This window comes from Pelobates fuscus, chromosome 5 (assembly GCF_036172605.1).
Source record: "Pelobates fuscus isolate aPelFus1 chromosome 5, aPelFus1.pri, whole genome shotgun sequence".
Lineage (NCBI taxonomy): Eukaryota > Metazoa > Chordata > Amphibia > Anura > Pelobatidae > Pelobates > Pelobates fuscus.
The window spans coordinates 154,006,556-154,078,644 of record NC_086321.1 but is presented as its reverse complement, the minus strand read 5'-3'; the positions used below and the strand labels follow the sequence as shown (position 1 = coordinate 154,078,644).

General features: G+C 41.6%; 1 protein-coding gene across 1 annotated transcript; it reads left to right on the top strand.

Moving 5' to 3' along the window:
- Positions 1-20,565: 20,565 nt before the first annotated feature.
- Positions 20,566-71,668, top strand: SLC5A1 (solute carrier family 5 member 1). The gene is made up of 15 exons (XM_063454533.1): positions 20,566-20,742; positions 21,386-21,457; positions 33,167-33,271; positions 36,183-36,242; positions 50,409-50,513; positions 50,761-50,866; positions 56,146-56,226; positions 57,067-57,287; positions 57,376-57,511; positions 57,595-57,702; positions 58,669-58,819; positions 59,088-59,256; positions 60,637-60,852; positions 65,270-65,372; positions 70,917-71,668. Exons 1-15 carry the CDS (start codon positions 20,617-20,619, stop codon positions 71,126-71,128), a joined length of 1,971 nt encoding a protein of 656 aa, XP_063310603.1. The 5' UTR covers positions 20,566-20,616; the 3' UTR covers positions 71,129-71,668.
- Positions 71,669-72,089: the final 421 nt, after the last annotated feature.

Here is a 72,089-nt window from a genome sequence, read left to right as displayed (position 1 = left end):
CACCATAACTACTACAGTGTTAGATATGTAATCAAAAAGTGAACAGGTGCTCTGTGTGAAAGAAAGGCGCTTACTTATACAATTTACATTTTTAAATTCTACTACATTCATGTGGGTACCTCTCTCCCCCACCTCTAAGTAGTTATATAACAAGAAAAAAGTTAGGGGGGAAAAAATACCTCCAACCTCCAGAGTGGAGCAAAAAAGAAAAGCAATAGTAAATAAATGGTGTATATACACTGCTCAAAAAAAATAAAGGGATCACTTAAACAACACAATGTAACTCCAAGTCAATCACACTTCTGTGAAATCAAACTGTCCACTTAGGAAGCAACACTGAGTGACAATCAATTTCACATTTTCAACAGGGGGAAATTATAGGCAATTAGCAAGACATCCCCAATAAAGGAGTGGTTCTGCAGGTGGTGACCACAGACCACTTTTCAGTTCCTATGCTTCCTGGCTGATGTTTTGGTCACTTCTGAATGCTGGCGGTCAGTGGCGTACATACCAGGGTCGCAGGGGTCGCGGCTGCGACCGGGCCCGGCCCACCAAGGGGCCCGGCCGCCCCTGCGACCCGGTATGTACCCACAGGGCCAGCCTCTTCTGCTGGGGGGCCCAGGAGCTGGCCACCTCCGGGCCCCCCGAGGCTGGCCCTGCTGTCACCCGGCTGGCGGGCGCGCGAGGGAGCACTGTCCCCTGAGTGCTCCCTCTTCAGCTCCCTCGCGCACCGCACTGAAACCGGAGCCGGAAGATGACGTCATCTTCCGGCTCCGGTATCAGTACGCGGCACGCGAGGGAGCTGAAGAGGGAGCACTCAGGGGACAGTGCTCCCTCGCGCGCCCGCCAGCCGGGTGACAGCAGGGCCAGCAACACCACTGGACCCCAGGGAATCCCCCCAGCTCTCACACAGGTAAGGAGGCTGGGGGGATTAAATTTAAAAAAAAACAGAAAAAACGTGTGTGTGTGTTTAGTGAGTGTGTTAGTGAGTGTGTGTGAGTGTGTGTTAGTGAGTGTGTTAGTGTTAGTGAGTGTGTTAGTGAGTGTTAGTGAGAGTGTTAGTGAGAGTGTTAGTGAGAGTGTTAGTGAGTGTGTTAGTGAGTGTGTTAGTGAGTGTGTTAATGTTAGTGAGAGTGTGAGTGTGTTAATGTGAGTGTGTTAGTGTTAGTGAGTGTGTTAGTGTTAGTTTGTGTTAGTGTGTGTGTGTGTTAGTGAGAGAGTGTGTTAGTGAGTGTGTTAGTGTGAGTGTGTTAGTGTTAGTGTGAGTGTGTTAGTGTGAGTGTGTTAGTGTGAGTGATTGTGTTAGTGATTGTGTTAGTGAGTGTGTTAGTGTTAGTGAGTGTGTTAGTGAGTGTGTTAGTGAGTGTGTTAGTGTGTGTTAGTGTTAGTTTGTGTGTGTTAGTGAGTGAGTGTGAGTGTGTGTTAGTGAGTGTGTTAGTGAGTGTGTTAGTGTGAGTGATTGTGTTAGTGAGTGTGTTAGTTTTAGAGTGTGTTAGTGTTAGTGTGTGTGTCTGTTACTGAGTATGTTTGTGTGCGTCTGTCACTGAGTGTGTGTCTGTCAGTAAATGTGTGCGTCTGTTCATGAGAGTGTGTGTGTGTCTAAAGCACTTACCTTTCTCCAGCGCCGGGCTCCCTTGGCGCTGGCGATCTCTCCGTCCCGATCCGCCTCTCAGCTCCGAATGCACATGCGTGGCAAGAGCCACGCGCGCATTCAAACCGCCCATATAGGAAAGCATTACTCAATGCTTTCCTATGGACTTTCAGCGTCTTCTCACTGTGATTTTCACAGTGAGAATCGCAGAAAATCCTCTAGCGGCTGTCAATGAGACAGCCACTAGAGATGGATTAACCCTCAGTGAAACATAGCAGTTTCTCTGAAACTGCTATGTTTTCAGCTGCAGGATTAAAACTAGAGACCTGGCACCCAGAGCACTTCATTGAGCTGATTTGTTGTGGGTGTCTGTAGTGGTCCTTTAAGTGTATGTGTTTATGCATGCACTGGCGTACATACCGCGGTCGCACGGGTCGCAGCCCTGCGACCAGGTGCCCGCCCGCCATGTGTTGCGGCCCCAGCCCGCGCAGAGTAAGCGCGGGGGGGGGGGGGGCACAGATCACTTTTCGCACCGGGGCCCCATGCGTTGTGTGTACGCCACTGCTGGCGGTGCTTTCACTCTAGTGGTAGCATGAGACGGAGTCTACAACCCACACAAGTGGCTCAGGTAGTGCAGCTCATCCAGGATGGCACATCAATGCGAGCTGTGGCAAGAAGGTTTGCTGTGTCTGTCAGCGTAGTGTCCAGAGCGTGGAGGCGCTACCAGGAGACAGGCCAGTACATCAGGAGACGTGGAGGAGGCCGTAGGAGGGCAACAACCCAGCAGCAGGACTGCTATCTCCGCCTTTGTGCAAGGAGGAACAGGAGGAGCACTGCCAGAGACCTGCAAAATGACCTCCAGCAGGCCACAAATGTGCATGTGTCTGCTCAAACGGTCAGAAACAGACTCCATGAGGGTGGTATGAGGGCCCGACGTCCACAGGTGGGGGTTGTGCTTACAGCCCAACACCGTGCAGGACGTTTGGCATTTGCCAGAAAACACCAAGATTGGCAAATTTGCCACTGGCGCCCTGTGCTCTTCACAGATGAAAGCAGGTTCACACTGAGCACATGTGACAGAGTCTGGAGACGCCGTGGAGAACGTTCTGCTGCCTGCAACATCCTCCAGCATAACCGGTTTGGCAGTGGGTCAGTAATGGTGTGGGGTGGCATTTCTTTGGGGGGGCCGCATAGCCCTCCATGTGCTCACCAGAGGTAGCCTGACTGCCATTAGGTACTGAGATGAGATCCTCAGACCCCTTGTGAGACCATATGCTGGTGCGGTTGGCCCTGGGTTCCTCCTAATGCAAGACAATGCTAGACCTCATGTGGCTGGAGTGTGTCAGCAGTTCCTGCAAGACAAAGGCATTGATGCTATGGACTGGCCCACCCATTCAGGTCTGGGAGGAGATCCCTCAGGAGACCATCCACCACCTCATCAGGAGCATGCACAGGCGTTGTAGGGAGGTCATACAGGCACGTGGAGGCCACACACACTACTGAGCCTCATTTTGACTTGTTTTAAGGACATTACATCAAAGTTGCATCAGCCAGTAGTGTGTTTTTCCACTTTAATTTTGAGTGTGACTCCAAATCCAGACCTCCATGGGTTGAAAAATTTGATTTCCATTTTTTTATTTTTGTGTGATTTTGTTGTCAGCACATTCAACTATGTAAAGAACAAAGTATTTCAGAAGAATATTTAATTCATTCAGATCTAGGATGTTATTTTAGTGTTCCCTTTATTTGGCAAATAGCTAAATTTCAGATGCTATAAAAGAGAGAATATTCTGTAAAATCTATTATCAAAGAATATATGTATAACACGGTACTGGTTCAACTAGGATAAAGTGTAGGTGACTACCTAAAAATGTAACATAGGTAACCCACTGCTGCCATACTGCCCCTGCACTGTTCGCTTAAAGCAGTAAACAATACAGTATCAAGCTAAAAAAGTGAACTCAGGCACAAAGTGATAATGCTAGGTGCACGAGTGCTACCCACATGTTTAATGTAAGAGAAGTACAAATGTTTCAGGTTCACTGTCCTTTGCCAATGTACAATTGACAAAGGAGCTTCTTTTAGGTCTCTCTTGAGCAAAACCCATCAGTGCAGTACAATGAACTAAGCTCTGTGACCCCAGGCTTCTAGCTTTCTGTCTGAAGTAGTGGTGGTGCCTGGTTGAGGAACAATGTTTGTGAAAAAGATAACCCAGGTGCACAGAAAGTTCTTATGAGTAGTTTACCCACGGAAGAAAGAAAATACACAAACTCTATCTTTGTTTGCTCCTGTCCCCAATTTATCCTGTTTACTCTCAGTCTGCCGACTGTACTAACCCACTGGTTAGTTGTATTGTTTATTCTGTTTTCTGTCCCTTTTGTTTGTTCCTGTTTAGGACATGTAGTTACCTGACTAGGTATCTTGTTACCATTCTTTTAGGATGTGTCTGGTTATTGTCAAGTCAGGACACCCTAAGGTTCGGCAATACATTTTTCTTTTTTATTTTTGCATTTGGATATGACCCATTCTGCGCTGAGAGACTTGAATTTTGTTTACAATTCTAACTGTAGAAAATTTCAGGTTGCTTTTGTTGAAGCACACACATGTAACCGAAAGAGGTAAAAGGTAGAGTAGAATGGACTGATTATGTAATGTCTCAGGAAAGGTGTAATCTTGGAAAAGTTGATCTTTTTAAAATCAGCCTTACTAAATGTTGTGTTTGTTATCACTTTAGAGAACTTACAATACATTATGTGTTGTGGAAAGTCATCTGTGTCTTATGTTAAAAATCTCAGATTTCCTTCTGGCCCTTGTTACAATTCAAAGAATATTACATCAAAATGTATTGCATCCTTATGTCTGGAGATTATTGGGCCACCTGCATTGGTGTATTTAGTATTTGTGCATGCCCTAGGCAGGACGGTGCTCGGGCACCCCCACTCCGTAATTTAAATTATTCCCACCCCTTCCTGTCAAGGCCGCACTTTGACTGACAGACGCACAATCACTGACAGACACATGCACTGACAGACGCACGCACTGACAGACCGACACACACACACTCACTTAGACACACACACACTTACAGACACATTCACTTAGACACACACACACATTCACTCACAGACACACACACACATTTCCCCCAACATTTACAAATTATTATTTTAATTATTATTTATTATTATTTTATTTTAAATCCACCCAGCCTCCCTTGTGGGGTACACCAGTGGGGCTGCTGGGGGGGCAGGCAGGGGTGGACAGGCAGAGTAGGCGGTGGGGGAGCTTTAATTTTCCTGCTCAGCTCCCTCGCGTGTAACTTAGTGATGCCGGAAGCCGGTCTGACGTCATATTCCGGCTCCCGGCTTCATTAAGTGGCGCGCGAGGGAGTTGAGCAGGTAGAGTTCAGGTGAGTATGCTCCCTCGCTGCCAGCTGCCTACCGCCAGCCTCGGGGGGGCTCAAAAGTGGCCAGCTGGTCAGCTCTTGAGCCCCCCCAGGACACGAGGCAAGCAGGGGATCTGCCTGGGCGTTTGGGGGCGTCTTTTTTTGCCGCCCCCTGCAAAGTGCCGCCCAAGACAGATGCCTTGTTTGCCTCGCAGAAGATACGTCCCTGGCCACGTGCCAAAAACAAACCCACACAGGAATAATCTAGCAAACACTCTTTACAATCTCTACCTGCTACCTCACTACCTGTCTCGGCATTATGTCAACATCCCAAAACTGCTCTTAATCAGCAGAAGAATGATGCTATGAGACTGCGGCCCATGCATGTGTCCTAGGCGGCAGCCACCCTCTTATCTCCATTGCCAGCCCCTCCCTTGCGTGTACAGATACTATGCTACACTTTTATGAATGTTGCTCCACCAGTAGTTTGAAGGCACCATTTTGACTACAATGTTTTTAAGGTATACCTTGAAAAATGTCCTCTTGAATTATTTAGTAATTCATTTCCTTGCATGAGCACAGCTAAACCTCCTCCTAGGAGACAAATTTCCACAAAATGCAGAATCCGTATAGAGACTCATATACAGGGCTGCCATCAAAATTCTTGGGGCCCCTCACAAGTCCACTGGATGGGCCCCACAATATACACTTACAAACAAAAACAGGCTACCAGACAGAGATACTCCAACACATGCTTCCAGAGACATGCAAATTCATAGACATAAACAAACATACACAAATGTGAACAGATATACACATATATTATCAGTATATACAGGAAGCATTGGTTCTGTGTTCTAAATAGTGCAGTCAGCTCCTTGTGAGTGCTCCAGGCTTGGCAAGTGATAGGTATATGTTTTTGAATGGAATCTCTGTATCTTATGTAAAGTTCATATTCAGGCTATGGTCTAAGGTTATAGTGCAGCTCTAGATTCCTTAAGGTCTTATCTTAAATTTCTCAGTTTCTCAGGTACTGCATAATTACAGTTAATAAGTAACTTCAACAAATGAAGACATGCAGATAACTTATATTTGGCCGTAAACATGGAGGCTTCACTCGTCATCTTCTTATTGCACTATGTGATAAAAGAAGAAAATGAGAAGATAGCAAATGTAGTCACACACTCCCACACAAACTCTTGGAAGTTTGAAAATAAAGAAACATTACACATACTCATCTTTGTGTGGTTAGAGATAAGAACCACACATGACGGAAATGTTCTGTTTGAGGTCCCTATGTGGACTTGTTTATTGACGTCATTGGGCAAGGCTCTGTCCTTGGTCCCCTTCTATTTTCTCTTTATACTGCCTCTCTTGGAAAACTTATTGCCTCTTTTGGATTCAACTACCACCTGTACGCTGATGACACTCAGATATACCTCTCCTCACCGGACCTCTCCCCGGCCGTCCTGCAACGTGTCACTGCTTGCCTCTCTTCCATCTCTGACTGGATGTCGTCACGCTTTCTCAAACTTAACCTCTCTAAAACTGAACTCCTTGTCTTTCCTCCTCCTAATACTGATCCTCCTCTCTCACTCTCCCTTCAAGTCAGTGATATCCACATAAGTCCATCCCTACAAGCGCGCTGTCTTGGCGTCATACTTGACTCTGGTCTCACCTTTGATTCTCACATCCAGTTTGTTGCCAAGTCCTGTAGGTTCCAACTCAAAAACATAGCCCGCATCCGCCCCTTTCTTACGCAAGATGCTACCAAGGAGCTTGTCCATGCTCTAGTAATTTCCTGCATGGATTACTGTAACCCTCTCCTGATTGGTCTCCCCAAAAGCCGTACTGCCCCGCTACAGTCTGTAATGAATGCTGCAGCTAGACTGATTTTCCTATCCAGTCGGTCCTCTCACACCTCGCCCCTCTGCCAGTCCTTACATTGGCTCCCTGTATCCTATAGGAGTCAATTCAAAGTGCTAACCCATACATTTAAAGCACTGAACAATTCCAGCCCCTCTTATATCTCTTCACTGATCCAGAGGTATGCCCCTCCTCGTACCCTCCGCTCTGCCCGCGACCACCTCCTGACCGCTGCTCGCACCCGTACGGCCAACTCACGCTTGCAGGACCTCTCATGGGCGGCTCCTCTCCTATGGAATAACTTGCCTACTGCCATCAGACTCTCCCCTAGTCTTCAATCATTTAAGAAGGGCCTTAAAACCCATCTCTTCAGGAAAGCGTATGGCCTCCCAGAGTAATCTCTCCCTTACATACCTGTCTCTTGCTCTCCTATGGGATAGTGCTTTGCTCTCTCCTCCAGCTCTGCTTCACTCCTACTTGATATTTCCTATCCTAATGTTTCTAATACCCCACCTCCTATAGACTGTAAGCTCATTTGAGCAGGGTCCTCTTCAACCTATTATTCCTGTAAGTTTTCTTGTAATTGTCTTATTTATTGTTACATCACCCCCTCTCAAAATATTGTAAAGCGCTACGGAATCTGTTGGCGCTATATAAATGGCAATAATAATAATAATAATATAATTCAGTTTGCCTCATTTGGCTTATCTGTTGTTATTATTTTGCGGACTGGGATGGATACAGTTCCTAGTACATTGCATTAAATGCATACCTTATATAACAAATTATACACAGGATCAGTGGAGTACACACGACCTATGGGGCCCCAGTGCAAAAACTGAGCCATAGTCCTCCCCCACTCCCTCTCCTACTATTCACCTCCAGCCAGGAAATCCCACTTACATGCCTCCCAACAGGTGGCTTTTGTTAAAGCGCAGTACTGACCGGGCCCCTGGAAATTAATTTCCATCGGGTGGCCCTAACAGCATGGGCCACCCGGTGGGCCCCTTCAATGCAGGGGTCTGCAGGATGGCTGGGACCTCCTGGAGTGATGGGAACGGTCGAAGTTGCGACCCCTGTATGTATGCCACTGTACACACACACATAGATACAAATACACATACATACATACAGACACATACCTACAAACACACACACACAAAGAGACACGTATATACAGACACACACATACAAACACACATACATACAGGCACGTACATACAAACACACACACACACAAACAGAGACACATATATACAGACACACACACACACATACACACATACAAACACACACAAATACACAGACAGACACACACACACACATACAGAGAAACATTCATATAGACACACACACACATACATACAAACACACACATATACAAATATTTTAGTTACCCTCCTGTCTCCTACCTTTTAGATGCAGGAGGGTGACTTCCCTGGGGACCAGTGGTGGCTCAGCCTGTTGCGAGGGTCCACAGGGTGGGTGGGCCCCCTGACGTGACGGGCACGTTCGCAGCTGTGAACCCTGTGACCGTGGTATGTACACCACTACACAGCATTATTCAGTAAAGTGAGAATTGTCTGGAATTTAGAGTGATTTTATCGTGAATTTCATACTTAAGGCAAAAATAGTTGAATTGTGAATATTCTCCAAGTCAGCTATGCCTATAGTTCTGTTACTTTAAGCTTAAAGTTGAAATTCACTTTGAATTCACAGTGAGCTCCCAACGGTTCTCCATTTAGTGAATCACCCTGATAAAGTAGGGTATCTATGTAAGTTGTGTGAGTCAGCAACAGAGAATACAAGGGACTCTTGGCAAGAGAGCGGAGTCACATTGAAATGACTGATTCTGCTAAAGTGGATCTAAAAGGGGAAAAACTGTAAATTCATCCAGGCACTCCCTGCCAATCGCCACTATCCTGGATGGACAAAAATTATGTTAATGATGCAGGAGATGCAGCATTGTTGATTACGTGAGGGTAAAAGGCATTGGGTAGGAGGTTGACCCATGATTGTGAAATTATTCCCATTGCCAGAACTGGGAATATATGATTTTTGGCAAATTTGCTTTCTTGCTATTTAGAACTTCATCTTCCTGCAATGTGCTGTGGACACTCTTATGTGTTTGCCATTTTTTTTCAAGATTTGAGTTGCTGAAACCTTTCTGTTGCTTGAGGAGACATTACCATGACCTTATTTTTTATTTGAAATTTCATCTTTCCTCTATCCCAAATGCTTGCAGATTAATGAGAGAGTTCTGTGGATGGCAGACTGCAATGTCTGATCATAAAGAACAAACATACCATGTCAACAGTTCAACAGACATACAGTAACAACATTAATTAATCTAGGTCTCTCATACATTTTTCACCCAACTTACACAATCATTTACTTCCTTTGTATGGGCGGTCGAACACCCGCAATTGTTATACCTTACCATGACCAAGGATAGGGGTAAGACTCATATACATATTATTATTCAGCATAAGAATCAGGGAATGGAAATTGCAAAATGTGGTATAATATTGAACAAAACTATGTTAAAGCACCCTTACACACTCTTCCAACAGCACTGTCTTATTGATGACCTCAATGACTCGGGCCACCCATTGGCGGGCCCTGCCTTGAAAGTTTGGAGGAGGGTGAGAAATGCCAACGGACTCTCCCTGGAGATTTCCCCACTATATCTACCAGTGAGCATGAGAAGCACGGCCCTGACGACACTTCTAGGACATGAATACCAGACCCTATAATCAATAATGGAGAGTGTCTAAGGCTATAACTCATTTAGTGACAGATAGACCCATTACATTTTTGGAGTCCTTTAGCTGGTCTCAACTGACATACTTCTAGAGATCTGTGGTCTTACCAACCTGGAGACATTTGAGAGGCTCAGTGCACCTCAAGCAGTGTTAAAGAGATTTACTCGGTCTTGAAAAACACAACCATTGTCTGGGTTCCCACCTTTATGAAAGCCTGGGAAGCGCACTTCACATTTAACTCACTCCCAATGGTTGAAATTTGTTTTGCAATAAGGTAAGGTTATCCGCTCTTCTGTTAGTGCTCATAGATAGGAGGGCCTATATACCATAAGGTAGTTTCCTGAAAGTGGCACTGTAGAACATATATGATGGTACTGTCCCACCATTAGACTCTGCTGGCAGGCTATCATTCAATTTAAAGAAAAAAATCTTTCACTCCATTGCAAGTATATTTTCATCACAGGTTTTTTATTTTTGGGATAGCCAAAATCCTTTAAGGAGGAAGCCGGGCAACAGCTTATATGGCATCCCATAGGTGAAGCCACCACCTTTATACCACTGATGTGAAGACTGCCTATCAGGGCCGGATTAACATAGGGGCTGATGGAGCTGCAGCTCCAGGCCCAGGCCCATGGAATAGGCCCATTAAAAAAAAAAAAAAATATTATTTTTTTTTTTTTTTACACACACTACTCTTAGGTTTGCCACCTGACTGGTATTTTACTGGTTTGCCACCTGACTGGTATTTGAGGCTGCCTGGCCGTGCCAGTATTGCAGTAATACCAGCAATACAAATGCAGGTATTTTTCTCAGAATAAATGGAGATTACTCTGCAATACCAGCACCGACCAGTAGGGGTCACTGTGTGTGGAGAGAGGCAGGGATAGGAAGTTACAGCATATCCCTGCCTCTATCTACTACTTACTGATCCGTAAGGGAGCAGCAACACAGCAGAGTCCAGACAGCAGCTCTACAGCTCAGGTAAGAGAGGGATGGGGGGAAAGGCAGCAGGGACACATGGGGACACTGATACACTATGGGAAACTGAGACAATATGGACACTGAGACACTAGGGGACACAGACACTAGGGGACAAATGGGGACACAGACACTAGGGGACACGGACACTAGGAGACATGGGAACATAGACACTGGGAGACCTGGAAACACTGAGACATTTGGGGACACTGGAAAACATGGGGACACTGAGACACTAGGGGACACATGGGGATGCTGTGAAACATAGGGACATTGGGAGACACTGAGACATTGGGACACGGAGACACTATGTCCCCATTTCTCCCAGTGTCCCATGTCTCTCAGTGTGCCTAGTGTCCCCATGTGTCCCAGTGTCCCTTTATGTCCCAGTGTCCCCATGTCTATGTCCACAACTGTCCCCATGTCTCCCAGTGTCCCCAAGCGTCTGTCTCCCAGCCAGTGTCCCCCTAGTCTCCCAGTGTCCCATAGTCTCCCAGTGTCCCTATGTCACTTTGTCCCTAAATGTTTCAGTGTCCCCATGTCTCCCAGTGTCTGTGTTCCTAGTGTCTCAGTGTGCCTAGTGTCCCCATGTCTCCCAGTGTCCCTATATGTCCCCATGTCTCCCAGTGTCCCCTAGTCTCCCAGTGTCCCCTAGTCTCCCAGTGTCTGTGTTCCCATGTCTCTGTGTCCCTTGTGTCTTAGTGTCCCCAAATGTTTCAGTGTCCCCATGTCTCCCAGTGTCTGTGTCTCAGTGTCCCCATTTCTCCCAGTTTCCCTAAATGTTTCAGTGTCCCCATGTCTCTCAGTGTCCCCATGTCTCTCAGTGTCCCCAGTATCCTAGTGACATGGGGACACACTGAGACATTGGGACACTGGGAGAAATGGGGACACTGAGAGACTAGGGGACTGGGCGACATGGGGACACTGACACTGTTATACATAGGGACACTGAGACACTGGGTGACTTGCGAGACTGAGATACTGGGAGCAATCCATCTATACAGCAGAATCAAACTGTGAGTAGTTTGTTGGTGATTTTACAGAATTTTCTCTGATGTCACTCCTTGTGATTAAACAAATGATTAAGACTGGTATTTTTTTTCCAAGAAAGGTGGCAACCCTAACTACTCTTCACATCCTCTTGCTTAAAGGAGTACTATAGGGTCAGGAACACAATCATGTATTTCTGACCCTATTATGTTAAAACCACCACGTTGGCCGCTTCTTGCCTCCCTAAGTATAGTAAAATATAACTTGTATTCAAGTCTGCAGCTGCTGGCTCTGCCTCTGAACTGACTGTCTGCTGACATCATCAGAAGTGGTGGTCTGAGCAAATTACAATACTTCACCATAGGATTGGCTGAGACTGTCAACTAGGCAGATCAGGGGCAGAGCCAGCACAATTCCAATCAGCATCTCCTCATAAAGATAAATTGAATCAATGCATCTGTATGAGGATAGTGTTCCTTTAAGTTTGAAAGCTTAAGAGGGATGTATGGGAACAAAACTTGTGTGGACTGGCTGACAATAAAATTAGTTTAGGAAATGCAGACGTTGGTCTCTCTAACACTGTGGCATGTCCCCTTTCTTCTACACTCACTATATACACCTTCTCTCTGTCTCAGACTATATACCAGGGACTTCTGCCTGCTAATAAGACAATAATGAGAAAAGTGGACATGTGAGTGCTAGGGGACAGTCCTTAGAAAGCATGGAGTGAGCGCAACATTAGACGCATTTATGTCAAGCTTAGGGTGCTGCCTGCATAGTATGCCCTTAGTTGGACAGCCTGCAGGATTGGCGGGCAGCTTGACATGCATTCATGCCACGCTGTCCTTCAAATTCTTTGGACAGACATGCCCCCTTTTTGGCAGGTCTGGTCACGTGATTCGCACCAGTGGCCCACCTTTTACCCCGCCCATTGACTTCCTGCTTCACTGGACACTGCTGTTAGGGGTTATGGATTTACTTGAAAGATGAAAGCAAAATTAGAGAGAGATTAGAATAGAGCATGTGTTTTCTTAAAGCCGCATCCTATGAGTTTCCCTCCAGCACCATCTCTATCAGATACATGACGCTTGGGAGGTATGACTGTTTTAGTGTTTTTGGTCAATAAGATTCCGTAATTAGGCCCATCTTAATTGTCAGCACCAGGCCCAGTGTGCTCTTAATCCGGCCCTGCTGCCTATAAGACCAGCCATAGAACAATGGATTCAGGCGAGTGGAAGCCATGAGGTCTTTGGAGGAGATTCATTGGGTGGTTTGGGAAATAGAGATAAATACTCTCATACTTGGGCTCAACCGGTAGACTTCAAGGAGCTCAGGGAAAATTAGATTGATCAACTAGAGTCATTATCTACTCAACTATTATAGGATGATTAAAAGGAAAGCGGAATGGGGGATAGGCTAGGATGACATCTTTCTTTTTCATTTCTTTTTTGTTCTTTTACATGTTTCTGGTACAATGTTATCCCAGTTTAAAACTCAGAACATATGGGTACTAGATTTGGTAAGATTGAATAGGACTGATGTCGGACACGCAGACGGGCATAATATAGGGAGACTAGCCAGTTAATCAGCTCGCAACCAATATGACATACATTGGTAAAAAAAAAGCCTTTGTCCAATATTAATTTTTCTTTTCAAATATATGTTACTTGAAATGTTGATAACCCAATATATATTAACTGTTTTTTTTTTTTTAATTAATCTTATGCATAAACTACTCAGAAATATCATCATTATATGTATCCATGCTTTGTGATTGATGTATATTGTGTTTTACAAACAGAGGGAGCCAAATGAGATCTGAAACCTCAGAAAAAAATCAGAAAAGGACACCCCAAATGAGAGGAGGCTAAGTGCCACACTGTCAGCCAAACCCTAAGTTCCAAATAATTGAAGAACCAATGTCATCACAACTCACTCAAAGTTCAGTGATTAATTTTAAAACACCAAGTCACATAAATAATGCTGCCATGTTTAGCCAGGAAAGGCACTTTCTTGTTTGGGATTAAATAGCAGGAACAGTTAAAAAAATCTTCAGATAGTGTTCTTTTAGTTTATATTGGTGTTTCCAGAATGTTATTTATGATCATCGTGGCACCTAACGCATATTTGAGGGAGCAATGTGTTTCTCACAATGAGAGAGTTTAACAATCCACATTTAGCTTGGGTCAATGGGTGAGTGCATACATTTTTTTTCTTAGTTCCCTGTTTAAGTTTTTGCAAATAATTAACAAATCCACTGAAAGTGTGGGCATCATATCTAAATTAAAACAAAGACAACAATGGAACTCAAATAGGCTTTGTCAGCACGCAAAGGCTGTCATTAGTGGCGTACACACAGTCCATGGGGCCCCGGTGCAAAACTGATCCATGGGGCCCCCTCATCCTTCCCCCACCGCCACTCACACACACACACACGCATACAGACACACACACACAGACAGACAGACATACACACACACACAGACACATACATGCACACAGACACAGATACACATACATACACACAGATACACACATACAGACACATACACAGAGACACACACATACATACACACAGATATATACAGACACACACATAGACACAGACACACATACATACAGACACACATACATAGACACATACATACTGCCACGGGTGGCGGTACGGAGACCGGGACCCCTGAGTGCCTGATAAAAAGAGGAGTCTCAGTGTGGTAATGAACCATCAGGGCCTGGTGCAGGGTAACCACACGCCCCCTGGTGTTGAGCACCCGCATTTGTGCGGCCACATACCAAGGCCCTGATGCAACTTCTGCAGATTCCAAGAGCTAGGAGCTTGACGACATGCAGACCTCCCAGGGACTGGACAGTGGGGCCCTGCAGCAGACATGTATCAAGCACCAGAAACACGGCAAGACTAGAAAAGGGCCCTAACAAGAAGACAGGACAAGACTAGAAGAACCCAGGACCGGAGCAGGGCAGAAAGCAGAACCCAGAACATGTACACAAGACATGAGGGTAACATGAACAGGGAATACAAGACAAAATAAAACAAAACCAGAGATGCAAGGCAAAACAAGAGGAGACATAACTAAGTACTATATATGTAAAACATTGGAGATTCAGACATACACAAATGGCCAAGATGTATGCAGCCCACCACTGCGCCAAAGCACTCCAACCACGGTGGGTCCCAACTGCCCAGATATGCATGACCAAATAAACAACAATAAAACCCACACAGTACGTACCTGCCAGGCCCGGACTGGCCATCGGGCACACCGGGCAAATGCCCGGTGGGCCGCGATGGCCGTGGGGCCGAGGCCGGCAGGGGAGATCACAGGATCTCCCCTGCCAGCCCCTGCAGGGCCAGCGCGCTACCCGGTCGCTGGCCCTGCATAGTGCCTCCATGGGCCGGTGGGGAGATCAAAGATCTCCCTCACTGGCCCACAGGCACTGACATGCGGCCGCTGGCTGGGGAGGGAGGGAGGCAGGAGAGAGGACCGGCGGAGCTCTATCCAGCAGCTCCGCCGGGTCCTCTCGCGAGGTCTGAGTGTTGCCGCGGTTACCGCGGCAACGCTCAGATCTCGCGAGAGTGAACTCTAGCCTAGGCTAGAGTTCACTCTCACCACAAGACCACCAGGGAAGGAAGCATGGTCCCCCCCCCTCATGGCAGAACGGCTCACATCATGGCAGAACGGCTAAAGGTAAGAAGGGAGGGGGGGGATATAACTTTTTTTTTTATTATTAATACAAAAATATATATTTTAATTTAAATACAAAATACATTCACACACACACACACAGCACCCAAACACACACACAGCACCCCCAGACACACACAACACCCACAGCACCCCCAGACACACACAACGCACACAGCACCCCCAGACGCACACAGCGCGCCCCCAGATACGCACACAGCTCACACCCAGACTCGCACACAGCGCACCCCCAGACGCACGCACAGCGCACCCCCAGGCGCGAGCACAGCGCATCCCCAGACGCGCGCACACAGCACCCCCAGACGCGCGCACACAGCACCCCCAGACGCGCGCACACAGCACCCTCAGACGCGCGCACACAGCACCCTCAGACGCGCGCACTCAGCACCCTCAGACGTGCGCACTCAGCACCCTCAGACGTGCGCACTCAGCACCCTCAGACGCACTCAGCACCCTCAGACGCACTCAGCACCCTCAAACACAGCACCCTCAAACACAGCACACTCTCACATATATATATATATATATATATATTAACCCTCAGTGAGTTAAAGGGAAACTCCAGTGCCAGGAAAACAATCCGTTTTCCTGGCACTGGAGGGTCCCTCTCCCTCCCACCCCCCAATCCCCGGTTACTGAAGGGGTGAAAACCCCTTCAGTCACTTACCTCAGGCAGCGACATGTCCCACGTCGCTGCCTGCTCCTCCCCCGCCGCTCCACCTTCTTCCTCCGTCGGCCGGTGGGCGAGACTGATCCCGCCTACCGGCCGAGGAGTCCCAATGCCGCGCATGCACATTGGCGCACCCCATAAGAAAGCATTGAAAATGAATTTCAATGCTTCCCTATGGGGAATAGAGCGACGCTGGAGGTCCTCACACAGCGTGAGGACGTCCAGCGACGCTCTAGCACAGATAATCTGTGCTATGATGCAGGAAGTGACCTCTAGTGGCTGTCTAGTAGACAGCCGCTAGGGGAGTACTTAACCCTGCAAGGTAATTATTGCAGTTTATAAAAAACTGCAATAATTACACTTGCAGGGTTAAGGGTAGTGGGAGTTGGCACCCAGACCACTCCAATGAGCAGAAGTGGTCTGGGTGCCTGGAGTGTCCCTTTAACAAAGAAAATTAGAAACCTAGAATGTGACGGCAGATAAAAACACCCTCACACACAGCACCCCTCTTACATACACACACACTGCGCCCCTCACACATACAATACGTTAAAATATATATATATATATATACATACACACATACACTACAGCAACCCTCACACTGCACCACTACACACATTACGCTCCAGATACACGCTAGATCCCTTACCCTATATGCACTCTTAATCCTCTATATACACACACACACACACACACACACACACACAATCTCCTATACACACTCTGGGTCCTTTACTAGAACTCCTACACACACACTGCATTCCTTGTCAGCAAACACATACAACATTCTCTAAACACACCCTCTCTACAACCCCTACACACACTACGTCACCTATACACACACACACTACAGCCCGTATACACACACTCGCTACATCACCTATAACACTATGCCCTCTATTCACATACACTCTCTACAGCCCCTAGCCACACATATTACACCACAAACACAAATTAAATTGACCTATTTACACAATACCACACCACACTGTACACACACGCAATCCCTCAAGCAGGCTCCAAACACATGCACCATACACTTTCCTGGCCCTTTTGTCCTCTGATATCCCACTTGTGGAGACACCAGAGACAATTTAAAAGCAAACACAGCGCAAGCATGTTATTAAATTTGCTTGCGCTGTGCAGAACAAATTCAGGGCCTTTTTCTAATGCCAGAGCTCTTCAGCGCGGCTCTGCGCATTGAACCAACATGCTCACTTCGAGAGGGGGCGTGCTTGTAATTAGTGATGACAAAACACACCCTCTCTGGCCCCGCCCCCTTAGGGGGCCACTCTGATTGAAAAATGCCCCGGCCTAATTTTTTTCCCAGTCCGGCCCTGGTACCTGCAAAGAAAGGGGCAGATGACATGAAACAACTGCCTGCAGGAACCAACTGAAACAAAAGGATTAATGGAAAAGGAAAGGGTGTGGCAACATAAAACAAACATATAAAGGAATCCAGGAGACTGTGAATTCCATGAACGGAATAAAGGAATGAACCCAGAAAACTCAGCATAAAGAAAACCAGACATAGAATAGAAAACCAGAAAAAACAAGAATTGTAAAAAGAGTATTGGATACTAGAAGCCAAGGCCTGACATCTCCACAGAACAGGGTATGACACGTACAGACACACACACACACACACACACACAGAAAAATACAGACATATATATAGACACACACACACATACATACAGACAGACACACATACACAAACACACATACAGAGACATATATACAGATACACATACATACAGACAGACACACAGATGCATATACATACAGACATACACAGAGACACACACACACTAACAGACACATACATAGACACAGACACATACATACAGAGACACACATACACAGACACATACATACAGGCAAACATACATACAGACACACACACACAGATAAAAACGGACACATACATACACACACACACACACACACACAGACACACAGACACAAACATACACACACACATACACACAGATACATAGTTACATAGTTACATAGTTAGATAGCTGAAAAGAGACTTGCGTCCATCAAGTTCAGCCTTCCTCACACCTGTTTTTTGCTGTTGATCCAAAAGAAAAAAAAAAAACCCCAGTTTGAAGCACAATTTTGCAACAAGCTAGGACAAAAAATTCCTTATTGACCCCAGAATGGCAGTCAGATTTATCCTTGAATCAAGCAGTTATTACCCTACATTGAAAGATACATACAGACACATACATAGACACACACAGACAGATACACATACATAGAAACACACACACATACAGACACATACACAGAGACATAAACACAGAGATATGTACAGACACATACATAGACACACTGTCACTCAGCTGAACAATAATCCCTATAAATAGAGATCAATATGATATATATTATCAGGTGGCATGATACACGTCTTGTAACGGCATGAAGGAGGAGAGATAAAAGAAATGAGATGGAAAAAACAAATAATAGAGCTACAAGAGACAAAGAGAAGGACAAGGAGTTGGGCTGATGAATGAAATGATCGGTAGGATATGGTAGAGATTGAATTTCAGACAGGGAGGACTGGCAAAGGGACTTTTACCCCCTGGTCCCCTATTATAGAGAGGTTAGTGGGCTGCTGCCTCATAGCATAGTGCTGAATATATTATGTTACTATATTCTGTTATTATTCTTGCATTTTGTTTATTGCAGAATTGGTATAAAACATTTAGTGTAAAATTAAGAAAGGGGATGTAGTGTGATGGGATAATGTGCTATTTTGGCCTCAGATGGGACAGTTTGTTTGAAGGCCACATGAAGCCAGCCCTGACCCTAGATCTTGGGTAAGATCTTTGCCAGTGTGCAACCTATTTTGTGTGTGATTTTTGTAAACGATGTTGGGGTATTTTAAGGAGTTGAGCTGTATATTATCTTTATTCATAATATATTTACTTTGATCCAACCAAGTCCACATTAAGAGATACATGGAATAAAAGTTATAATATACATTTCAGTTCACAGACAAAAACAAACTGCTATAGCTATAGTGGGTCTTAAGAGTCCTTTCCGAAAAGCTTACACTCTAAAGAGTAGGTTTGGACAGCCTGGAGGGTTTCCATTTTAAATGTACAGGCCATTGTGTATCATTCTTTCTGGTGCTTAACCTTAGCTAGACAAGATTAATGGGTTTGATATATTTCTCTTGCGCTGCTTTCTGGAAGTGACATGTTTAACCCAAACTAATACATGTTTACTGGAAAGAATACTATTTCAGACCCGCAATAATGTTTTTGTAACCAGCTTCATTTGGGCACAAATGTGAAAAAATGGTCCAGCACTTCTTCTAAGTGATAACAATCCTTGCATCGGGCAACGTTTTGACCATCTCTCACTCTCCAGTCTTTATCAATCCCTGGTTCAAGGATGTTGTGGCAGGATCAGGGGCAGTGTATCCTTCCTGCCTTTAAAGCACTGGGTGAGAGCAAATGATTATTTCTACATAATTAAGCACAGAATCTAGACCAGAGCTAATTCAAGAAATAAAGTATGTAGATTTGGATATACACCTGTCTCAGAGTGATGGAGGTTAATCTTCACTGCGGTCTGAGTGCATGTGTACCCCATATACCTTCAGTGGATAATACTCGTCTTAACCTAATGTGGGCTCTGGAGGTGCACTACAGTGAGAATTGTAACCTGCTGGGGGCCCATCCCTCCACTCAAATTCCTCAAATTTTAAGATGACGTGCAGCACTGGGATATTTATTAACCCTTTGAGTAACAAAGCTGTGGCTAACGCAATGTAAACTAACTCTCAAGGGGTTAAGGACAAACATAAGCGCAAATGATTGTCAGACTCAACACCTGTCTAGAGGCAGCACTGCGTTATGCAGGAAATGAACACATTGGGTTGCAGTACAGGTGAGCCAAAATCAGGAGACTCCCCCCAAATACTTGTAGGATGCTTAACGTTACAGTAATAACATAATGTAAGAGAATCATGGATGCACATGGCGAATGTTACCCTGCCCTAAGGGTCTAACAATTAGTGAACTAGCTCTATGTTTTGAAACATTTTGTACTGCGCTGCCGAATATGTTAGCTATCTATAAAATATCTAATAATCGAAACAGCAGTGTAAATCACACATTTTTGTTTGTATCATGTATCAGGTGCTTTGACATACGTGCAGTGAGTCCTGGGTGTCTGTGGCATGATATCCTGATTCTGGGGAATATTTAGTGGCAATAAATAACTACAAAAATAATGACTAATAAAGCTAGCAACACTCCATATAGTCAGCCCAATTCTGAGATATTAGCCACGCTAGGTAGCCCTTGGCATCCAGTTTTTAGTCCCACTGTGAGACCCCCCGCCCAGCCCAGCACAGGTAAGACTCTGCCATCAGTTTATCATGCCAAAGTGCACTTACCGGTCTGTGATTGGCAGAGTCAATAAATGGGCAGGTTACACATTGATGCGAAAGTCATGAATGGGCGGTGAACCTGTCTGGGGTGAGTTTATAATTAACCCCACATCTGAGACACACACCTGACAGGGGCACCAGGATACACCTTGCTTGGAGTAGTGCCCTGAGGAGTTAGAAAGCAGGGGGCCAGGAGACAACTTGGGGGCAGTGTCTCAGTGAATTGGGCAGGATGGAGAGCAGCACACAAAGCTACACGACCAGTACCCAAAACAAGAACACAATCCCTATCAATAACCCTGCGGATATCTCTGTGATCGTAGTGTATTTCGTGGTGGTATTGGCTGTGGGATTATGGGTGAGTTAGATACTTGACATAATTACAATCTATTTAAAACCATAGGGACTCAGGTATAGAGCTTAGCTTACACAGGGTTCAATATAGATGCTGCATACTTTGCAGTTGTCATGGGGGAGTTACAACTCATGGTGATCTTAGTCCTGAATACTTGGCATGCTTATTATATAATGTATTGCTAAATAAGGGACATTTGTAAATGTATTTACCACCATTGGTTTAAAAGACAGTGTAGAAACAGATGTATGAATTAACTCTTAAATACACAATATTGGGTTGTCACGAAAATAGCCTTGCTCACAGCTTTGTGCTATTAGAGTGGATGTGTAAACGATTTGCACACAATGGACTATCAGTTCTCCTTCTGTCCAGATTAGAAGTTTTACATTAAAGCGTTAAAGCAGGTGCAGGAGGAACAGTTATTTCAAGTTTAGAAAGTGCATTTCAGTGATGTGGTATTCTGTATATGCTGCACAGAAACGGTGTTTATTAATGAGCAAGCCAGACTAAGAAAATGCAGGGATGTCTCTGTAGCACTGTTGTGGTTTTGGTGGCATGTGGTACCCACACAGTATGCTTTACGGCTAAGATGAAAACTAGGATAAGGCTGTGACTGAGTCTAACTGCTTGCCCTTGTTTCCAGGCTATGGTGAGGACGAGCCGTGGCACGGTGGGGGGCTTCTTCTTGGCCGGGCGAAGCATGGTGTGGTGGCCGGTGAGTGATATCTCCATTCTATCCGAACGTTGAGGTCCAGGTGATTCTCTGAGGGAATAGAACGTTCTGCTCCAAGAATCACATTGTCTGCTACCACTGCGGTCACCTCACTGGCTGTCTTGGTGTCTGAGACATGGAACTTGGATTCTGTATGTGGTGTACTCCCATTTATCGAGGTGCCTGCCTGGTACACCTTGCAGCACTGCTAAGGCTAATGCTAGACGAAGTAAAAGAGGTAGCCAGTGGCATATGCCCCTTACTGCAGGGTGTCAATAAACTACCCCGTAACAGGCAGGTTGGTGCATTAGTACTTTAACCTGTGGATCAAAAAAGTGCACTTGGCACAGCATTCTAATGCACAGTGTGAGAGAATTGGTATTGGTAGGCACAGTGCCAGTCTGCCTTGGGTGAGTGACATAGGCTGTTTTGAAAGTACTGCTGATTCATACCCAAGAAAGCTGCAGTGCCCACTGTATCATCTCTTACACGTGGAAATATAAAAGTATCTGTATGCCCCTGGCTAGTCCATGCGACTGGCATTACAAAAACCCAAGCCAGAAAATAAGTCACCATTACTCTCATATCCAGAAAATCCAGTTATATGAAATCTTGTCTATCAAAAAGAGGGAGGGTGAAGGGGATTTGTGTAGAATGTCTGAGACAACAAGGGCATAGTAAGGACAATACACAATGGAAGGCAGACCTGTGAGCTGTTGCCCAATTCCTGATGGGAAATTGCATTAAAGTTTGTTTTATGATGTTATTGCAACTTAAAAGCTTTCACCATCTTTGTTTTCATTTCTGAATCTTGTCTGTAACCTGTTGTAGCTATACAAATACTACTGAAATCCTCTAAGGGCAAGGTAAAAATATTTTAAAAGGGTCAAATCACCACAGGGATAAGATGGCCAAATGCTCAGAATACCAACCTTTAAGAGGGCTATTATGGCCATGTTTCTAACTCCAGGCATACCAAATATAAAATACTTTTAAAGGAGATTTTATTTAGATTGGAACAGGGTTATGAGTAGAGAAATCATCAAATTACAGGGTATTAAATATCTAGCAATCATTGCATTAATCTTGAATGTATCTAACCAGAAGTTCATGATAACTCTATGTGGATTGTTTACTTTAAGATAAGTATCATCACATTTTCAATTCAAGCTCATTACATTTGATGAAATGTAATGATTTTCTTCAATGATGTATTATTATTTTTTTTTGGGGGGGGGGGTATTTTTTATTTTAGAAAGTTACATTTTTAACCAACTGCTGTTCAACCTAAATTGCCTACTGCTACATTACTCTCTGTGTGAAACTGGAACAGCAAGCAAGTTAGGTTGATCAGCAGTTGGTCAGTCATGTGTTCCAATATGGCTGCAGATAAAAAAAAAAGTGATATTTCCTCAAATATCAAAATACCTCATTTAAAAAAAAGGTATTTAAAAAAAAAAAAGTATTTAAAGTGGACATTTTATAACAGTTGTCCTTTAAGTAATGTATCTCAAACTTTGCACCTCCATCCCCCCCAGTTGCTGTGCTACAACTCCGATTACTCTCTGGGCAACTATTGCATTTAAATAACTGCAATAGATTGAAATCCCTGCTTTAAGTAAATTACCTTTGTTCATGGACCAATGAAGCCCTAATGAGTTTGTACAGCAATGATATTGGAGACCTCGCTTTACTATGCTTGTCTCCATGCAGCTAGAAGGGAACATATTGGATGTAAATTCATCACCCTATCATCTTATCTTCCCAGGAAGTTTGTTTCTTTCCTGGGATTACCTATATCCTATTCGATTAAAAGGTATGGAGTTGGTTCACTGTTACCCTTGTAGGCGGTTATGCTGCATTTTAGCCACAAGAGGGACCTGGCATTTCCATTTTAGGGAGTCTGATTTTATTTCCCCTTTCTATTACAAGTATGATACTTTGATAATGCAGGTAATGTCATATTTATAGATGGAACACTCTGGGGAATATTTAAAGAAAGCCGTTTTGGGCAAAGCTCAAAATTCAACATGGAAACCAACTGAATGTTTCTGCTGATTGCTCCACCTTTAGAACTTTGCTCCTAAATCCATCTTGATATACCACTCTCATCGTCCATTGAAACCCATGATTATTTTAATTGTACATCAATTAAACTAAAGAAATAATATTATAGCTAAATTATGCTTCCACAGCAAATTCTCGTCAATTCCTTCCACAACAAATAATATTAGGCAGCACATAACTTGTGGGTACTGGTCTCCAAAGTGGATTGCAATTGTGCAAATGCTTATTCTCACACAATTTGTTTATTATTATTATTATTTCCTTCCCACCACCAGTTATTTATTTCCCCCCTAATACACCATGGTTCTCCCCACACACCCAGTGGTCTACTTTCCCCCATCCCCCATGATCTCTTTCCACCCACTCCTTTGATTGTCTTTACCCCACACCTCGTGATCTCCATACCCAGTGAACAACTCCTCTCCTTCACCCGCACCCAACTCTTGATATTATTACAATCACTTGGTTATCTGTATGCCCCCATCCATTTCACAATCATTTCATTGTTCTGCTTCCCACCACCATTTTGTTTTAAAGCCTTGTCTACCACCACTCTTGCATTTAAATGCATTCATTCCCATGATACACAAAACCTCTTTCATTCCTTGTGATTTCACTTGTCTCCCTCTCATAGCTTCATATCGGTCTTGCTTATTTCAAAAAGTCTGCATAGTTTATTCACTAAACTTCAAATTCTCAGGAATTGACATTTGCATGGCAAGAATAACTAAAAATAGCAGATTTGGACTTTCTTCAACTCAGTCACAGCTCGGCTATTTCAGTCTACACTTTGCAGTAAGATTTCAGCTAACTAAAATTTGGTGTTTACCGAATAAAATCTCAAGTGCATTTGTTTTACTGCTGACACTTCAACCGCACGTTGAAAGTCCACACTGCAGTGGAATTATTCATGTTCAGGACTGCCGAGGTGCTGATCTATATGGTTAATCATTTCTGATGATTGTATTCTTAATACCTGTTATTAAGATTAATAATTTATCAGGTTTAAGATCAGATTAGCTCATATCTCACAGGTTTCTTTTACTACCTGCAGTCCCACAAGTGCTTTTTGTAAGGTTATGTCTGGTGACACGGTTGACCACCCTGTGAAGTTAACAGTAGCAATCCATTTGTTGAAAGTGTTTTGCGGCTTGTGTATTACCTGACAGGCCCCTCCTTGGTTCCATTCTCCAGCTTGCAGTTATTCGGATTAAAGCACTGCACAGACGTTTGCTATTCACAGGAGAGTCCCTTTCTTCTGTAGTTACCGTGCATGTTTTTAGGTCATTTACAATTTTTAATGAAATGTAGTTATCCACTAGTCCACTTCCCCTTTGACCCAAAAACTAAAGACCGTGCACATTAAAATAACGTCAATGTTCATGCCCTTGCACTAGTTTATACACTGTATTCATCACGACTCCAAATATGGGTATCCTGCTTCTAGGGCAAGTTCACTGCCTGTAGCTTTTTCTCAAAATAGGATTCACGTCTATTTTCTGACTTTGTGTGCACTGATTCATTTACAAATCTCATCACACGACATGGAACCTTCCTGTTGGCACCAATCCTGTAACAATGTTACTATAGCAGTATAGTCTTTCGTTGGTCCCCTCCCATTCTCTTTGTTCTTTCCACCCCTCCTGAGTACTCTTCTTTATATTCAATTGTTTGGCTTTTCATTTGAGTCATTTTTCATTTATCTTTAGCTCATTCCTCTATTGTGCAACCGCTTCCACTACTTTCCTCCACACCTCCCTCCCCTAGTCTCCCTTTACTCATAATCTCAATATGGTTTAGGCCAACTTTGTTTTTCTTTACATTCACTCTTCCATGTCTGCCTGCCTTCCAACTTCTCTTTGGCTTCAACCATCCTGCTCTCTAAATCTACCATTCTAATATCTTCTATCTTAACTACCTTCCCTGTGTTTCCTTATCACACCCAGCTTCTCTCTATCCTGATCCTGTCTTTTTCTTCCCCATCTCTCCCTTATTTTCCCATCTGAGTTTCACCAATCTCTCTTTTTTAAATTGCTTGTTTCATTGTCTGGCATCTTGATTCGTCTCTTTGCTTACTCCAATATGATGTAACCTCTATTTCCCATTTCTTGCCCCAATCGTGCTCCATCCTTTCATCGTTCTGCTCACTTTCCCATTCTTTTCTTTGCTTTCTTTGTTATCCTACTTACTATGGCTATCGTTCTGCCATTATCGCTATATGCCTTTTATATATTTATATATATATATATATATATATATATATACACGCAAGCACATAGCGCCTAGCTGTGCTGTGGTAGCTTGGAAATCTTTGATGATATATAGATATGTGCTAATACCAAGAGGATGAAGGCAAAGAACGTCTGAGGCACAGAAGATGGAAGATATATATATATACACCACATCTCTGTTGGTATGTATATATATATATATATCATATAACACCATGTACATAAATTATATGTTATATTATATATGTATATACTTATCTTTTTGGAAGCCGCTTTTTGGTTGCTTGCAGGTTACTCGACAATCAGTAATGGCTCCTTAGTATTTACTGTATTAGCGTATCAATCTGGTAGTTTATAAGTCACAATCCACTCACCATTATTCATAACTAGATATCACTTAATGACAATAAATGCACACATTTTCCCCTTATCTAATCCCTTAAAGAAAAGCTGAGGTCAAAATTTGTTTAAACACGTAGTGATACTAGATCTGTTTCAAAACACTAGCGAGTTTTACAAACCACAGTAATTAAACATAGAGAAATGCTTTATCTACCCGTCTGCTAAATAAATTAATTAATTTACAATTTAAAATGAATATTTCAACATAGTTTTTGGCAGCATTACACTCTGGTTGCTATATATCAAGCAATATTTAATTGTCAGATGTTTTGTTCATGTACTTTACACTTTACACTTGGCGCGGGCATACACCTACAGGCAGTGTATGAAAGAATTCCTGACACCGTTTGCTAATAGACATAATGCTATTTCCAAAGTCATTTATTATTATTTATTTATGTGCTTACTAAAATATTAACATTGCACAATGTCTAAACATGTGTTTGAATACCTTAGTCTTTCTGGTAGTTCCATTTTATTAAAATATTTGTAACCAATAATTTCTATTTTTTTGATCCCTGATTTGTTAAACAAGGTTTTCCGAAACAGCAGATAAATACAAGATTGACAAAGTTTCTCCAGCTCAGCGTGGAGATTTTAATTTACATTTAGCACTTCGGTCTTCAATTCCCTACCGTTTGTGGTTTAGTCATTAAAGAGGCACACTCAAAGCTCTGGCATCATCCCACTGTAAAACATAAAACTATTTTAGCACAGTTTGACAATTTACTTCTGTCCCACCCAGTGACTGAGCAACATTCGATGCATCCAGTCTGCTCCAGCTTTTACTAATGGAATAGACTAGACCAGGTTTGGCAATATTAACGTAGGACAGTGCCAAGTTACTTGTGGCCCCAACAGCACTATATCAGACTGTAGTGGTTATGGTGCTTAGAGTATTCCTTTAACCCACTTAGACATTCTAATATGCATTTAGGAGATCCCTCTCTACATATCTCAAAACAGAATGCACCTGTCATGGTTGATTATATATTTCTTACCTGTTCTATGGGTTAGATTTTGTGTGTTGTTGTGTATTAATATTGTTTTTGTATTTAATTGTACCCTATTGTAATGATGCCTATAAACAAGAGGATTCTCAGTGTATACTTCCTGGTAAAATATTTTATAAATAAATAAAATAATTTACTTTGTAATTGCAATTGTCCCGTATAAATACTAACTGTACAGTGTTAAGCAACTTTTTAAAGTGGAGGGTTGCATACCACACAGATGTACAGGGCAAGAACTGAGAATATTTACGTAATAATGAAATACAATAGAACTATTGTTTTGTTTTTCCCTTACCATATTCATGTTGGATAACAAATATAAAACAGTGCACATTTCTTGAATTTAAAAGTTTACACACAATGAAAATGGCACTAGTAAAAATACCGGGAAATTGATTTCATAACATTTTAGCATTTTACAGTCAAAAATGTGTGTGTACATTATAAATGTAACCCATTGAACAGCTGCAAAAGGGAAGAATATCATTTAACTCAATAGTAATTAAACGCACAAGACTTTAGCACATACATAACATCCCTTGCATAAACAGGATCATATTGCTAAGGATGTAAGGTTCATATGCAGGGCAGGTTATTTTATTACCAGTTAGATTATATGACTGTTTCAAATGTGACCTTACATGTAATGTATAGATAATGCAAGTATGTACATATTGAAGCAATAGGACCCTATTCTATCCCCAATGATCTGAGCCAATCTATGCTCCCCATTCTAAATGCACGTCTCTTAATTAAAGGAACATTAAAGCGTTAGGAATACAAACCTGATGTTCCTGTCCCTAAATTAATAGGTACACCCTCATTCAGCATAATAATGGATACACAAATCTTCTTTTCTTACCTTTTTTCCTGAGCTGAGGCTCCCTCAACAGTGCTCACTTCTCTTGCTTCTGCATTATCACGGAGGAGGTATGCCCTCTTCCACCAATGTCCTTTCCAATGTTCCTCATAGAGGAGCATTAGGGAGCCGATGAGTTTGCACGCACATAACATTTCTCCATGGAAAAGTATTGAATCAGTGCTTTCCTATGGAGGCTGTCAGCGTGTTCAACCCTGTAATATAAAATGTTTTACTTTGCAGGGTTAAACATACAGGACCACCAGAGCACCCCCAGACCACTTCATTGAGATAGAGTGGCTTGAGTGACATCAGTAATCCATTTAACATGGGTCGGGATTCATATAAAGTGAATAAAATACAGTCAATACATTATGCAATCCAAACTCCTAGCAAATGTATTAATGAGTGTTTGCATTGCTGCCTAATGACACCTCTAGTTGCAATCACTCAGATGGCCACTATATGTATTCCCTAGTCCAGTGCTGCACAGTATGCAGAACTGACATTTAGATTTTCCACGCTCTGCATGGAGACGCTGCACGTTTCCCATAGAGATGCATTGATTCAATGCATCTCTATGAAAAGATGATTGGCACAGTGAAGTGTTTTGCCATGCATGTGCAATAGCCCCCAAATGCTTTCTACAGGAAAGCAATAGATTAGCCGAGATTGTCAAGATTGAGTATCTCAGCCATGGAGGCAGGGCCAGGCACAGCGAAAGATATACAGGTGATACTCGAAAAATGTGAATATCGTGCAAAAGTTCATTTATTTCAGTAATGCAACGTAAAAGGGGAAACTAATATATGAGATAGACGCATTACATGCAAAGCAAGATAGTTCAAGCCGTGATATGTCATAAGTGCGATGATTATGGCTTACAGCTCATGAAAACCCCAAATCCACAATCTCAGTAAATTAGAATATTGTGAAAAGGTGCAATATTCTAGGCTCACAGTGTCCCACTCTAATCAGCTAAGTAAGCCATAACATCTGCAAAGGGTTTCTGAGCGTTTAAATGGTATCTCAGTCTGGTTCAGTAGGAATCACAATCATGGGGAAGACTGCTGACCTGACACTTGTGCATAAAACCATCATTGACACCCTCCATAAGGAGGGAAAGCCTCAAAAGGTAATTGTGAAGGAAGTTGGATGTTCCCAAAGTGCTGTATCAAAGCACATTAATAGAAAGTTATGTGGAATGGAAAAGTGTGGAAGAAAAAGGTGCACAAGCAGCAGGGATGACCACAGGACAAGGATTGTCATGAAAAGGCCATTCAAAAGTGTTGGGGACTGTCACAAGGAGTGGACTGAGGCTGCAGTCAGTGCATCAAGAGCCACCACACACAGACGGATCCTGAACATGGGCTTCAGATGTCGTATTCCTCTTGTCAAGCTGCTCCTGAACAGCAAACAACGTCAGAAGCGTCTTACTTGGGCTAAAGAAAAACAGACCTGGTCTGTTGCTCAGTGGTCCAAAGTCCTCTTTTCTGATGAGAGCAACTTTTGCATCTAATTTGGAAGCCAAGGACCCAGAGTCTGGAGGAAGAATGGAGAGGCACACACTGCAAGATACTTGAAGTCCAGTGTGAAGTTTCCACAGTCTGTGTTGATTTGGGGAGCCATGTCATCGGCTGGGGTTGGTCCACTGTGCTTCATTAAGTCCAGGTTCAACGCAGCCGTCTACTACGAGATTTTAGAGCACTTCATGCTTCCTCCCGCGGATGAGCTTTATGGGGATGCTGACTTCATTTTCCAGCAGGACTCGGCACCTGCCCACACTGCCAAAAGCACCAAAGCCTGGTTCAATGACCAAGGGATTACTGTGCTTGATTGGCCAGCAATCTTGTCTGAGAGAATCTATGGGGCATTGCCAAGAGAAAGATGAGAGACATGAGACCGAACAATGCAGAAGAGCTGAAGGCCGCTATTCAAGCATCTTGGTCTTCCATAACACCTCAGCAGTGCCACAAGCTTCCATGCCACGCCGCATTGAGGCAGTAATTGCTGCAAAAGGGGCCCAAACCAAGTACTGAGTCCATATGCATGCTTATACTTTTCAGAGGTCCGATATTGTTCTATGTACACTCCTTGTCTTATTGATTGCATGTAATATTCTAATTTACTGAGATTGTGGATTTGGGGTTTTCATGAGCTGTAAGCCATAATCATCGCACTTATGATAAATCACGGTGCCAGGACCCTAATAGTTAGTTAAAAAAATAGTGTTTGGAATACATATTTGTATTCCTAACATTATAGTGCTCCTTTAAAGTCTAAAGGAGGTAGGATGTAGGATTACATAAAATATGAATGTATAATGAATCCTGAAGAATTGACACATTGCAAGGTTTGATCATAGAATCCAGAAACGGAAGCAAGGCTACTAAGTGTAACAGCAATATACAATTTTATTAGATTATATGATTATATGGTAAAATAGGATAATGACAGATAGAGCAATCTTACTTCCTAGCTCTAATATTATAAAATACTGTGACATAATGCGTGCTCGCACAGTGCTGTCTTGGTCGGCCACCGAAAATAATCGAGGACAATGATTATCTATGGAGTAATTGTAGGTGCATCACTGTGAGTGGAGCGCATGTGCCTACATTCCCCAATGTTCCTCTATGAGGAGTATTGGATTGTCCCGTTATCCTGGAGGCACGCCTCCATGATGATGTAACCCAAGCAGGCGGTCGTGGCAATGCTGAGGGAGACTCGGTGCTGGAGAAAAGGTGAGTATTTTATATATATATATATATATAGTTTTTACTTTTTTTCGTGAACAATTGGAGGCATGCATATTGATAAGGGCCAACAGGACTGTAGAGTTAGCAATACTTTAATGTGTTCCTATCACTACAGGAATCCTTTAATAGATTAAATCATAGGTTGTTAAAACAAACAAATAAACAAGCAAACAAACAAAAAAAAGCACATTATATATATGGGTTCCTTACTGAAAAAAGACACAGTAAATGATGTTGAAATAGAACCAGGAGCTCAGAAAACATGCTCATCACAGGGGAATAACAAAGACTGCTGCAAAGGGCAGTTATATTTACTGCTGCCATTCGTGTAAGGCTCATTAGTTATCATTTACCTTCCCCAACAATCTGTTGTGTAAACAGGATCAGGTTAACTGAAAGGTCCCAATAGCCAAGACTTCCTGTGAATCATTTGTAACCGTAATTCTGATAAATATATCCTAATTCACCACATTTTCATAGAGCCACAAGATCTTGATATAAAGTGAATAAGTTATGGATTGTAAATCCCTCCCATCCCTTTGCATTTTTTTTAGAAATACACTTATCTATTTTGTTATACTTTACCCCCATCATAACATTTTATAGCTGTAGCTTATGTAACTAGCGCTCATGCCAAACTTACATAAGTCTTAAATTGACGTGTTCTTATCATATGGTGCTGTTTACAAATATACACTGGTTTCTGCTTCTTGTTTTGTTTTTTTTGACAATCTTTATTTTTCGTTGTACAAATTATAAATATAACAAGCAAAAGCGTAATGTTGCATCTTCCGTTGTGGACATTTTTGTTTAAGGACACAGCGAGCTTCGACGTGCATATAGACACCTTCAGCATTAATCTCGTTATACATTGGGTCAGAAAAATAACTCGGTATGCTTATTTTGAGGTTCACGATCAAGTATGAAACAACAGTATGAATGGTTCCTATCATCGGCCCATCTAACATTTACCACATTAAGTTACGTTTACCGTTCTTGAACCACTGGTCTGCGGCACCTCACCGGTTTGTTAGTGTAGGTCTAGTCTTGAGAGTTCCGTTTCCTTAATTAATAGTTAGCATATATCTGTGCTTTAGCCTTGTGACACCCTCTCAAGGTTATTTCTGTACATAAACCTTCCGCTGCGTTATACCTCACGCAGTACTATGGTTATAGTTGTTAGTGAGTATGGGATATGTGTGTCTTAACTGTAGTCAGTAGGTAGATTTAGTATGTTACTCTCAGTTAATGTTCAGGTAAGCTCGTCATCATCCTTGCGTGCCTGCTTTACACCCTTCCCAGGCCTGAGGGAATGTATGTACTTATAGCCAAAGCCTGGTCACCTTCTGTGTGCTCAACACTTGAGCCCCACTTTATTTTGGGTTGCCAGGGTCGTGCTGTTCAGTATTTCCCCTGTTATGATCCAGATCTGTGTACAGCCGTGTCAAGTTTGGTGTTATATGTCTATCGAGATGGTCGCCTGGTAAATTATTTCCAGGGCTAGTCAACTGCTTCCTGTTTCGCTACGTTTCCCCCGCTGTTGGAGTGTCCAACTGGGTAATGGTTCTGGGAATTAGCTCATACATACGGGGGGAGGGGATAAGGTGAGGAGAACTGGGAAGGAAGGGGGAGGGGTAAGGAGGGGTGGATCGGTGGGAGGAGGGATGGGGGTACAATAGTTATCTCAGGCCTATTACTCTAAACTAACTGTCACTTGTGATAAACTGTAGCTCTACATGGAAGCTGATTGGAATATCCATTGAATCTTTGCAGTTTTTTTTATAACCCAGTATACTGAGAGCTAACCCTAGCACCTTGATGTTTCTGAATTTAATTTCCCTAAGCAGAAGCAGATTCATTATTTCCTTTTGTGAATGCTTTATTTCATGTGCAAGAAATCTACTAATGCGGTTAGAATTCTGCAAAATGCTGTCTGTTGTAGCCTTACTACTTATATAATGTTACAGTATAAAAAGTTACAGCTATATTACTTGCTTTTCTCAAAGTTAACATAGAAAAGAGGATCATCCTGAGAATTATAGATAATTTAAAGCAACCTTTAATCCACAATACCCAATTTGGAAAACTTCTTTAACTTCAGGCTATTTTTGCTTAAAATTTATTTTAAAGTAACACTCCTGGCACCATAACAAATTAATCAGAATTCAGATGTTATGGCACCCCAGGTGGTCCATGGTGCTGGCATACCTTTAGGGTGATTGGAGTGTTCCTTTAAATTTTCCCTACATTCCTGAAAAGACGCACTTCAGTGAATAACCCTCTCAGATTATTGCACAAACAGCATATCTTCTATTCTATGACAATAAATACCTTTGTCCAAAAAACCCTCAATAACAATGTTTTGTGCTTCTTTTTTCTAGATCGGAGCATCTCTTTTTGCCAGTAACATCGGTAGTGGACACTTTGTTGGTCTAGCGGGGACAGCAGCTGCTGGAGGCATTGTGATTGGAGGCTTTGAATGGAATGTACGATTTAATTCATATATAGCACCAAACTGTTTCTCTGTGTATCCGTAATTGGTGAATTTTATTTATACTTTAAGATTCCCCCAGTGTAAATCTGCTTATCAGACGTCTTCTTTCTGCATCCCAATCCACCCATTGTGAGACCATCTCTGGTCCATTCCAACATCTCTCACAGAGAAACATTGGGGACCTATAGCGCATACTTTGCCATACTTTGCCAATTCAGTGATTCTCATAGAGAAAGACTGAATCCAGTAGTGGCAATTGGTGTCATCATGCGTGTGTGACGTCAAACATGAAGATCTTTAAACATACAAAGCAAAAAGGATGTGCCTCTATTGGCTGTCTGTCTGACAGGCACTAGAGACATGCTTTAGGCAAAATGTAAATATTGATGTTTTTTTCATTTTTTAAATGGCAATGTTTTACATTGCCAAACAAAAGGGGCATCACATATGCACCAAAAACTCTTCATTAAGATTATGTGGTTATGGTGTTTAGAGTATAAATGCTTGCTAAGTTAAAGTAAAATATTGACTATATCATGACCAACCCAAGCTCAGTAAAATTCTAATTGATATTGTTTTAGTTTGTGGCCCAAATCAGTCATTATCATAAATTAATAGGTGATGCTATTAGCAGTATAGAGTCACAATGATACCTTAAACAGGCTACCCAACATAAAAATACATACCAAAACAGAAGGAAAAAAAATTGTCAGAAGTAGTGAGAAAAGGGAGAAAGTCAAAATAGCCCCCAACTTTTCAACAAGATTGCCTTTATCAAGGGAGCACAAAAAGCAATCCTTTTTTGATATGTATTTTTATGTTGGGTAGCTTGTTGTGGCTCTATACCGCTAATAGCATTATTGTACTTTTTTGGTTGTTTTCGATGAATACATGTTATCATTGTATACCTTGTATGTTTTTTTGTATTGAGCTTTGTTTTAACATTATTGCTAATGTTGTTTGGTATAAACTTGGGGTACCTAGTGTACTGGACCCAACAAATAAAATATGTTTAACCCCTTAACACCGATACGGTGTTCTATGCCGTCCCCATTATAATGGGTGTTAAAACCATTGCGTCGGCATAGAACCCCGTAATGGCTTAAGCCCCCAGGAGCTCCGGTGGACTTACCTCCGCCGCGATCCTCTACAGAAGGACTGCCTGACAGCCCAGGCAGCCCTCCCCTGGCAAATCAGGCCCCCTGGGGCCATGTGATCGCTCTCAAAGAGGGTCAGACAGTCGCCCTGCTGGTGGGAAGTATAAAAAAATAATAATTAAATATGTTTAAAATAAATAAAATGTACATATATATATATATATATATATATATATAATATATATACATCATATATATATGTAACGTCTTACGTAGTGTATTTTAATATTAATATAAGTACATATATTAGTATTAAAATACACTTAGAATGAAGTTACATATATATAAAATTTATATATATATTATATATATAATACATATATATTTTATATTTATATATATATATATATATATATGTATATATATATATATATATGTATATATATATATATATATACGTATAATTACAATAATAAATAAATAACGTACTTTTTTTAAAATGAAAATAAATTATATATACATATGTAATTTCATTCTACCTGTATTTTGTTATATATAAATAGGTAACAAAATACACTTTGAATGACATTCTATATATATCTATATATAAAATGCAAATAACCGCAAATAGATAAATATATATAATTACATTAATGTTTACATAAGTATACAAATAGAATTTAAATACCCATATATGTATATATATTAAAATTCTACGTGTATATTTAAGTAATCTTTTAGCATAATTATGTGATTTTATTAATTAAAATTTGATTGACATGCCTGACAACCCAGGCAGAAAATGCAGAGAATTTAATTTGCTAGCACTATATTTAACAGTGTAACTTTCCAAGACACCATAAAACCTGTACATGGGGGGTACTGTTTTACTCGGGAGACTTCGTTGAACACAAATATTAGTGTTTCAAAATGGTAAATTGTATTACAACGATGTTATTTTTAGTGAAAGTGACGTATGTTTCACACATGAACGGCACTTTTACTGACCATATTATTGTTGTAATACATTTTACTGTTTTGAAACACCAATGTTTCTGTTCAGCGAAGTCTCCCGAGTATAACAGTACCCCCCATGTACAGGTTTTATGGTGTTTTGGAAAGTTAGAGAGTCACATATAAGGCTTGCATTACATTTTTTTTACATTGAAATTTGCCATTTTAGTAATGTTGACTTTGAGACCGTATGGTAGCCCAGGAATGAGAATTACCCCCATGATGGCATACCATCTGCAAAAGTAGGGAACCCAAGGTATTGCAAGTGGGGTATGTCCAGTCTTTCTTAGTAGCCACTTAGTCACAAACACTGGCCAAATATTAGTTTTTTGCTTTTTTCACACAAAAACAAATATGAACGCTAACTTGGGCCAGTGTTTGTGACTAAGTGGCTACTAAAAAAGACTGGACATACCCCACTTGCAATACCTTGGGTTGTCTACTTTTGTAAATGGTATGCCATCATGGGGGTAATTCTCCTTCCTAGGCTACCACACGGTCTCAAAGGTAACATTACTTATGTGGCAAATTTAAAGGGACACTCCAGGCACCCTGACCACTTCTGCCCATTGGAGTGGTCTGGGTGCCAACTCCCACTACCCTTAACCCTGCAAGTGTAATTATTGCAGTTTTTATAAACTGCAATAATTACCTTGCAGGGTTAAGTCCTCCTCAAGTGGCTGTCTATGAGAGCAGACTGTCATCACTAAAAGGACACAATGTGTAGTGTCATGATTTGTTAGACTTAGAGCATCTAATTCTTTTTGTTTTGCTTAATGTTTTTTCCTGTAGGCACTGGTTATCGTGGTGATTCTTGGCTGGATTTTTGTTCCAATCTATGTGAAGGCTGGGGTAAGTTTTGATGAACAAATGTGGAGCTGCACATAAGCAACGTTAAAACATAATTATGTGTGTTCTTTTTATGCAAGTGTAAATAAATTAAGCATACGCTTTATATGGGAGTGTAGTAGGCATGTAATTTTTAAAACTTTATTTATGCAGATAGCAGGCTGCAGGTCACACATAAAAATCCAAGATTTAAAAATCCAATACATGCACCAGCTAATAACATTTTGTATATGCAAATTAACAAAATGAGAGAAAAAGAAACAGAGAGTAAGATAGAAGAAAAATTAAAGGAGGCTGAGCTGGAAGAGAGGAAAGGGTACCCCAGGTCCTAAGGAAGCTCACAGTCATAATAAAAAAACAGGACTTAGTAAACATTGTGAAATATACAAAATTCTGTCACAGTCATAATAAAAAAAAGGACTCAAACATTGTGATAAGGACTATTAAGCCACGTGCCCCATGTCTTCCGGTGGGACCAGATTGAGCCACGAACTTTGGCGCTTAAGCCATCCATTAAATTTATTCTCTAATTTTACGAAGGGCTCAGCGTCAAGGTGGGGTGTCAATGTTTCTCTGGTTCTTGGCCAAGGACCTACGTGCTGAAAGCACAATTTGCTTATCAATCGTTTTTTGTGAGATATGACTGAGTCTACTGGTGTAGAGAAGAAGGAAAAAGGAAACACAGGAGAAATGATCTACCAGCCTAGATAGTATGTCTGATAAGATGCAGCATACCATATCCTACAACCTATTCGCCTTAGGACTGCCCAACCACATTTGGAAAATAGAGCCTCTATACCCACAACTCCTCAAACAATTACCTGAAGACAAGTAACCATCTCATGAGCATGTCATAAACCATCTCATGAGCATGTTGTAGGCCTGTTCTTGCTGCACAAGACAAATAGACACTATGCCTTCACTTCCAAAATAGCGCACCACTCATCTCCAGGCAGAGCTATAAGGCAAACGAAACACACACACCCCATGAAAGCTCAGGTGCTGATTGAGTCCAGTAATAAGCCATTTTACTTAGGTGTCCGGAAGACACAGTGCCTCAAAGCAAGTGGCGTGTGACTGGTTAATCTGACCTACCTCCCGCAGCAAAGCTGTGTAATTGAAGTTACGGTAAAGTCTCAGTGGTAATAGGGCCTCTTTCTCGGATGGAATTAAAAGAAACAACAGTTCAATTTTCAAACAAATCACAGTATCTCTGAACCTCCATCCTCTACAGCTCCCAAAATGACAAGGGCTCCTAGCCTTGGGAAAAATAGGTATGATGTAGGATGAGAGACAGGGGACATAGGAGCATGAGGCATCGGTAAAACTGTCCCACAGATATATAATGTACGGCTGTGGGGCCCCACATACATAGGGAAGCCCTGTGTAACCTAGGGAGCCAGATTAAGAATTGTTGGAAGTCTGGACCTGCCATTTCTAATTTCAAGTCCACCCGACGTCTCACTCCTGTTGGGGACTGCCAGGCTCCTCCAAAAGAAGGATTCTATAGCAGAGATTTTAAATCAGCTCATGATACAGGAACTAGGAGCACCAGGAATAAGTAAAGCAACCTGGGAAGGAGGACTAGACATGTTATTAACACAGACTGTTTGATATATCGGCTGAAGCAAACAATATCACTTGTATGACTTTACATAACTTACCTTCATTTATGAAAGTAATTTAAGAACTTTGGTCTCTTTGGTTTATGTAATATACTGCATGTACATTAGGATTGTCTTATAAAGATTATTCACTGATCTGTAAAAATGAATACTAATCATATTATCTGTATATATTGTGATTATGGGCAAATTACATTTTAGGAAAGAAAGACATTTTATAATCAACATAAAATTGCTTAAAGTCAATACATGCATCATTAAGCAGTTACTGATAAGAGAACAATAGTGCTACCCTTGGTCATATCGTATCACGTTAAAGACTTTTCCATTCTTTTGGACCCTGACCCCTGAGTACTGGGATGGAATTGCATGGGGAAGAAGGTTTGACAGATAAAGTGTAATGATACCATAAAGTACAACGGATAAATCGTATAGTATCAACTTAGATTAATACTCAGGAAGAGGGAGTTATAAGGAGATCGATGAATAAAACCTGCGATATAAGGAAAGAGAGAAAAAAGGAAAAAGGACTACAAGGGGATGTGATAGAAACTAAAAACACACCAATGGGCTGAAGCCCTTGTCTTGTGGAGCCAAACCACAGTTTACTGTTTGTCAGTGTTGTCATGTGATGGAGCCCACATCCTGATATGGCGTGTCCCTCTTAATACATATTATAACCACTTATAGCTGCTCCTGGTTTCTTTTGGGAGGGCATGGACGAGTAATTACCAATTACAGCACGCCATTAAGCTGATGTGCAGTAGGTGTTTGGATAGTTAAGGGGAATTGCCACTTCTCTGGAATTCACATTATTAATAAAAACATTGAAATCACCTATAACGTGTGTAAAGAAACGTTTTCTTTTAAAATGAAAGATTTAGCAAATTACGCCATAAGGCACTTGAGTCAAGACAAAGCCACGCCAATCATTACTAATGAAGAGGAGAAATAATACCAAAAAAATGTATGCTTTCTCTATGCTGACTGTCCAAAGGACAGAGCTTATAATAATGACTGTCAGAAAGCTAAGATGGAGTCTCCCTGTTGCAGAATACAGAAGTGTGGATTTCTACATTTCATTTTTCACACTTCAGCAGGGCCGGCTCGTCCATAGGACCCTTTGGGGCCATGGCTCCAGGCATTTTGCCGCCCTGTCAAATCTTGTTTCTATCTATAACACTCCCCGCTATGGGCGCCACTAATGGGCAGCAGGCGCCCCCTGAATTATAACCTACCTCTCCTCCCCGTGTGTTCCCCCACCCAATTTGTAATTTGCCCATGGCTTGCACTTCTGTTATAAACACATGCTGGTGGAGATGGATTAATAGGCGCAGGATGTGGACAGCCGGCACGACTGCTGAAAAAAACGGTACCACAAGGGTGCAGCTTCCATGAACTTCATGTAGTGTGGCCAAGCAAAGACACAAAAGGGGGGGGGGGGTAAGATACACAAAAAGGGTCAGAAAAATAAAAAGGGGGGAGAGACACACAGGTAAAGATGTGTTTTGTTTGTGGGGAGAGGGACAGCATCAAACTGCATCTGTTGAGTTGTCAAAAATACTTGCACTGGCCCTTCATCCACTACTACTCTGCATATACTATACACACACAATGCATCCACACACTGCATACAGTATACAAACACAGACTTTGCATAACTATGCACAAGCAATGCATCCACTACACAATCGCACACTCTGCATTCACTATACATAATACATAACATAATGGATGCAGGTGTGCTTTGGTGGGCGTGATTTTGGCGGTGGTGTGGGGGAGGGGGGCAGCATTTCATCCTTGGTCCCAGGCAGCACAATGTCTTGGGCCGGCTCTGCACTACAGCAATACATATTTCTTAAATATAGGGATAAGTAAAACATTAATTATTCCTTGTTTTTGATAAATAAGCAATTTTTCTTTTCAGTGGGTTAAAGGGACACTATAGTCACCAGAACAACTACAGCTTATTGAATTTGTTCTGGTGAGTAGAATTACCTTCATGCTTTTTGCTGTAAACACTGTCTTTTCAGAGAAAATGCAGTGTTTACATTACAGCCTAGTGACTACTTCACTGGCCACTCCTCAGATGGCTGTTAGAGATCCTTCCTGGGTCATGGCTGCCTAAAATGCATCCAAACATTCAGTATCTCCTCCCTCTGCATGCAGACACTGAACTTTCCTCATAGAGATTAATTGATTCAATTCATCTATATGAGGAAATGCTGATTGGCCAGGGCTGTGTTTGATTCATGCTGGCTCTGCCCCTGATCTGCCTCCTTGTCAGTCTCAGCCAATCATATGGGGACGGATTGTGATTGGATCGGGCCACTACTTCTGATGATGTCAGCAGACTGCTTGTTTTTCTGAGACAAACAGCATGCAGAGTTATAGCTCCAGGCTTGAATACAGTAAGATTTTGCTATATTTATGGAGGCATGAGGGGCCCAGTGGGGCTAGATGGTGGTTTTAACACTATAGGGTCAGGAATATATGTTTGTGTTCCTGACCCTATAGTGATCCTTTAAATACCATAGACAAAACTTCAGTGCCAATCAACATTTTCATTAGAAATTAACTTTGGTATTGAGATTTTACAAAAATAGAGATGAATATACAAAAGAAGATACAGAGTATGAGAACTGTTTTCTTCAGTTTTTAATTTATCTAACTATGCGTGGCTGCAGCAGACCAGTGGCATTTGAACAGTAAGATTGATGATCAGATTACACCTGTTATGTAAACATTGCTTGCTAGTAGAGGGCTGATAGTACAATGGATCTTTGTGTCTACAGACAGACTTACATGGTGTGTGCCTGAGCTTTGGGAGAGTCTAGCTGCCAAGCTTCATAGAAAAAAGATGTTTATTTTTTCTGCATTGTTCGGGCAAAGAGGCACTGTCACAGTCTAGGGACTTTGCATAATTTGCAAGATCGGGACATTGCCTCTGTGGTCCCGTGGCCAGGGAGGGAAAGGAAAAGTAAGATGTACTTACCTGAACCTGTCCCTCGCAGGTGCTACTATCTTCTTCCGACTAGTCCTTCTCTGGAACCAACAGCACTGGTGTATAGCGAATATCTCTGCAGCCGGCCGGAACTGGTGATGGCTGGGAGATTGACACTTCTAGACGGTGGTTGCTCCAACCAGTTTCTAGAAGTGTCAGACTTAGGAAGTATACTGAGACAAAGTATTCCCTGCTGTTGTGGAATTTCAGTAAAATGTTTAGTAAAATCGAGACAAAAAGTATCCTTACTCGACTACCTTACTATAATTGGCTATCGTTGCTGGTGTTTTGATAATCAGTAGAAGATACCAAATAGCCCCCTATTAAATGTATATATATCTGTATGATAAGCAGAAAGTTTTAGTACAGGGAGGGTAGAATGGTGCCTTCGTGGGTACCAGGTATAGTAAAGTGGTAGGAGACAAGGAAGAAGGAAGGGTATGTAATAAATGTTTGCCCTAATAGTTCCTTTTCAAAGGTAAAATTAATTTTGTTATTATAAAGTAGTACCCTGGTGGATACTAAAGGTTACTGTTCGTCCGGAGCCTAATTAGGCATCCCGTATGTGTGAGGTAGTAAGCCGGGATGCTGGATAATAATAAAAGTATCGCTCGAGTACAAGGTTTTGGTCAACCAAGAGATTTTCGTAATAATGTCCGAGGAGTCAGGGTAACCTTGAGGTGGACGGGTTAGTGTCAGACCCGAGACCGATAATAGGTGCCACACTTCAGCCCGACGCGCGTTTCGCCTGTGTAAAGAGGCTCATCAGGGGGAGAAGTCTTCCCTGATTCGTCAGGTTTAAAAAGCCCGCTCACAAATCTGATTGGTTGCTACAGATAAGAGAAGGAGGGGCCAAAATACGGTGGTCCATGGAGCACAAACTAGTGCTAATTGCGAAATTCGCAATGGGAGCCTGTACGGTAAACGTCTCCGGTAGATAAGTCATGATCAACATTATCCTTTGGGGAGGTGTGCAAATTGGTCAGAATTACGCTGAGTCCATGGGGGATAGTACAATGCCCAATATGTCAACGCAAAAGAAGAGAGTATGACGAAAAAGGAAAATAAAATACATTAAATTAAGTTTAAACAATCAATACCCAAAAGGCTTATTGCCGTAAGTCCATGATGGTAAGGCTTAGTGATCGTACAATTGAGTGACGATCCTGATAAAGCCTTGACGATTATAGGTTACTCGGGGATTAGATATTGGACCGGCAGTTTGGTTGGTATTGTGGCATAAGCTGGTAGGACCTTGTTAATTGTCAACTATAATTCGTGTGACACATGATACAGTCTGGTGGTCAGACCCAGAGGTGATGATACGAGACAGACTCTGCTGGTCTAGACCCGTTGATGGATCGTCAGAATACTGCACTCAGTGCGGCTGGAATCTAGGAATAAGATGAAAAGATACTGCAATATGTAGATAGGTGAATACAACAATTTACAGACAGAGTCCCGATGGTCTAGTATCAAATCGGGAATAGATGCCGATGGGAGAGGGAACAAGGGTAGGTTAGTTATCATTAGTGGTGCCCTCCAATTGCATAAGTTAGTGGATTGTTGTAAAAGTCGGTCCCCAAGGCGGAGCCATAGTCCCATAGATACACCACCTTAGTGTATGAATGGGGTGTAGTTGAACTCCTCATTCAAGCCGAGAGGGGATAATGTCTTGAAAGAAAAAATCCACTGGGACTCTTTGCGTAACAACGCCTTATTGAAATCGCCCTTTCTAGGGTTAGGGAGCAGTTTCTCTATTGCTTGGAATTTGAGATTATCAGGTTTGCCATCATGAAAGTTTTGAATGTGCCGAGCCACCGGGGTTGGAGTTACCCTGTTGTTAATGGATGTTACATGCTGTAATATTCTCCGCCTAAATTGTTGGAAAGTTTTCCCAATGTACTGCGTGCCGCAGCTACAGGTAATTAAGTATATAATTCTGGTAGTACTGCAGTTTACCAGAGCGTTGGTCTCCACAGTGTACTTGGTCTGGGTGGAGGTGGTAGACTTGGAGGGTAGAATGTACTGGCAGGCCTTGCAATGTCCGCACCTATATGTTCCTTTAGTCTCTGAGAGCCAGTTTGTGGTTGGCAGAGGGGATGCTAGATGACTCCGGACAAGTTGATCTTGCAGATTGCAAGGCCGGCGTGCTGTAATTGAGGGATACTTTGGTAACAATTTGGAGAGTACAGGGTTATGGAGAAGTATTGGCCAGTTGGTTTGCAGAATTTTGGACATTGGTCCCCAACCTTGATCGTAGGTAGCGATACACCGTGGGGCCTTGGATTCTTGTCTCCGTATAGTAGGTAATAGGGTTGATGCTCTGTCCAACAAGCAAACCCGATGGAAGGCCTTTTTCAGAACCCGATTGGGGTAGCCAGGGCCGGATTAAGAGCACACTGGGCCTGGTGCTGACAATTATGATGGGCCTAATTACGGAATCATATTGACCAAAAACACTAAAACAGTCATACCTCCCAAGCGTCATGTATCTGATAGAGATGGTGCTGGAGGGAAACTCATAGTATGCAGCTATAATAAAACACATACTCTATTCTAATCTCTCTCTTTTTGCTTTCATCTTTCAAGTAAATCCATAACCCCTAACAGCAGTGTCCAGTGAAGCAGTCAATGGGCGGTGTAAAAGGTGGGCCACTGGTGCGAATCACGTGACCAGACCTGCCAAAAGGGGAGAACATGCCCAAAAAGGGGGCATGTCTGTCCAAAGAATTTGAAGGACAGCCTGGCATGAATGCATGTAAGGCTGCCCGCCAATCCTGCAGGCTGTCCAACTAAGGGCATACTATACAGGCAGCACCCTAAGCTTGACATAAATGCGTCTAATGTTGCGCTCACTCCATGCTTTCTAAGGACTGTCCCCTAGCACTCACATGTCCACTTTTCTCATTATTGTGTTATTAGCAGGCAGAAGTCCCTGGTATATAGTCTGAGACAGAGAAAAGGTGTATGTAGTGAGTGTAGAAGAAAGGGGACATGCCACAGTGTTAGAGAGACCAACGTCTGCAGTACCTAAACTAATTTTATTGTCAGCCAGTCCACACAAGTTTTGTTCCCATACATCCCTCTTAAGCTTTCAAACTTAAAGGAACACTGTAGTCACCATAACAAGTACAGCTTATTGTATTTGTTCTGGTAAATAGAATCATTCCATTCAGGCCTTTTGCAGTAAACACTGTATTTTCAGAGAAAATAACTCCACTGGCCACTCCTTAGATGGCTGCTAAAGGTGCTTCCTGGGGCAGTACTGCCTAGTGTGCAGCACTGCCATTCAGTGTCTCCACCCTCTGCATGCAGACACTGAACTTTCCTCATACAGATGCATTGATTCAATTTATCTTTATGAGGAGATGCTGATTGGAATTGTGCTGGCTCTGCCCCTGATCTGCCTAGTTGACAGTCTCAGCCAATCCTATCGGGAAGTATTGTAATTTGCTCAGACCACCACTTCTGATGATGTCAGCAGACAGTCAGTTCAGAGGCAGAGCCAGCAGCTGCAGACTTAAATACAAGTTATATTTTACTATACTTAGGGAGGCAAGAAGGGGCCAACGTGGTGGTTTTAACATAATAGGGTCAGAAATACATGATTGTGTTCCTGACCCTATAGTGCTCCTTTAAGCAAGAGTATGTGAAGAGTAGTTAGGGTTGCCACCTTTCTTGGAAAAAAATACCAATCTTAATCATTTGTTTAATCACAAGGAGTGACATCAGAGAAAATTCTGTAAAATCACCAACAAACTACTCACAGTTTGATCTGCTGTATAGATGGATTGCTCCCAGTGTCTCAGTCTCACAAGTCACCCAGTGTCTCAGTGTCCCTATGTATAACAGTGTCAGTGTCCCCATGTCGCCCAGTCCCCTAGTCTCTCAGTGTCCCCATTTCTCCCAGTGTCCCAATGTCTCAGTGTGTCCCCATGTCACTAGGATACTGGGGACACTGAGAGACATGGGGACACTGAGAGACATGGGGACACTGAGAGACCCGGGGACACAGAGACATGGGGACACTAAAACATTTAGGGAAACTGGGAGAAATGGGGACACTGAGACACTAGGGACACGGACACTGGGAGACATGGGGACACTGAAACATTTGGGGACACTAAGATACCAGGGACACAGAGACATGGGAACACAGACACTGGGAGACTAGGGGACACTGGGAGACTAGGGGACACTGGGAGACTAGGGGACACTGGGAGACTAGGGGACACTGGGAGACTAAGGGACACTGGGAGACATGGGGACACTGGGACATATAGGGACACTGGGAGACATGGGGACACTAGGCACATTGAGACACTAGGAACACAGACACTGGGAGACATGGGGACCCTGAAACATTTAGGGACACTAAGACACTAGGGGCAAAGTGACATAGGGACACTGGGAGACTATGGGACACTGGGAGACTAGGGGGACACTGGCTGGGAGACAGACACTTGGGGACACTGGGAGACATGGGGACAGTTGTGGACATAGACATGGGGACACTGAGACATAAAGGGACACATGGGGACACTAGGCACACTGAGAGACATGGGACACTGGATGGGAGACATGGGGACACTGGGAGAAATGGGGACATAGTGTCTCCGTGTCCCAATGTGTCAGTGTCTCCCAATGTCCCTATGCATCCCCATGTGTCCCCTAGTGTCTCAGAGTCCCCATGTTTTCCAGTGTCCCCAAGTGTCTCAGTGTTTCCAGGTCTCCCAGTGTCTGTGTCCCCATGTGTCCTAGTGTCAGTGTCCCCTAGTGTCTGTGTCCCCATTTGTCCCCTAGTGTCTGTGTCCCCTAGTGTCTTAGTGTCCATATATGTCCCCTAGTGTCTTAGTGTCCCATAGTGTCTCAGTGTCCCCATGTGTTCCTGCTGCCTTTCCCCCCATCCCTCACTTACCTGAGCTGTAGAGCTGCTGTCTGGACTCTGCTGTGTTGCTGCTCCCTCACGGATCAGTAAGTAGTAGAGAGAGGCAGGGATATGCTGTAACTTCCTATTCCTGCCTCTCTCCACACACAGTGATCCCTACTGGCCGGTGCTGGTATTGCAGAGTAATCTCCATTTATTCTGAGAAAAATACCTGCATTTGTATTGCAGGTATTACTGCAATACTGGCACGGCCAGGCAGCCTCAAATACCAGTCAGGTGGCAAACCAGTAAAATACCAGTCAGGTGGAGGTGGCAAACCTAAGAGTAGTGTGTGTAAAAAAAAAAAAAAAAAAAAAAAAATTTTTTTTTTTTTTTTAAATGGGCCTATTCCATGGGCCTGGGCCTGGAGCTGCAGCTCCATCAGCCCCTATGTTAATCCGGCCCTGGGGGTAGCCTAGTTCCTTAAAACGAGATCTTAGGATTTGACATTCTTTATGAAACGTTTGGTCTACTGAGCAGTTCCTTCTAGCCCGCAGGTACTGGCCGTATGGGATCGAGGCCTTCAATTTAAACGGGTGGTGGCTGTCCCAGTGAAGAAGGCTATTTGTGGAGGTGGCCTTCCTGAATAGTTCTGTTTCAATAGTACCATCCATAAGCACCAGGATCTTTAGGTCCAAGAAGACCAGCTCATTTTCGTCTATAACATAAGTTAGCTTCAGGTTGATGTCATTTGCGTTCAAGTCCTTGACAAATTCCTGAAACATGGGGACGGATCCTGCAGACAGACTTACATGGTGTGTGCCTGAGCTTTGGGAGAGTCTAGCTGCCAAGCTTCATAGAAAAAAGATGTTTATTTTTTCTGCATTGTTCGGGCAAAGAGGCACTGTCACAGTCTAGGGACTTTGCATAATTTGCAAGATCGGGACATTGCCTCTGTGGTCCCGTGGCCAGGGAGGGAAAGGAAAAGTAAGATGTACTTACCTGAACCTGTCCCTCGCAGGTGCTACTATCTTCTTCCGACTAGTCCTTCTCTGGAACCAACAGCACTGGTGTATAGCGAATATCTCTGCAGCCGGCCGGAACTGGTGATGGCTGGGAGATTGACACTTCTAGACGGTGGTTGCTCCAACCAGTTTCTAGAAGTGTCAGACTTAGGAAGTATACTGAGACAAAGTATTCCCTGCTGTTGTGGAATTTCAGTAAAATGTTTAGCATGACTATTACATAAAGATTTTATCTTATTTATCAAATATTTTGCAAGGGTGGAGGAGGTGGGGATTGACAGTGCTGCTTTTAGGAGTTATTGTGCAAAGGTTTGAGTCACCAAACTGCAAGCTGTGGGGAGCTGACAACTAACTTAGAAGGTAGACACAAGGAGCCTCATTGGGAAAAAAAACTCCATCCTGACCAAATAGGAGATTTTTCCAGTTGGGCTGTACATACATTTTGCAAGAAGATTCTCAAATCACTGCAAGAGAAATCTCAATGAAAAGGTTTTTCTAGGTGGAAAATAGAGCAGAGGCTTCAGCCCAATGGCCAATTTTATGGTCTCTCCCATATATTGACTTAAGATCTCTCAGAACCCCTTCCTATACGATATCCTGTGTCCAGCCTTGGAACTTTTTCCAATTTTCTGTAAATCACTCATCCAGAGATATTTGCAGTTTAATGCTGGGAGCTAGTTGGTTCCCCTGGCAGATGTGAATTAGGCAGTCCAGTATGCTGCTCCAGAGCTGCTTAATGTCAATCCTATGCAAAAAATAAATCTGATGTCAGTGCGCACTGTACACTGGTGACTGACGTCAGTGTGTCCCCTCGTAAACAATGCTGGAGGTGTGCCTACAAGGGGAAGCTTATTTTCCTCCCATCCCTGGCTCAGAGCGAATGGTCCAACCAAATGCTTCTCTATGACGCAGTGTGATGGCAGGCAAGGGGGTTGCAAACTGGCATGGGGAGCTTTGCCTGGTGCTGGATTCCAGGCAGGTTTTAACCTATTTTATGATATAAAAGGCATTATTAAGTTACAATAGTAACCCTTTAACTTCAGACTTACAGCAGTAAACCTGCACCCACTGCATTAAAACCCTGCACCCACAGAAATATCTAAACACTATGCTGTATAATTTAAAAGTTGTCTGCTGATAAAGTGGCATTGTCACAAAATATTATGTATTTGGAAATGTTATTTCTATCTCAATGTTACAGGGGAATCAGAAATAACAATGAAAGTGTGTTAAAATCAGACCATGGGCATCTCAGAACCCTAACCAGCTCAGGTCAACCCTGTCAAGCAACAGCCTTGTCTCAAAGTATACTTCTTGGCTATTCATTTTTTGGTCTAAATTTCACAAATTGATTGCCAGCTCAGGACTTGTTTCCACTGTTGGTAAATATCAACTAAGCTGCAGTTATTAGTCAGTACCTATTTCTATCCATGCAATACCTACGAGTTTCCAAATTTCACCTCATCTTTAAAGTCTTCTCAAGACTAACGTCTACCTCAACTGATACCAACCACTAAATAGAGTTAACTATTTTGCTAATTGGGAAAAAGGTAACAATTAATTGTCATAGCAGTTACACCAGGACAATGTGCCATCAACCACCCCGTCTGAGCCAAGATACTGGCCATCTCCTAGCCCTCACACTTATTATCCTTCACTCTTGCAGCCCATCGTGTTAGGAGAGGAGTAGTCTGAATCCAAAATTATGGGGGTCCCAGGATCCCCATTTTAAATGAAATAATTTCATTTATTTGTTTATACAGCTAGAGGGAATTAGAAACATAGAATGTGACGGCAGATAAGAACCATTCGGCCCATCTAGTCTGCCCATTTTTCTAAATACTTTAATTAGTCCCTGGCCTTGTCTTATAGTTAGGATAGCCTTATGCCTATCCTACGCATGCTTAAACTCCTTTACTGTGTTAACCTCTACCACTTCAGCTGGATGGCTATTCCATGCATCCACTACCCTCTCAGTAAAGTAATACTTCCTGATATTATTGTTTTTTTTTTTTCAAATATAATTCTTTATTTTGTTTGTGCAAAGATTGAACAAGCTGGTTTGCATTGCCACAACAGCCGGTGCAAACAAATTATTTTTCATAAGATTACAGGAATGAAGGCTAGGAATTACCCTAACACTTTATCAACAGTATTATTAAGTATTAAAAAATATATTTATTTCATAATATATAAGCACATTCAAAACAAATACAAACATATAAAATGTAAAAGTATAAGTATACCATGTACATGTGGTTGGGAAAAACACCAAATATTGAGCTATAAGAATACGGTAAGTGCTAAAACTAGCTTTTAAGGCTTACCGCTGGCATTCCACCTCTGGTACTGTGAAGCAAACGCAGTTTGAGTAACAATTACACCCCTCTATTAGTGAGGCAGCATGGCGGGATCACATTGAATACTTTGCTGTGCAGCATGTGGTTGTTTCCAGCTATGCTTTCATTGAAATCCTGGAGGATCTGTAGCATGCTGTTCATGGATAGAGAGATGGGGACTTAATAAGAAAGGCAGGACATAAAGGGTAAGGGGGGATAATAGGAAAAGGGGACATAATAAGAACCTTACTGTGGGTGTAGGGATCATCGTACTTTCCTTTAGGCTGATGCCCTAGGAATCAGGCATAGGCAACCTTCGGCACTCCAGATGTTTTGGACTACACCTCCCATGATGCTTTGCCAGCATTATGGGTATAAGAGCATTATGGGGGATGTAGTCCACAACATCTGGAGTGCCAAAGGTTGCCTATCCCTGCTAGGGGTTTGTGTAACCTAGCAACACCCCTGTCGGTCTTTATGAGGTATGGGGGTGTGCGATTATTCAAGGACACTGTCACCTCAAATACATTTTTCATACAATAATCCTTTCATCACATTGTGTTTTACATATCAAAGTATATATACCATATATATATGTAGAATTATAAGTATAAAAATGAGAAACCTTCATCTCTACCTTTAGCATGTAACAGATCCTTCAGCCATATACACGCATCTTAAGCTGTACAGTGTCTGAACACCGACAGTTAGTCTCTATGGTCTTCCCAGCTTCTGTGCAGGTAGCGAAATAGAGAAGACCATAGAGACTAACTGTAGGTTTTCGGAAACTGTCTGACCCAACGTGCATGTACATAGATGAAGGATTCTAAAGGTAGGGATGAGTTTCTCATTTTCATAAATATTCTTAATTGTTTTTTTAAAATATGCATATTCCTTTCAAAACTTGATATAAGGATTATTATAATATTATAGTTTTGAGGTGACAATTGTCCTTTAACTTGAATCCATTCCTTACACTAACTTGAGGCAGGTTGTAAACTTGGAGAGATAGTGGCAGCTAGTAAAACTTAGTGACTAACATTGAAATGATTAGTTAATTTACGTTAATTGTCGCCCATTATTCTCTATGGGAGCTGGTCAAAGTCTTGCCAGCAAGGAACTGCTAATCGCTTATGGTAGGATTTAGCAATATGGAAACATCCTACTTGCTAACGTTAGGTTCTACCACTTTCGCAAGCAACAGCTTAGCGTGTTGGTAAAAATGACTAACAAAGCCCTCGCAGTTTAGTGAAGACCAAGAATTGCATCTTTTAATGAGTGTTCCATTCTCCGTGTCTGTCCGCAGGTGGTGACAATGCCAGAATATTTAAGGAAGCGGTTTGGAGGTGACCGGATACGGGTTTATTTATCTGTCCTGTCTCTGCTTCTCTATGTCTTCACCAAGATATCTGTAAGTCTATCTTGTGTTCTACCATTCAGAAATGTTTCACTGCCATTTATTGCATCTTACCGTTCTTTTTTTACGAGGGACAATTTTAAAACAGATAACACTAACAGATCTTTTAAATTAGACAAAATCATATGCTGATTTCTAACTTCACATCATATTTTTTGCCAAAATCATTAATGCATATGTGCTATGATAATGCTTTCTTGCACCAAGCATCCTTGATCTCAGAATTGTCCTTTGATTGCAGGCTGACATGTTCTCAGGAGGCATCTTTATCCAGCAGGCCATGGGGATCAATATCTACATTGCCATCGTTATGCTGCTCCTTATCACAGCTTTATACACTGTTACAGGTAGGCTGAGCTCTGCAGACTATTACTGTATAATTAACTTGTTCCTTCCACTATGCACCTTTATATATAGTTGTTACAATGTACCCATACTGACCACCACTGTAAAGCTCTGTTGTACATTGTCCTACAGCATGCCTTCACTTTATATTTCACTTGTGAGATTCTGGACAATAAATAAATAAATAAATAATTTAAAGTATAAAAAAAAAAAAAAAAAAAAAAAAAGACAACACCGTGGGGTGAGGAACTTAAATAAAAAGCCAAGTTTTGTAAATTCTCAGCCAGGTCTGTAACTAGATTTCCTTGTTTACTTCAAGCAAAAGATCAATCTGATGAGTTCCAGGTAGGATTTAGTCATAGCTGAGTGAGTGATTACAAAACAAAAATATGTTACCAGGAAAATGCTGTATCCAGGGAATTAGAGTACATAGAGTGTTCAAATGGGCGTCATTTAATAGCAAATGTTGATAAGGATGAATTGCACTTGACCTGAGCAAGTATCAAAGACACATTATCATAGTAACTTATCTTAAATTACCCTAGCTCACCCACGCACAGTGCCTTGCTTCTGGTATCTTGGGTCCCCCCTCTGATATAATTTGCTTCTGATGGTTAAGTTCTAAAATCTTTAATGACAGGACACAGTCTTATAATTCTATTGTTCATATCACTCAAATCTAGTTGGAAATACGTACCTTTGTTACCTTGAAATAGAACTACAGAAAGGTCAAAACACTAGTTTATTTTGAAACATCTTTATCATGACCTTTTTCTTTCACATCACATTTATTTGCCCTTGCTTAGGTGCCCTCTGGTTTCCTTGGTGTCCCTGGGAATATATTTTATTTTTTCTAAAATGTATTTTATGGCAGGGGACATATTAATTCACATATGGTGCATAACCGTCACTATTGGCAGGTAATGGTGAAAACGCGTTTTGCTGCATGCTGATTGACAGCAGGCAGGGTGGCATGATTGGCCAGTTACATGCATGCATGACTTTTTTTAATGAGAAGCCTCTACTTGTAAAATGTACAGCACTGTCAGGATAGTCTGTGCGCGGTGACAAAAGGGAAGGGAGGTTGAGATGGCTTCAGAAACTAATCCTATGAATATAGGCATACATAGACATCTTAATACATATAAAACACTCTGCTATAGTTTTGCAGAAACCAGGAGCTAACCTATAATGCTGGCTGAGTGTAGTGAACGGTGAGGGATTGCAGAAAAAAAGGTGGACTGTGCCTTTAAGGTGTAAAAAATATGTACTGTGCCTTTAAATCTCACATAATGTGTGTGGTAAGTCTGCTGGTTAGAGAGAGAAAATGAGACAAAACAAAAATGGATAATCTAATAGATCACAAAAAGAAAAAAGGATGAGAAAAAAATATGAGGAAGAGGGATGAAGAGAAGAAAAAAGTGAAATGGAATGGAATACGGAAAATGAAAAAAGGAGAAAAGTAGAGTCTGGAAAAGAAATATAAATAAAAATAAGTAAAAGATGATAATAGTAAAGTGGATGGGTAGTGCAAAACGCAGCCGATGATATGTGCAGTGCAGATAACTCTATCCCTAATGGGGTATAGGGTAGATGGTATCTGCTCCAAATATTATACTTTGTATGTGTCAAAGATCTGGTTCAAATAATAATAGCAATACAGTATATGGAACTGGATGCTAAGGTGATAGTCTATTCAAAAAAGGGTCACTCGATATAGAAAGCAATGGTACAAACTGGATGTAAATAACAAAGCCAGTTTATTGGTAAAATTATAAAAATATAAAAATATATAATACAGGAACTGTTCATACAGAGGTTACCAGTCTAATGAGTGTCAGAAAAGTGCAGGAACCCTTGGATTTGGCTGGGATTGATGTGGATTGACTCGGGCCGATGAGCTTCAGAAATCCTGCTGTCGGTAAGGACGGCGGGCTTTTCGGTGTGCGTCCCGATAAGGATCTCTCTCCAGGGGACGTGCTCTGTAAACGGCTCCACTCGGCAAATACACAAAAGGTCCTGTGCGAGTACTGTTCTCTGCTGGTAGGCGCTCTGCAAGTTGGAACTCGGTCCTGATGAATTGCTGTGCTTGTCTAACGCGTTTCGTAGGAGGTTGCCCTACTTCTTCAGAGACGGGATATCGACCATTGCTATCTAGTTGTTTAAATATACATTTTGTAATTGCTAATAAAAAACATAATCATGTACTGTTTTTTCATTATTGCGAGGATTTGTAAGATTCATCGCTCTATATGCAATACATAAACCTCACATAAATTTCATGTATGATATATATTAAAAATATAGATTATGACACAATTAAATGGGAAGCCGGACTAAATTGGTAATTCAGACCGCATCATTGGTGGTACTTAATAGTCATACAGGTATACAGAATGATGTTATTAATGACTCAATCTTGTTACAATGCGTAATTGCTCAGTGTACAAAAAATGTTACAGAAGGATTACAGTAGTGAAGTAGATTAAAATAAAATGAAATAAAACGAAAAGAGTAATGGAAATATAATGGATGGAATGAATCTGAGGGTATATAAATATATGGCTACCTTATAATACAATTATATCGATAAAATATGACAGTAAATGTGACACAAAGTTGAAAAATGGCAATATCAGTTAGGCATAATGGAATAATGGGGCTGCCTAGTGTCGAATATTAGAAGGTTATACAAAACAGAGACACAAACATTTGTCGTCCTATGTATACAATAAACTAGGAGAAGGAGTAAATTGCTATACAATAATATTAAGCAGATGGAGTATGGAGTATAATATGCATATTCTTCTTATCTAAAAGGGAAAAAGAAGAATATGCATATTATACTCCATACTCCATCTGCTTAATATTATTGTATAGCAATTTACTCCTTCTCCTAGTTTATTGTATACATAGGACGACAAATGTTTGTGTCTCTGTTTTGTATAACCTTCTAATATTCGACACTAGGCAGCCCCATTATTCCATTATGCCTAACTGATATTGCCATTTTTCAACTTTGTGTCACATTTACTGTCATATTTTATCGATATAATTGTATTATAAGGTAGCCATATATTTATATACCCTCAGATTCATTCCATCCATTATATTTCCATTACTCTTTTCGTTTTATTTCATTTTATTTTAATCTACTTCACTACTGTAATCCTTCTGTAACATTTTTTGTACACTGAGCAATTACGCATTGTAACAAGATTGAGTCATTAATAACATCATTCTGTATACCTGTATGACTATTAAGTACCACCAATGATGCGGTCTGAATTACCAATTTAGTCCGGCTTCCCATTTAATTGTGTCATAATCTATATTTTTAATATATATCATACATGAAATTTATGTGAGGTTTATGTATTGCATATAGAGCGATGAATCTTACAAATCCTCGCAATAATGAAAAAACAGTACATGATTATGTTTTTTATTAGCAATTACAAAATGTATATTTAAACAACTAGATAGCAATGGTCGATATCCCGTCTCTGAAGAAGTAGGGCAACCTCCTACGAAACGCGTTAGACAAGCACAGCAATTCATCAGGACCGAGTTCCAACTTGCAGAGCGCCTACCAGCAGAGAACAGTACTCGCACAGGACCTTTTGTGTATTTGCCGAGTGGAGCCGTTTACAGAGCACGTCCCCTGGAGAGAGATCCTTATCGGGACGCACACCGAAAAGCCCGCCGTCCTTACCGACAGCAGGATTTCTGAAGCTCATCGGCCCGAGTCAATCCACATCAATCCCAGCCAAATCCAAGGGTTCCTGCACTTTTCTGACACTCATTAGACTGGTAACCTCTGTATGAACAGTTCCTGTATTATATATTTTTATATTTTTATAATTTTACCAATAAACTGGCTTTGTTATTTACATCCAGTTTGTACCATTGCTTTCTATATCGAGTGACCCTTTTTTGAATAGACTATCACCTTAGCATCCAGTTCCATATACTGTATTGCTATTATTATTTGAACCAGATCTTTGACACATACAAAGTATAATATTTGGAGCAGATACCATCTACCCTATACCCCATTAGGGATAGAGTTATCTGCACTGCACATATCATCGGCTGCGTTTTGCACTACCCATCCACTTTACTATTATCATCTTTTACTTATTTTTATTTATATTTCTTTTCCAGACTCTACTTTTCTCCTTTTTTCATTTTCCGTATTCCATTCCATTTCACTTTTTTCTTCTCTTCATCCCTCTTCCTCATATTTTTTTCTCATCCTTTTTTCTTTTTGTGATCTATTAGATTATCCATTTTTGTTTTGTCTCATTTTCTCTCTCTAACCAGCAGACTTACCACACACATTATGTGAGATTTAAAGGCACAGTACATATTTTTTACACCTTAAAGGCACAGTCCACCTTTTTTTCTGCAATCCCTCACCGTTCACTACACTCAGCCAGCATTATAGGTTAGCTCCTGGTTTCTGCAAAACTATAGCAGAGTGTTTTATTTTTCATATAGGTTTTAGTGAATCCCTATTTTTCCAGTTTTTGAGTGACCTATCGTTAGTCATACTCCCTCTCCCCTGGGTATTACATTAGGTATACCAGTACTATCCTTTTACATCTTAATACATATATATATATATATATATATATATACACATCTACCAATTGTGTCTTCCATTACTATGATAAGGTGGTAAACTCAGCGGGAAAAGAAGTATGCAAGAAAATGTGTGCTAAAATATGAGAATGGTAATCCTAACAGAAAATCATAGAAACTGTGTCACATACAAGTATCTGCTTTTTTTTTTTAACTAGTTTATTATTGGTAACTTGACTTATTTGTTGGTTGTTGTTTGGTGTGTCATTATAGAGGTGGGTAATATGAGAGGCATTAAAATCTGCACACTACCCCATCCTTGGAAGCGGGAGCTATAAACTGATGTGTTCCCCTGTGATGTTGAAACTTTTTGCAATGTACTATCTGCTCAGACCAATCCACAGTTCGCGATTTATCAAAGTGCCATATTCTGCACAACATTCTAAAAACGAGACAATCACCATGGAAATCAGTTTAAATCTGTGACTCTGTTCTGAGTTTCCCCAACCTTAATAACATAGTGTTGTCAGAATGGAGATTACGTGAGCCGGGAGATGTAGTAAATGATGATCGGCATGTGTTAGAATGTCAGTGCAGACTGGGAAACATGGAGAAAGGGCAGTTGGATGTCATTAATACATTCTGCCTCTCTTATTCTATCTCCTTTAACAGCTTGTGTACTCTCTCTGTTTAGGGGGGTTGGCAGCAGTGATTTATACAGATACCCTGCAAACAATCATCATGCTTGTTGGATCATTTATACTAATGGGATTTGGTGAGTTCAACAGAAATTGCTTGTTTGTTTAGCGCCCAAATATGTTAATGTATGTCTGATTTGTTCGTTTTATTATCATTTTTTTTTATTGAAGTGAAAGAAAACAATACAATTGAATAGAAAATGAAAAGTATTTAAAGATGTGTGTGTTATTTTACTTACTTTGCACATAGTGATATTCATAGCTTATATTAAAGCTTACACCTTATCCCTTAAAGGACAACACACAGAGAACAAAAAAAAAAAGTAAATCCCTATTTAGTAGATATACCCCAATGAATACATGCATACATTGTTTTGCTACATGTAGTCATTGGGGGTATATCAAATATAATATGCACATTCTGCAGTTCGTCTGACTTCAGCCTTTGCAAGCTCTCCTCTATTTTGGCTTAAGAACCTTAACTCCTAGAGTCATGCTAGCTTGTTCTTGGCTTGTGTAGGCCTGGGGCTCGCTATTGGTTCAGTGAAGCTTGTGAGTGGTTTTAAGACACATTTACATTATCTTTACTAGTCAAATGGTCTTCCTATCCATAATACATCCAATTATCTCACCAAATAGCTATCCATCCAGATGTTTATCCAACAAAGAAAGTAAATAAGCAGTGGTCAAAATGATTAGATTTTTACAAACAAATGTGTACAAGTTGGTGGTAGCAATACATTTCTGTAACTCACCTTAGTGCTTCTTTCCTCATCCTGACCTCACACTGATCTTTCACTTTTAATAATGACACAAAGTTTTGTCTTTGGAGTTATAAACCCATTATTTAGTAGCTATCATACACATCTTTGTCTTTTACTAGAATTACTGTAACCAGCATCTTGTCTTTCTCGCAGCATTCAACAAGGTTGGAGGATATGAGTCCTTTGTGGAGAAATATATGAACGCAATTCCTTCTAATGTCTCCTATGGTGATGTTGTGATTCCCAAGGAATGCTACACTCCCAGATCTGACTCATTTCACCTCTTTAGGGATCCGATAACTGGGGATGTACCATGGCCTGGGTTTATTTTTGGCATGACTATCCTGGCTTTGTGGTATTGGTGCACAGATCAGGTAAGTCAATTTTGGCTGAATATTCTGAGAACATACTGGATGCATACAGGACACGTGAGTCTTATATGGTTATGGTTTTCCATGATAGGTGATTGTTCAACGGTGTCTCTCTGCCAAAAATATGTCCCATGTTAAGGCTGGATGTATCCTATGTGGATATCTTAAACTTCTGCCTATGTTTCTGATGGTGTTCCCAGGAATGATTAGCCGTATCTTGTACACAGGTAAGACAAATCCAGTAAGGGTATCTTCTAAAAACACAAATTGTGAATGGTATATAAGATGATCTTCTGTATTCTCTTGCCAGATGAGGTACTTTGTGTCGTGCCAGCTGAATGTAAAAGAATATGTGACGCAGAAGTTGGATGTACTAACATTGCATATCCCAAAATTGTGATAGACCTGATGCCAGATGGTAAGACATGTTCTGCTACCAAATATATGCCCAATATATTCCCTTTATTACTAATTGGATTCTTAAAGGTAAACTGCCACTTCGCAGGATTTTTTAATCTTACATTTATTTACCACCTATATTTATCAAATATGTGTTTGTGAGGATTGAAACATAAAATAAACTTTACAAACCAAAATTGCAGTATTTACCTATATCCTGGAACGGAGTGCCTTATCTTGGATCCCTGTCAATCATTGTTATAAACTCTTGCCCTTTGCTACTTCCAGTCAGCATAGAAAGAACAGAAGGAAAAAATACTTGTTTCTGTTTCTACTTTTCCAATATTATGTGTGCTCTGACTGTGCCTGGACTGAACTCTATTTTAACCTTCAAATGTAAAATATTTAAAGGAACACTATAGGGTCAGGAATACAAACATGTATTCCTGACCCTATAGTGTTAAAAGAAACGTATAGGGTCCCTGGATCCCTCTTACCCCCCTTAAATATAGTAAAAAACTCCCCTTCTTTACAGCGCCACGCAGGTCTGCCTGTGCTGGCTCCACCCCCGATCCCCTTTGGCTGAAATGATCAGAATTGCAATCTCGGGCACTGAGAGTGTATGACTGACAGGTTTGTGGGCTGGCGTAGAGCTGTCGTGTATTTTTACAAAGCACTGCAGTTCTAAGCCATTCAAGGTGCCCCCATTAACCATATATCATTAACTTTTCAGTAAGGCAAAGCTGGGATGTTGCTTCAACTGACCCTTTAATATATTTTTTTAAATTTTAATTAGGTTTCTCAGATTATTTTCCAATGTTACTTGGATGAGGGTTAAACATCCTGAGATATGTGGTTTATGCAGATGTTCTGATCTGTTACTTTCAAAACTGGATTGATTTTATCTATTTTTTTTAATTTATTTTAATTTCAGATTGTTCCTGTAAAAAACATTTGTAACTTTTTATACTGTGTTACTCTTCAGGTCTACGAGGTCTGATGCTCTCTGTGATGTTGGCTTCTCTCATGAGTTCCTTGACTTCCATATTTAATAGTGCTAGCACCTTGTTTACCATGGACATTTACACCAAGATCAGGAAGAAGGCAACTGAAAAAGAGTTGATGATAGCGGGCAGGTGAGAAATGCTGAATTACTTACCCATCACCTGTACACGTACAATCTTCGTGTTTTGAAGAATCTGAGCAGAGCATAGCAGACTATGTGAAATGCTTTATGACTGACAGATGTTCATGATGTACAATTACTGCACTTTATTTTAGTTGCTTGGAAGCAATTCTCTTCTACATACGGGCGGTTCTCATAACAGCGTAATTCCTTAGTGGGTGTTTGCTTTATTGCTTGCTGGCCTCACAGTGCTCATGTTGTTTGTATTTTCATTGCAGAATTTTTATCCTTTTCTTGATTGGTGTGAGTATTGCATGGATCCCCATTCTGCAGTCTTCAGAGAGTGGACAGTTATTTGATTATATACAATCTGTTACCAGCTACTTGGGGCCACCCATTGCCTCAGTCTTCTTCCTTGCAGTATTTATTAAGAGAGTGAACGAGCAGGTGAGTTTCCAAATCAAGAGTGTAAAAACATGATCAAAAGCCATTTAGCTCAACTGACTGATGTTCCTAACAAAGTAACATTATGTTTGTGATGACTGTAAATGCAATACACATACATACCGAACGGGTTGTGGTGGGGAAATAAGTGTGCATGAAACCCCTTCCACCTGAAGTAAGTGGATAGTTATACATTGCTAAACACAAATACACACACCAGTCAAGCCATAAGACTTGCTTTTCCCACAGAAATCTCACTTTAACAGTGCTCTCACTACTGCAAGGGATTCTGCTTATACGTATGCAAATGAGCTCAACAAAGAACCACATTTTGGCCTCATAATTCCACTTTATACATGAATTCCTTGGAGTATGTGTTTGCGGTATATAACAGCTTTGAAACACAACTCAGGATGAGGAGCAAAAGCAGTGAACTTTAAGGTGCAATAACACCAATTTATATGTTTTAGTGCACCTTAACATACTGTTACTGTTCAGGGAAATGAACGCATTATGGCTGGATCTAGCATAGAAACATAGACATAGAAACATAGAATGTGACAGCAGATAAGAACCATTCGGCCCATCTAGTCTGCCCAATTTTCTAAATACTTTCATTAGTCCCTGGCCTTATCTTATAGTTAGGATAGCCTTATGCCTATCCCACGCATGCTTAAACTCCTTTACTGTGTTAACCTCTACCACTTCAGCTGGAAGGCTATTCCATGTATCCACTACCCTCTCAGTAAAGTAATACTTCCTGATAATATTATTAAACCTTTGCCCCTCTAATTTAAGACAATGTCCTCTTGTTGTGGTAGTTTTCTTCTTTTAAATATAGTCTCCTCCTTTACTGTGTTGATTCCCTTTATGCAATACAAAGAATGGTGTAAAACTGCACCTTTTGTTATGAATTAAAAGTTAAATGGTAGAATGTAGGCTAAAACAGTTGATTTGAAAACATTCTCCAACACCATCATAATGGAAGTTGTTTTGGCCTAAAATGTGCACTTTTTTTCAGTTAACTTAACTTGGTCTATTTATGATGTGTTACTACATTGTAAATTAACTGGTATATAATGATTAGAAGTTAACGTTGTTATTTACACATTGTGCCAAGAACATACACACACACTGCTTTGCTCCACCACCCACAATGCAATTCACTCTATGTGCATGTCTAATATAGGTATTGACAGGTTCCGTAGGGACCCTAGACATTATGATTAATTCAATGAGATGAAGCAGTTACAGTGCCTACAGTGTCCCAAAAATATTGTCATCTCCCTAGACCAAAACAAGAAAAATGATTTATTAATTTATCCTGAAAACACAAGGTTTGGGGAGTAATTTCTGATCCTAACTCTTTTATTTCTGCCATAGGGAGCTTTCTGGGGATTAATCATTGGACTACTTATTGGACTAGCAAGAATGATTGCAATATTTTCCTATGGATCTGGAAGCTGTGCCCAACCTAGCAACTGCCCAAAAATCATCTGTGGAGTGCACTATCTCTATTTTGCTATCATACTGTTTGGTTGCACCAGTATCGTCGTCGTGGGCGTATCATTAATTACCAAACCCATCCCAGATAAAAATGTATGTATTAAAATTTAACTGGACTTTATTATCAAAATGCTTAATATCCATTTACTAACATACCTTAGCAGAAGTCCTTGTGCTCTCATTATCATCATCATTCCTGGGAAATGACTCCGCACAACTTATAAACCAAAATAGATCCATAATGAAATGAAATGAGATTTTTAAAAAATCCTTCAATCCTAGATTGGACTTGTAGACTTCTTTGTATATATTATTTTTGATCACTGTGAAACTTGAATCTTAAGCCAGCCTATAAAATGCATTGGAAATCATCACAAGTGTAGTCACCCATAATCTAGTTGTAACTTTCCATCTACTCTACTTTGCTCGCTGACGACATATGTACTCTTTGCATAGGAATATATATTAGGCAACCTGCAACAGAGTCCCGACTGCCTAGGTCACTTGTGCCAGGGGTTTAACTAATCTCAGACATAAAAGTGCATATTTCTCACTATGTACAATTTTTTTTTTTATTCTTTATTTTTGTAGTGCATAAGCTTTGAACAGATGCATGTGAGGTACCCCAAAGGCAATCCTCCAGCTGATAATTAACAGTTGAACATAGAGGTACATGGTAGATCTAGCACATTTTTTTTATATAGGGATAGGATGGGTGCTAAACAATATATGTTTTCGTCGCTTAGGGTGCTTAGGTATTCTCATAACACAATGCAACAGCGCTTTACTATCCAGTTATGATATTATTATGCTGTGTCAAGAGCTAATATGTGCATATAAGCTAAGTGTAGAATTAAGGATGAGTTTACAACATTTTCAGGTACATGCATATAGACTATGTGCTGCAGGATTGAGACATGTAGTGCTGTATGCTTGCTAATTCCATGCTAATGGCAGGTAAGTGCCTATATCCAATTATACATTGCAGCTTTATAGTTTTTACCGAGCTTACTATTTGCCACACTATGCTTAACCCCTTAAGGACACATGACGTGTCTGACACGTCATGATTCCCTTTTATTCCAGAAGTTTGGTCCTTAAGGGGTTAAAGGACCATGCTTACATAGCTTGAGTTGCGAATGTATTATAAGCCTGCAAAGTTAAGGCAAAGACAGGGAAAAACATAGTGAAGCAGGAACACATCGCTAGCTATATTAACAGGCTAGTGCTTTGAAATTATAACGCTATATTCAGGCTATGTCTAGGTCACTTTAGTGGAATTTCACCCTGGTTAATCGGCCCAGTGGATAGGGCTGCCATCATGGTGGTCCCGAGACCTCACAGACAGGGGGAGTCCCGCCACTACCCGATACCTGCTCTGCTGTTTCTGAGTAGCTGGGAGTGAGTGTCTATCAGAGCAGGCATCAGGGCACAGTCCCTCTATGCTGTGCATTGTGTTGCTTGCTGGGATCTCTTGGGTTTCCGCTGTAGCTTGTTGCGCTTGCCTCTCTTGTTCATCCGGGAGCTGGTGACCGCCATTGTAGAGGGTTTGGTGACGGCTGCTCGGGTATGCTGGTTTCTGTGTCGCCTCAGTGCAAGCTGGTTGGGAGTAAGAGGTCGGGTGGTGTGCTGGGGTTTCTCGCTTGGCGGTAGGCTCAGTCCTTCCAGGCGGGAATGTTGGTGTTCGGTGTAGTAGCGCCACCCCCTCGGTGCAGCTGCTGTCGCCGCTGGTTTGGATGGCTGCGGGGGTAGGCGAGAGTTGTCCCGCCTCCCTGTATGGCAGGGTCAGAAGGCAGGAGCTGCGATGGTAATTGTGAGCGCGGGGAGAGAGCTGGTCTTCCCATTGCCTCCCGCGCACATGGTGCCCGCCATCTTGGGTGCAGCTGTCAGTCTGCGGCAGCTCGGTCAGGGCCACAGGGTGAGGACCAGGATCACCCCCACTGGTCCAAAGGGGGGGGAACAGGGCTGGGTCCGCTCGGGTTCATGCCTCTGGTTGGGTGCTGTGTTGCAGGATAGTGGGGCTGCGGCCGTCTCTGTTGGGGTAACAAAAAATTCTCCTCCAGGGGACTGAAGCTCGGTGAGCCAGCCTCTCCCTGGATCCAGTATTCCCCTTGCTTTGGGCACCATTGCTGTCGGTCTGCTTTGAAGTTAGAAGGCATGGTGGATTAGCGTTTTGTGGCTATGTGTTGCAGGAGCTTCCCTAGCTTGCGACCGTTCAGCTCGGCGGTCCGGCCCAGTCCCCCCCCCCCCCCCCCCCCACTATGTCCAATTTTAAGCAGAAATGCTGTACCTACAGAATGCTCCCACCATGACCACTTCTAAAAGCAGAAATGGGTTATGGTGGTTGAAATAATCTTTTAATCTTGAAACCATGGTTTAGGTCATGTTTTAGCATGATGATATATTCTGACTTACCTATCCCTATAATTAGCAAATACATGTTTGTGAGCTATGAAAAATAAATGTAGATTTTACCCACACAACTGGGCGCCCCCATCTTAGCTCCCTGTCTATCATTGTTATAACCGATGTTCCTTGCATAGAGAAAGCATACAGAGAAGAGTGAAACAACGTTTCTATTTCAGCTCCTAATTGGCAATCTTTGCCCTGCCTTTGCCTTGTCTGAATTAAAGGAATAGTTTAAGGTGAGGAACGCAAACATGTATGTTAAAACCACCATCTAGCTCACCTGATCCCCTCCCCTTGCCTCCCTAAATATAGTAAAATCGTACTTGCATTCCAGTCTGCAGCTGCTGCTTCAGCCCCTGATCTGCCTGCTTGGCTGACGTTATCAGTAGTGATTCTCAGAGCTCACAATGATTCCCCATAGGACTGGCTGAGACTGACAGGGAGGCAGATCAGGGGCAGAGCCAGCACAAGTAAAACACAGCCCTGGCCAATCAGCATCTCTATGAGGAAAGTTCAGTGTCTGCATGCAGAGGATGGAGACACTGAATGGTAGTGCTGGAGTTATCACTAGGCTGTAATGTTAATACTGCATTTTGAAAAGACAGTGTTCACTGCAAAAAGCCTGAAGGGAACGATTATACTCACCAGAACAAATACAATAAAGAATAAGAAAGAATAATAAAAGAATAAAGAAAACAGAGCATATTATAATTTTTTTTTTTTTAACACAAGTCATTTGTTTATTAGGTTCCAGACAAGTGACAGCACCCCATTATATTGATATAGCAAGGAAACTGCACCCTCTTTCCTGGCCTATATTGTGTAGGTTTGGAGAAGGGTCCCACAGAATAGCACACAAAGATATGTATTAGTAGACATGTGCTATTCGGTTCGTTCCGAATGTATATTTGGACGAATTTCGTGAAATTCGGACATTCGGATGCTTACGAATGTCCAAAGTACCGAATTGCCGAAGTTCTGAATAGCACTATAGATGTGTAAGTAGTTGTGGTGGCAGTCCGGGCACTGGGAGCCCTATAGATGTGTAAGTGATTGTGGTGGCAGTCCGGGCACTGGAAGCCCTACAGATGTGCAAGTGGTTGTGGTGGCAGTCCTGGCACTGGGAGCCCCCTGCCAGGACTGCCACCCCAACCACTTACACATCTATAGGGATCCTGCCTTCCAGTGCCCGTACTGCCACCACAAACACTTACACATCTATAGGGCTCCCGCTTAACACTGGCAGGACCGCCACCACAGCCACTTACAAATCTATAGGGCTTCCAGTGCCCGGACTGCCCCCACAATAACTTACACATCTATAAGGCTCCCGCCTCCCAGTGCCCGGACTGCCACCACAAGTTCCGAAGTGCCGAATTTCTGAACCGAACTGAACCGAATTCTTTGCCCATGCACATCCCTATGCATTAGGTAAAGATAAGTTGCCAAGGATAAATGATAAGAAAATTCCAGGAAGTCGGATAACGCTAGAGGGCAATGGCAGGTTCTATTCCTGCAAAACTTTAAAGCCAAACTTTCATGGAGAGAAAAACGTCCAAAACCGTAACTGAAATTACACGAATTATACCTATATTCCGCCATTAGAATTCCAGGCCAGGACCCAACAAAAGGGGAAAGCCACCTTGCAGATGACGCTTGTGCGTTTCATACTTTATTGGCACTTCATCAGAGTGCAGCTTTGAAGTTTTGCTTTATGAACAAAGATATATATACCCATGTATGTGTACAGAAACCAACAGATATGCGCACACCTAGATATACATTACATGTTATTAACCTCATGTGCCAATTTCTAAGTCTACTTTGCAACACAAGTTGGCCTTTTGCTGCCATGTCTTTTTTTTTTCACTGTATATTACAATTACGTTTTACCAAACATGAAACATATTGGCTTTGGATTGAACAAAAAAATACAACAGACATAATTGAGCAGAACTTGAGTTATTGTGAACATGGTATGATTCATTTAAGGATTACATTCTTAGCTACAGTAATAGAAGTTATAGACATATCAGATGTGTATGTAGGTCTTCAACATGTAACACTGTGACATGACATTTCTCATGACTTTATTTTCCAGCTTTACCGACTGTGCTGGTCCCTGAGAAACAGCAAGGAGGAAAGAGAAGATCTTGATGCCAATGACTGGGTTGAGGAAATAGAAGAGGAGATTGAAAAAGGAGGTTAGTACTCGTCAAAAAATAGAAGTGTGTTTTGAACAAAGGACCACTCTTGGATATCAGCTATGAAAGTTTTTGGATTTAACATAAAAAATATTGGAAATTGATACGAAAGATTTTAGAATTAATGTTTTGTATGTATTCATTTTCATAAGGATAGCACATTAGGGACTTTTCTATTATGTAATTGAAACAGCAACATTAAGAAATTGGCTTTTTAGTAGATAGCTCCCTAATTTGTTATCCTATCCTTATCTTTGCCATAATTAAGGATACCAAATTAGGGACTTATCTATGAAGCAATGAAAAGAGCAAATTTAAGAAAAAGGGCTTTTCTTATTTTGGCTGTTTAGTAGATAGCTGCCTAATTTGGTAACCTTAAGCTGGATAGCCTTGTTTAAAGATACCAAATTAGGGTACTGTTTAGTAGGTAGCTCTCTTATTTTGTACCCTTATGTGGGATTGCCCTATTTAAGGATAACAAATTAGAGCGTTGTTTAGTATACAGATCCCTAACTTGGTACCCTTATATGGGATTGCTGTATTTAAGGATACCAAACTAAGGCACAGTTTAGCAGATCTTCCCTAAGTTGGTAGCCTTATGTAGCATTGCCTTATTTAATGATATTAAATGAGGGAACTGTTTAGTAGATATCTCTTTAAATTTGTACCCTTATGTGGGACTGCCCTATTAAGGATACAGAAATAGAGCACTGTTTAGTAGTTCACACTGTCACACACACTGTCATTTACACAATAATTTACCCATACATATATTGTCACATTGTCCTTTAACTATTTACCCATAGATACACACCGTCATAAACACGTACATTTACCCATGCATGCATACTGTCACCTAACACTGCTATTAACCCCTTAGTGACCAGGCCATTTTTCAATTTTATTACTGTTAAGGACCAGGGCTCTTTTTACATTTCTGCAGTGGTTGTTTAGATGTAATTTGCCTCTTACACATTTACTGTACCCATACATATTATATACAATTTTTCTCGCTATTAAATGTTCATTCTAAAGATACCATTATTTTCATCATATCATATAATTTACTGGAATAAAAAAAGTAAAATATGATGAAAAAAAAACACAGCTGGCCATCATGCACCCAGTTGGAACATGTCTGAAGCCGGCCAATGTAATTCACCTCCGTCAAACCGTATGTTTTTGAAAAGTACACACCCTAGGGCATTTCACATGGTGGCATTTCAACACTTTACATGCACTAATTCTACCACCAGACTCTGTCAAACGTTTTTGTGGTGTTATTTTTCACTCACACATTCTACTTTGGGCATAGATTCTAAGCTCCTGTTAGGTGTTACTGCCAAAGGACACCCCAATATGTACTCGGCATCATATCCCGAGTACAGCGATACCACCCATGCATACGTTTGTTGGGTTCACTGGGGGGGTGCAAAGCAAAATGTCTGATATGCATTTTTCAAATTTTACATATCTTGTTTGGCTATCTTCCTTTTGGGGGCCTTATCAGATATCCCAATGTATTTTCTTGCCATGAGCGTGCATATATTTGAAAAGTTGACACCCCACAGTAGTTGAAGAACGTGTGTGGAGGTAACTGTGCAATACTCATTTTTACACACGCACACCACTTTTTGACTGTGATTTAGAAGAGCCCGTTGTTGGTTATTGCAAGAAAACACCCCGGGTTGTTTTCTGCAAGGCCTCCTTAGGACACCCATGCCCCCAGGCTTTGCCAGGATTTTGGGAAGGTACGGTTACAATTGTATGACTTGCAATTTGAGTTGAAATTGAGAGTATTTCTTCTGATAGGCCTATATTTAGCTTGGGGCTTATCACATACCCCAGTTTTATATATCGCCACAAAAGGGTACCTACTTGAAACGTAGACACCCCGAGGTATTGCATGTGGAGTGCTTTGATGCTACTTTTTTTTAGCCAGACAAAAAATTAAAAAAGTTGAAGAACGTGTGTGGAGGTAACAGTTCAATCCTCAATTTTACACACGCACACCACTTTTTGACTGTGATTTAGGAGAGCCCGTTGTTGGTTATTGCAAGAAAACACCCCGGGTTGTTTTCTACAAGGCCTCCTTAGGACACCCATGCCCCCCATGCATAGGTTTGCCAGGATTTTGGGAAGGTACGGTTACAATTGTATGACTTGCAATTTGAGTTGAAATTGAGAGTATTTCTTCTGATAGGCCTATCTTTAGCTTGGGGCTTATCACATACCCCAGTTTTATATATCGCCACAAATGGGTACCTACTTGAAACGTAGACACCCCGAGGTATTGCATGTGGAGTGCTTTCATGCAACTTTTTTTAGCCAGACAAAAAATAAAAAAAGTTGAAGAACGTGTGTGGAGGTAACTGTTCAATCCTCAATTTTACACACGCACACCGCTTTTTGACTGTGATTTAGGAGAGCCCGTTGTTGGTTATTGCAAGAAAACACCCCAGGTTGTTTTCTGCAAGGCCTCCTAAGGACACCCATGGCCCCCATGCATGGGGTCAATGTAACAAACCCCCCCCCCAAAAAAAGACACCAAAAAAAAAAACTGAACGGCAAATGTTAAAAAATAAATTCAGTCTCGCTATCACATAGCTTATACATCTTTACACCATACCTAGAGCGCTTGGAAGGAACATACTGCTTGAATTCCAGCCTTCCCTTATACTTCATCAGGGATTCATCCATGCATATATTCCTTCCAGGTGTATAAGCCTCTGCAAACCTGGCAGCAAAGTGGGTAATCAGGGGGCGGATTTTATACAGCCTGTCAAACTGGGGATGCTCCCTAGGGGGACACAGGCTGTTGTCGCTGAAGTGCATGAAATGCAGAATCATTTTATACCTCTTCCTCGACATACATTGGGAGTAAATGGGGGTAGAGCAGATGGGGCTACTGCTCCAGTAGGAGCGGATGAAGGGCTTCTTTATGATGCCCATCAGCATAGTCAATGCCCAGAATCTTTTAAATTCTGGCACATCGATGGGGGCCCATTGCTGCTTTGCCAAAAAAGAGACAGGATTTGTAGCTCGGAATTGATGGACATATAAATTAGTTTGGGCGACAATGTTCCCCAATACATCATCACCCAGAAACAACTCCATAAACTGCTGAGGGCTAAATCTTGTGACATCCAAATTAATGCCAGGATTTGCAGTAAAGGATGGGATGTCTGGCCTCTGGCGATGAGGCACTATCCACTCCTCAGCAGTTCTGCCAGCTGGAGCAGCACGTCTCCTTCTGGCAGGGGGACTAGCAGGCACAGATACAACATCACTAGATACATCACTAGCAGTAGACACTGTATCTAGTGATGATGTATCTGAGCACATGGCAGGGTCAAAATCAGGGTCAGAGTCTGACATAGACGCGTCAGACTCTAGCGCAAGGGTGGCATATGACTGCTCAGCGCTGGTTGACTTCCGTGACCCATGTGACATGATCACAATCACTTTACTTAGTGACCTGTCACAAAAAAAACCCAAAAACAAACAATTAACCCCTAAAAAAATGAACAGACAGCTAAATAAGTGCTGCTGTGCAAGAGCCTGTGATCTGCATAGTGACCACTGGCAGGACAGGGGTTAATCATTCTGAAAAGAGCTTTTGGGTCTCAAAAAAGAAAAAAGATCACAAAAAAATGAACCCCTAAAAAAAAAAGGCACAAACAGCAGAAAAGTGCTGCTGTGCAAGAGCCAGTGATTATAGTGATCACTGGCAAGACAGGGGTTAATCCCTACCTAAATCTCTCTAGCTAAACCACAGATATCTCTCCCTCTCTCACTAAAACACAAGTGAAGAGAGGGAGGCAGATCCACACTAATCAGAGAAATGGGGAACACACTTGGGATGAAATTGCTAATGGGGCAAGCTGTGATTGGATGACCCCAGCCTGCCCCTTATGATGCGGCATGCTAGGGACACCCCCAGAAGCCCCATGATTTAGAAAAGGGGAGGGGGGGTTAATATTGATAATTTATTTTATATTTATTTTTTTATATATATTATTATATATGCACTGAGTGCCAGGACCCCTCAAGGCACTCAGCACATGAAGAGCATCACTGCAATACTATCAGAGCTTCCAGAGCTCAAAATAGCTGCAGACGTACCAGGTACGTCCAAGGTCATTATGGACCGTTTTCTGCCAGACGTACCTGATACGTCCACGGTCGGGAAGGGGTTAAACCATGCATGCACAGTCTTATTTGCTTATTCACACAGTTATATACAATGTTACACTGTTTCTTACTGATAGATACACACAGTGATATACACTGTCATTTACGCATGTGCGCTGTCACATATGCAGTCATTAAGCCCTGAGTGCACACTGTCACATACATTGTCATTTAACCAAGTGTTCATACTGTTACTCGCCCATACATGCACACAGTTGTGTGCACTGTAGGTCCCAAATAAGTGTGCCAAATTAGGGAACTACCTACTAAACAGTGCACTACAGGGAATAACATCCAAACATCAAACGTTTTCAAATATTTTCGACCAAACTACCGATTGTTCTTAATTGATAATTACCGAATTAATGTTATTACCAAAACCAAGCCGATTTCCCCCCAGGCACATGACTAATAATTATGGCAATAATAATATTACAGCATTTCACCAGATTCATTGAGATTTAGCATCAATGCCAAATATGCTTTTACTTAATTGACTGTTATTGTTCATCAATGTTGAGAACAATGTTGTGACCATGGAAGAATAGACTCTTGCTTCGGTGTGGAACTGCTATTGTCTATGCCAATGCTGCACTTGTTTCTTCATTCAGAATGGATTAGTAAATGCTGCAGAATTACCGACAGGCAGCACACTGGGTATAAATGGTGCAGACCTGACTTATTTTCCTAGCAAGTAGTATGTGTGAGGGAGGACCACCGAGAGATCGAACTAAGTGAAGACAACTGCAGTTTAATGTATTAATGGTGACTGCTTTGTGCCTTCTTGTTCTCAATAATGACAACAAAAGTAAGGAACAATAAGGAACAATAAAAACAAAATTTAAAAAAATACTGTCGCCAGCATGCTATGCCAGTAATGCACAGAATTGACATTGACCACCGCAAAATAAGTCCCAGGGAAGTCTGGACATTATGTATCAACATTTTAGAGTGTAATATTTACTGACATCATCTAGATTCATGCATGATTCCAGAGCTCAGTGTGAAGCATTTAGTTGTGTCTCGGTCTAGAATTCCAAGTCTATGCAAATGGATGGGTGGGGTGAGGGGACAGAAAGATGAAAGGAAAACCAAGAGAATAGATAAAGATGGGGAAGGGAATGGAGAGAGAGAACTCGTATGTGTCCAGCCCACCACTTGCTGAACCCTAACTTTGTATACCAAGCAGCTGAGCACTGGGATAGTACATAGATGATAATAGCTATCAGCACATCTTGTCAGATAGTCCAGCCATGTTCTTCAAAGTATGTATTTTATATGAGTAGAAGTGGTCAGGTGTTTATCTACATGTGTTTCACTATGACCAAATTCTTTCTTATTCTAACACAGAGACGAAGAAGCTCAGTTGCTGGAAGAAATCCTACAACTGGTTCTGTGGTTTTGAAGATAAAAAGCCTCAAAAATTAACTGAGGAGGAGAAGGCAGCCTTGGAGAAGAAGCTGACAGACACCAGTGAGAAACCATTGTGGAAGAACATAGTCAATGTCAACGCTATAATTTTGCTGGCTGTGGCTGTATTCTGTCATGGTTACTTTGCTTAACTGTGACGTAAGCCCCATTGAAAATTCAAGTACACATTGCTATGGTTCCAACATTCATATCAGATCAGGGATTAATTCGAGATTGGCAGATATACAACATGTCTCTCATGTGCCATTTGGGAGCAACTAGGTTATTAGGCAAAACACACATTTGCTGATTTCAGACTTGAAAGTGATTTATCAAAAAAAATCATTGTTTTGCAAATGCTATAAATCAGTTCTGTGGGAAATATTATTTGCCTTTCCTGTCCTTTTGGCAATTAATTTCCCTCTTGACTGCACTGTGTCATCAATAGACTGATGAGGCCACTAGTGCACACAGACACAAATCCACGTGTACTATGGACTGAGGAGTGATTCATTGCATGGCAACACTGCTAACGAGGACTGGGTTTCCTGGCATTAGCTCTGTACATTCATCATGTGAATAGGAAAAAAATACTGCATTAGCTTTGTATAATGGACAGGTTTTTTCTCTAGTTGTTATGGTGGATAATAAAATACTGCTATTTTAAAATATATATATATTTTCTTACTGTGCTATGTGCTTTGACTTCATAACGGGTACATTTAAATAGTATGAAAAGACAATCACAGATGTCAAGGAATCGCATTATTCAAAACTCAAAATGAATGCATTACATTTTTTAATTCGCCTTATGCAGAATGCCTCATACACTGCCTAGTTTCAGGTTGACTGGCATAAAAGCATTTCAGGCTCTGGTTGGCTGGCAGTTTAATATGTGGCTTAAAGATTTAGCCTTAGGGCTGGCAATGCATCATCGGAATGGTGGTTCTAGCAACTGTGAAATTTACAGTTTTGGCCTACCCCTTCCTTAATGTGTTTCTGTACGGATCTCAATAACAGAATATTATTCATTATGTGTTTGATATGTTGGGAGTTCAAAGTGAATTTAAAATGTTATGAAAAATTCTCCAAGCTCGCTACTTTGGCCAAAAA

Bases quoted from the DNA above. Each gene is read 5' to 3' on its own strand.
- SLC5A1 (XM_063454533.1), top strand. From the start codon at position 20,617: ATGGAGAGCAGCACACAAAGCTACACGACCAGTACCCAAAACAAGAAC. The intron at 57,288-57,375 runs GTAAGTCAATTT...TTTCCATGATAG, and splicing joins GGTATTGGTGCACAGATCAG to GTGATTGTTCAACGGTGTCT. The intron at 58,820-59,087 runs GTGAGAAATGCT...TTTTCATTGCAG, and splicing joins GAGTTGATGATAGCGGGCAG to AATTTTTATCCTTTTCTTGA.